General features: G+C 30.6%; 4 protein-coding genes across 7 annotated transcripts; 2 read left to right on the top strand and 2 right to left on the bottom strand.

Moving 5' to 3' along the window:
- The first annotated feature begins 8,039 nt into the window (after nt 1–8,039).
- Nucleotides 8,040–9,114, top strand: LOC124820274 (FCS-Like Zinc finger 3-like). The gene is made up of 2 exons (XM_047291938.2): nt 8,040–8,282; nt 8,630–9,114. The coding sequence occupies exons 1-2, from the start codon at nt 8,107–8,109 to the stop codon at nt 8,802–8,804; spliced, it is 351 nt and encodes a 116-aa protein (XP_047147894.1). The 5' UTR covers nt 8,040–8,106; the 3' UTR covers nt 8,805–9,114.
- A 10,244-nt stretch (nt 9,115–19,358) lies between these two features.
- LOC124820273 (putative serine/threonine-protein kinase PBL19) lies at nt 19,359–24,425 on the bottom strand. Of its 4 annotated transcripts, none has more exons than XM_088094650.1 (6): nt 24,150–24,424; nt 23,756–23,915; nt 22,725–23,125; nt 21,453–21,713; nt 20,724–20,846; nt 19,359–20,051 (listed from the first exon to the last, which is right to left on the bottom strand). In XM_088094650.1, the coding sequence occupies exons 3-6, from the start codon at nt 23,073–23,075 to the stop codon at nt 19,506–19,508; spliced, it is 1,281 nt and encodes a 426-aa protein (XP_087950776.1). In that variant the 5' UTR covers nt 23,076–23,125; nt 23,756–23,915; nt 24,150–24,424; the 3' UTR covers nt 19,359–19,505. The 4 variants fall into 4 exon arrangements, with proteins under 4 accessions (XP_087950776.1, XP_047147893.2, XP_087950777.1 ...); XM_047291937.2 differs by having other exon boundaries at nt 23,756–23,855; XM_088094651.1 differs by having other exon boundaries at nt 23,756–23,855; nt 24,188–24,424.
- Nucleotides 24,426–33,554: 9,129 nt separating this feature from the next.
- On the top strand, nt 33,555–46,778 carry LOC148195586 (uncharacterized). The gene is made up of 9 exons (XM_088095252.1): nt 33,555–33,660; nt 33,732–33,916; nt 34,188–34,279; nt 44,677–45,084; nt 45,157–45,283; nt 45,362–45,640; nt 45,732–45,836; nt 45,916–46,338; nt 46,746–46,778. The coding sequence occupies exons 1-9, from the start codon at nt 33,555–33,557 to the stop codon at nt 46,776–46,778; spliced, it is 1,758 nt and encodes a 585-aa protein (XP_087951378.1).
- A 14,865-nt stretch (nt 46,779–61,643) lies between these two features.
- On the bottom strand, nt 61,644–63,385 carry LOC124834675 (transcription factor bHLH18-like). The gene is made up of 3 exons (XM_047309427.2): nt 62,902–63,385; nt 62,121–62,447; nt 61,644–61,847 (listed from the first exon to the last, which is right to left on the bottom strand). Exons 1-3 carry the CDS (start codon nt 63,277–63,279, stop codon nt 61,767–61,769), a joined length of 786 nt encoding a protein of 261 aa, XP_047165383.2. The 5' UTR covers nt 63,280–63,385; the 3' UTR covers nt 61,644–61,766.
- Between the last annotated feature and the right edge of the window lie 8,704 nt (nt 63,386–72,089).

Raw genomic sequence — 72,089 nt, 5'->3', positions numbered from 1 at the left:
AATAGGAAAACCTCACATAAATAGGAACAACTAAGGCTCTGTTTTTTTTGAGTGTTTTGAGTGGATTTGAGGGAGTGAATTTGAGAGGATTTGAAGATAAATTTTTTTGTCGTTTATTTGAGTAAATTTGAAAATAAACAAGAATCAATTTGGAAATAAATTTTTTAATTTGTCACGTCAATACAATTTTATACTAATTTTCACAAATTTTATTTTCAAATTCACTCTCATTTACCTTCAAATTCACTCAAATAAATAACAAAAAAATTTATTTTTAAATCGACTAAAAAAAACATTACCTAAAAGTTTAAACTTTATATTTTTGTAATCTCAAATATATTATAATTTTTAAACCCGGGCATTTGTCCGGATATAAATACTAGTATTTATACATTTAAGAGTGAATAATTTATTTATTTATTTAAAAAGATTGAGGGCAATTTGCAATGATTCTGTTGTGTAGGTTGGGATGTGAAGAAAGCCCGCACGTGCAAGGGGCAGGAGGGTAGTGGCTGACCGTGATGTACGGGCAGCTGTTGTGGGTCCGGAAGACAAGGACAGGTGAATAGAAGCGCCAGCAAGACATGAGTCAGGTGGGCCCCACTTCGATGGTCCTTGTCTCCTTCTCTTTCTCTGTGGGTCCCTTGCCCCGTCAGCTCCATGTTTGCTTTTCTCAACCTTTTTCTTCTTCTTCTCACTATCTTCATTCTTTTTTTCTCTTATTTCTCAATACTATTGTCATACTTAATCTAAATTATTGGGAAAGAAACACAACATTTCTCATATCTTCTTTTCAATCAATAGAGTTTTTATTATTTGGAAAATTAATAATTGCCTCTTGTAAGATTCATTTCATCATATTTTATAAGATTTTAATTTACTTTTTTTTAGATTTTATTTGAGCATATTCATAGTAAATATAAAAAATCATTAAGATAACGACAAATTCAAACAATATTCATAATAATATATTTCATTTTTTTTTACATCTTTTCACTAAAATATTCGTCCTTATAAGTTCATTTTAGTTTTTTTATTTGAATTTTATGATTTTTCTAGATAGTGATTTTTTTATATTTTAATTTATTTTTATTGTGGTGCATGATTTTTTTTAAAATTTACTCTGATGCTCATACTCTGAATAATATATTATTTAATTATTAATAAACATATTCATATTTTTAAAATAAAAATGTGTTTTTTATTTTATTTTTCTTGATGTTATTTAAGATTGAAAAACATATATTTGATGCTATCTAAATATATTTTAATCTCACAATACTTAACTTTTAGTTATACTCTATGTATGATCTCTAATTAAAGAATTTTTTAACATAAAAATGAATGGTCATAATGAAAATGTTCTTAACATTATAAATGATACTTTTTAAAGAATGATTTATTTTATTAGGGTATCAATACTCTCAGCAATAAATAATTACCTAAATGTGTGTCCCACCAATTTAATGTTTGAAAGCTTCAAACCCTAGAAAACCATGCAATTTATATGGTAAAGCAAAAATGTTGTATTATTTGAATAGATAACGATATTTTGATGATATTTTTTTATAATATTTTAATATTATTTATATGTTAATATTTAATTTTAAATTAATAAATAATACGTAAATGAGATTAAAATATTGTAAAAAAATATTTTCAAAAATTATTCCATTTGAATCGAAAATGAAGTGTTTTTATTCATGGAAAAATAATTTATTTATTTGGTGGAAAATTATGAAATCCCACTATGAAATTTCAGTCTTACACTATTTTATGATTATTCTAGAAATGTGGGAAGTGACGTGCTGTGTAAAGAAAGAGGCATAAGTGGTAGATGGGGCCATGCACAGCATAGATATCATGAGTTTGTTTGATTTTGATGCGATGGGAGTCACACAATTACCTTTATGCCCTTTCTCTTACATGATTTTCTCAACTTTTTCAAAAGCAAAAATGTGTCTTTTGCCATTATCAAATCAAATTCCATGCACATTTTCAAAAGCTCTCAACCTTTTTTATTATTATTATTATTATTATTATTATTATTGCTTTCTTTTTCCAATTCAATGCTCACGTTCCAAAGGAATCTCAAACTCCAACAATAACAAAATTATTTAATTTATTAGTTTTAAGTATTTGATAAAATTAGTTGATATCGTTTTTTAAATGTAAAGAAATTTTTAGTTAAAAATGATTATTATATAATAATAATTATGATGTATTTATTCTTTTATTCTTTTTGTTTAAATTATTGTTATCTTAAACTTTGGATTAATTATATTTTTCATTTTCAAACTAATAAAAAGATTATATTTTATTTTTAAAACAAAATTAAGAAAAAAAGTATTTAATTTATGTATTGTATCAAATTATGTAAAGTAATAACTAACATGTGTTTTTCATCTGAAAAAATTCAGTAAAAAAAGACTGCAATATAATTTTCAAATTTATTTGGAGAACGTTTTAGTTACTTTCATAAATTATGAGAATAAGTATTTTATAATAAGTTTAGAAACGAAACAATTTTTTATAAAATAGTTTGGAGATAAAAAAAATATACTTAACTCTTAATTTTTTTATAATTTTTAATATAATTTTCATATAATTAACATCATATAGTTATTTTTATTTATAATATTAAACAATTTTATCTAAACCATATAAACCAATTAAAAGTTATGAGTTAACAAAAAATACAATAATTAATATTTATAATTGAAAACTCAAAATGGTAATAATTGAAAAAGAAATTAAAAAATATTAAAATATAAGGGCTAATGATAAAATAAAAGAATCATAAGTTATAAACTAAGTGAAATCATGTATACCTAGGTTAAAGTTTGTCAAACAAATTACTATAGTAAACATTTTTATATTAGGGCAAAAGACATTTAAATAGTTGTTTAAGGTTTTTTATAATCCTTTATCAAAGGCATGTGTAATAACATAAAGAACAAAGACCTAAATCTTAGGAAGCAAAAGAAAGATTCTCATTTTGTAGGGTTTGATTAGGGTATGACAGAAAATCTTGCAATTTCATCATATTTAAATTACTTCACATTTCATATTTTCCAAGTGCCACGTTCTGTTCATCCCAGAAAGTACACTTTAACTTTATTTATAAATAAAAATAACGATAATTTAAATAATAACATTTTTTTTACAATATTTTAATCTTATTTATATATTATGTGATTGATCCAAAATTACAGACATTAATAATAATTATAAATATAATAAACCAATTACAAAATAACATATAAATAATAATAAAATGTTATAAAAAAATATTATAAAAATATCATTATTCTGTTATCCTATAAATAAATTCAGAAAACAAAAACGAATGCAACAGTGAAAGGATTCTCTTGTCCTAAGAACAGTCCAAGTGAAGAGAACCTTGTGGAGACATCATGCTTTATTTATTTATTTATTTATTTGTTTATTTATTTATTTAGTCTTTTTGCCATTAGTTCATGCCAGACCAGACCAAATAAAAGTTGTCTGTCTTTATTCAAAGAAATTTTATGTCAATTTAATTACAATAAATAATATTACGTACATAAAATTGATAGAATAAATAGTTCAACTTAGATCTGCTATAGTAAGATATAATTTTCTGGATATTGAACCTAATATCAAAGTAAAATTTTAAATTTTATTTTTTATATAATATTTTTGCTTTAAAACTGTATATGTAATTTCTTTCATTAGATATTTGTTATATTTATTCTATTTATTTAAAATTAAAGTAAAGTTTAAAAAAAAACAATTAGCCTTTAATCTTACTCAAATAATTGATATAAAAAATAGTAATAATGAAATATAAGTTGAATCTATATAAAAAGATTGAGAAATATTTCTATCTAAAACGCTTAACTTTTTAATCTTTAATATATTGTGAAACTTAAAATTATATTTCAATTTTTTATCTTAAATTAATTTTTAGTTCAATAAACTAATATATTAAACAGTTAAACATAAAATATTAAAATATTAATTAAATTGAATTTAAGAAACATGATGAGACACATTGAAATAGAGAGTTAAAAGGTAGCCCAACCCATTTTGGAGTGTAGTACAAATACTCATCAGAGGAAGGACCAAATATTAAAAAGGTTATTTAAAGTGGAAAAGGTCTCTTTGGGAAAAGGCGTGTTTGTGGTATAACTTCTCACAAAGTTTCAAGTTTAAACTTCATCACGAATTAAGTTATTATTACGATGGTTAATAATTCAGTCAAAATTAAAATTCCCATGCATTTAAAAAGGAGAAAAATAAATAATATAAATGAGAAAAATAATAATTAAAATTTTGAGATGAAAATGATATAATATTTTTTTTACATATTTTTTCATAATTTATTATTGTCAAACTCTTTTAATTCTTTTCTCCAGAAAAATTCAACAATTGTGTTGTGATTGTTTTGTTGTGATAACTAGCTCGAATAACTATAAAAATGGCATTGTTATTTCTCGCGTATTATTGAAATATTAATCTATAATTTCTTGGATTTTTCCTCTAAAAAAATATAAAATAAGTTAAAAATTGAATATATTATATTAAGTAAATATGAATATTATACAAAAGAAATATAAAATTTATTGTTTTAAAATTTTAAACTAAAGATAATATTTTAGTCTTCTTTTTATAAGTTTTTTCAAAGTTTATCACTGTTGCATCTTTATAATATTTTTCTTCGAAAAACTAATAATAATATTAAATTTACTGATTCGAGTTGGTGTAACATTCATTTTTAGTAGTATAAAGCTACTAAAATAAAATATTACATTGATGATAACTTACCAATAATTACAAACTTCCATTGAAGGAGAGCTTATACTTTGAAGAATAAAACTCTATTTATAATTGCAGCTATCCTCTCAATCTCATGTTAAAAAGACTGAAAAGACATCTCCCGAAGCTCACACATCATTAAGATGATCATTGCAAAAGAGAAAACATACACAAAGACAAACAACATAAAAGCAAGGGTAAGCTAGTATATAAATAAAGTCTCAGATAATAATTTAGTTTAACAATTAATAACATTCAAGAACAAACAATTCATACAACCACAAGACCACTATATTCACTTATCCGGATATAATGCTGATATAGACTACTACAGGCATGCACCCATGATAGTATTTATACTCTGCAGAGTTATAAACAAGGGTAACTCGACATACTCACCATGAGGTTAATCTTCTACTCCTAAAACCTAGAGGGCTTGGGTGAAGACCTCCTGTCATTCTCTCCGCCACCCCATCCAACTCTACATAAGTTAAATGGTTGGTAGAATATCAGGATACCTGAGTACCACAGTCTCTCTATCAAGCATTCTCTTACAACTTGTTAGAATATAAAATCTCTCCTTGAGATTCTTCACATAACACACTTTTTCTCATTTTCATTACACACCACTTTCATTCTCATATAAATCCTATATTTATATATACATTGCATACAACACAAGAATCCATTTGAAACCATATACATATAACTTTTCACTTTTACAATAGTTCACACAACACTTTGATATCTTCGTCATACATTTCATCCAAGCATAAGAAACCATGCAACATTTATGAAAGAAAGGAAAATAACCTAGACCAGTACCCCGAGAATACCCAAAACATAAAAAAAAGTAACCCTACTGACTACCGCTCAGCGCCACAAACTTGCGCTCAACGCCAGCGAGACAGAGAGCTGGCGCCCAGGCTGATGCTCAGCGTCCTGTTACCCGAGAGCTGACGCCTAGGCTGGCACTCAGCACCATGACAAATCCAATCCCTCTTTTTATTTGACCTTGGACGCTTCTCCCCCAACTTCTACTACTCCCTAAGACCCTATAAATGCTAAGAAACTTCAGAAAACACACCTCTAGCTCAAATTGACCATTCCAAACCAAAACAACTTCTCTAAGCTACCCAAACTTATTTCCAATTCTTCTAACAACCATTTCATTTCAAAAACTGCATAACCATGTTTTGATTGACTTAATAATGGACTCTAGATTCACCAATTCCACCCAAAATCACTCCCTTAGAAATTCACTACCTAAAACCCCTCTTTTTGACCAAAAACCAAGCAAAAACAACCTCACAACTCTCTACTGCATAATAAACCAGATTTTTCTGGTTTGACAACTCTCACAAGTTCTAATATACCTATTAGCACCCTCCAACACCTCAAATTGCTCACCTCTTTGATGTTACAAAATCTCACCATGCAAAACCTCAATTTTAACCAAAAACACTTAAGAACTCATCCTAAAGGCACTACTAATCATTATACACTATACTTTTCTCATTTGACAGCTTAAGCAAGTCCTAAATAGTCTCCTAATACAACTAGTTAAGACAGTCCCCACTGCTAAACATAGTCCCCACTGCTTACCTCAAATTTTCACTAGTTAAAACCTTCTTTTTACACTAAATATACCTCCAACTTCAACATTGATTCCCTACTTATTTCATACCAGATTTTCTTTAATCTAACACTTCTAATAAGTCCAAAATGATCTCATAACCAAGATTAACCAAGAATGACTAGAAGAATCATGATTACACATGCAACAGTACTAGGTTATTCTAAAACAAATTTGGGAACGGAAGAAGAAAAATGAGTCGAAACTTACCTGCTCTATTCTTGAAATTGATCGGCTACAAAATTAAAGACCTTGACGCCGTGAACGTAAAGACACCTCCGGTTCGTCAAACAGATGACTTAGGAGCAAGAATACTTAGAGAGAAAGTAGAGAACTCTAGAAAAGTGATTTCTAGAGAGATATGTTTTAAAATAATGAAACTTGTTTATAACAATTCCTTTTATATTAAAACCTTTTAATATTAACATAATGGAGTCTCATTATTTTTAACTCCTTACCACTTCTAAAATACCATTTTCTAGGTGTTCACAATGACCATTGATTCATAAGAGTATTATATGAATTAAGTTAAAAATAATATTTAATTTGTTATATACATTTATATATAACTTATTAATGTCAAGTTTTCTATGATTATTCAAAGCAAAAATTTTAAAATAAAAATTTATCTTAAAAAGAGAGGCAGGTTCTAATTAGACAATTGTTTGGTTGGTCAACAATTAAAAATGATAAATACTATAATTTGTTTCGATATTATTCTCTCGAATAATTCAAAACAAGAATTTTGTAATAGAAAAATTTATCTAAGAAACAACTGTATTTTTTGTTTTTCTAATTAGTCTATTATTTGGTTCACAACGAAAGAAGAAACAACAAACACTATAATTTATTTAATTAGTTAATCTTATTGAACATTTATGTTTATATAAACAAAAAAAACTCAACATTTTAATTATATACTTAAGAAATAAAATTATTCTGGTGCACTTGGATTGTCCCCACCAATCAACTTCTCTGTTAACACATCACATGATTCATTTTATTATATTCATTCATCAAAATTAATCACTTCTACAATTCATGATTATTTTTATGTCATTATTCGTGTTTATCATTTAAAAATTTCTATAATATTTATAATTATTTTGCTCTTTAAAATAGATAAATAGTCCATAAAATCTTAAAATAACAATATATTTTATAAAGGTAAAAATGTTAAATCTTAATTAACAACTATATGTGTGTAAATGAATTAGATTATTTTTTATGTGAAATCCAAATAAAAGCTATTTAGTTTTTTAACTCTTATGAAGGAAAGTTATACCTTTTATGATAAAACATGTGTATAAGTAGGTAGTAATATGTTTAAAGAAATATTTTTTTTATAAAAGAAATAACATTTAAAAGAAAACAGTATTAATGTAGCAGTTGACTAATTTTTCAAGTTTAGCAACTTGAAAATATTCGAAGAAGGTAGAAACATTTGTGTTATAAGAAAAATAGAAAATAGGGTTAAAAAAAAATAACATAGTATTAATATAATATTAAAGGCTCATGATTGGTGGAGAGTAGGAGCATAGTTTGCAATGTGCACTACCTTATATAATCCAATTCAAGTGAACCTCCCATTATATAATAGCCATTTTTCTTTGGTTCCATTCCTGCATTTTCTAGCTTCTTCTTCTCTTCTCTCTCAGAGTTTTTCATCTATGGCTACTTTTCCTTCTCCTCCTTCACCTTCTTCTTCTTCCTCGATTCCTTCTCCAAGATCTAGCATGTTTTACTATGCTAGAAGTGAAAACCACTATGAGGAACCTCACTTCCTTCAAGCTTGTTTTCTTTGCAGAAAACCACTAGGCCAAAACCGTGACATCTTCATGTACAGGTTAGGTCAATTCAGATCACTCAATCCACCTCTTTCATCTGTTTCACCCTACCCCAGATGCTGATTCTTCTTCATTCCTTCAACTTTCAATGAAAAAATTTCATCTTTACTCTGAATTTCCATGTGGGATGCTGTGTTCTAGACCTTTGTTCTCAGATCTAGAATAAAGTACCTGCAAGATTTCTCTGGCTGGACTAATCGAGACTTGTTGATTTCTTTTCAGCTGATTTAATTCAATCAGTAAGTCCAAAGATTTACTTTTTATTGTTGTTTTGTGTTAGATTGATTGAAATTTTGTGATTTGTTGAGATTTGTGATGAGGGTTTTTGTAACTGTTGTTTATGCAGAGGGAACACACCATTTTGCAGCAAAGAGTGCAGGCAGGAGCAAATAGAGATTGATGACGCAAAGGAGAAAAGTTGGAAGCTTTCTTCCAAAAGGGGTGTGAGACAATCAGAGAACAGTCAAAATAATTCCACAACAAATAAGGCTGTGAGAACAGGCACAGTGGCAGTGGCATAATCAAGGAACAATCCATGACATGATGATGATGATGATCATGATTGTGATTGATGAAGATGAGTGGGGAAAAGGGTCTAATTTTTTTTGAAGTGAAAAAGATGGAATGGAGAATTCCAAAGGAAGATGATGAAGTGCAACCAATAATCCATGAAGATTCTGATGAAACCGGGATGAATCTTCTCTGTCTTTGTAAAGAAAAAAGTTGGGTTTTTTTTTTTTTTTCATTTGGGAGAAAAGAAATACCCAAACAAGAATTTTTGGCTACTTTTGTTTCTTTTTGGTAATATTTGATTTGACCCTTTTATTTTTACTCTTTTTCTCTCGTGTTCTATAAGAAAAAGAAAAAACATCATGGATGAATTGATGAGATGGTGTTTCGCTTTCCCAAAATTTGAGAAAATGAAGAAAAAGCGTAGAAGATTCTTCATCCAAGATCTAGATCAGTGAACCTTGTTACATTCTTCCAAGAGCTTGTGTTCATGGCAAATTTTATTTTCCTTGGTTACTAAAAAATTATTTTCATATAAATCCAAATCTCAATCAAACCAATTTTTTTTTCTTCGATCTAGACAACCAACGATTATTTGTCCATATGGAAAGAGTTTGGATCCTTAAAATAGGCAACCTTTTGATTATATGTAGGAACTTTTGCAAATGAAAAAAAATGTTAAATATGAAAATGTTAAATATGAAGTTAATTAGTCAAATTTGGCATCTTTTTATTTCACTATAATGTTTTAGCAACCAAAGCTATATAATATGAATTCTCAACCGGAAAATTCTTTCATATAATATGAATGTTTCTTTTTTGGAAGTTAAATTTGATTTAATTTGACTTTATAAGTTTGGGTTCACAAACATTTTGATTGAAACTAGTACAAAATAACGAAGGAAGAGTCGAAACAAGGTTACAATTTTAATAAACCTAAAATTTTAAAGCTTCATACAAGAGCTTCAGGTGAATATCACTTAATATAAATTATTTTGGTAAGGGATTCTCATTAATGGAATATAATTATATATATATTGTTTTCTCAAAAAGATCACTTATATATGACTTCATTTTCACTAATGCAACTTTTCATGGAATAGTGGATGTTAATTTTTCAATGTCCAAGCTGACACCACCTTAGGGGTAGTGGTGTTTGTCAAGAATTGCATATCTTGTATACCACTTGTTTTTGGTGCTTTTATCAATTAGGAAGGAATCCTAACAAAACTCAAGGCACCTAGTTCATTTTATTTTACTTGCTCTAGATATTGCGACTTTCTCATTTTGAACAATGTTAATAATTGAAGACTAGATATCATTGTCATATTGAATATACTATCACAAAACAATTCTTTTTATTTATTTTATATCAGAATCGTTCAACGGAAATGCAGGTAACATAAATTTATATCTAATCAAATATCTTATATGTCCTAAATATAATAAGATTCGTTGTAAAATTTAGGTTAAATCATTTTATTTTTCTTTATTTTAGTTTTAGGAAAATCTTAAATCGATTTTTGTATTTCTATTTGTTTTAATTTAGTTTTTAATTTAAGAAAATTGATGTAATTAAGTGTTTGTCGTTAAATTGTCTTAAACGACTTTAAGTAAACAATGACTAAGCTTGTTGATACGGAGTTTTAAAAATTACGTGATTTGATAAAGAAGTATGTGATGTGGAATTTTGTTTTTATAAAATAGAAAAGTTTGAATATTTGATAAAATATATTTTGTGATCCAATTCAAATTATGGATTTATTCACCAAATTTAAGGATTGAAAAAGCAATCAACGAAATTAGGATTCAACACAATCAAACAAGTATTTTGTCAATTCAGATATCTTTTAGATGAATTGATCAATTTGATGAAACGAAAGTTTTGAGAGTTAGAGACCATACTAAACCCGAAGAGTTTCATTTGTATCCCAGATATTCTCAGTTTATGAAGATATCTAGCTTGTGAAACTATCTAACATGAACACGCTTTCGATCAGTCCCATAGTAGAGAGAAGAGGTCCTTACAAAATAAGGAAGCGAAACTTTTCCCACAACAACAATAATAAGTGTTGATTGTTGCTTTGCCTTAAAATAAGCAAGGGAAAAATGCTAAAATGGTTCACAAGGGAGAGATTGGACATGGGAAGCACCTAAATTTCTTTGTGGGTCAGAAAAATAGCTATTTAGTATAGTGTTTGGTGGTAAATTACATTTGTGACTTACTAAAGACAAGGTGAAGACAATTCCTTTATCAATGAAGAAGTAAATTGAAGAGTCTACAACATCTATTGAACTGCATTTCAAAATCAAATGCCAAGTATCCATTATAGATGTACACATCATCATCTTCAAAAGTTGTTTGACCCAATTTAACGACAAGGGCTTGATTGCATCAAAATTTTCAAATTAAACACCAAATTAAGACAGATAAAAATGCGGCGGAGACCATTTGAGATTTCCTTACAAAAATGGGGATGAATGAAATGATTTAACCTTAAATTTAATTAATTTTTGTCTAAATGAAAACTTAAAATACAAAAATAACCAATATTAATTTATATACAATGAATTGTAGTGTTATGAGAACCATAAATAATCTCAAGAATAGTAAAAGAACCAAAATACAACAAACTTTTAAGATACTATAAACACACTAGTGTAGGGAAGGGATATGACAATAATTGTTTTCAACAATGGGTATCGGTTCTATAATCGAAACATATTAAGACGAGGTAAAAAAGGGAGAATTTTTGTAAAATATACTTTTCTTCAAAAAGCTTGGAGACAATAAATAATTTTTGTATTGAATCTCAAACGGGAAACTAAGGCTAACTCAATACAACAATATTTTTAAGCATATAATTAATCACATATCCAACACACAAAAAATAAACAACATACTATAAAATTATAGGCTCATTTTGGAAATAATAATAAGAACCTGAGAGCGTGAAAGGAGAGCAACAATGGAAAAGGATGCAACAGTACCCGCATTTTGGAGAGCTACAAAATCCCCCACAGTGGTCCATACATGGAAACAAATATTAACAACATATTAACATGAGGAACGAACGCAAACACAAAAAAAAATGATGAGAATCACACTCACCATGGTGATAGAGACAATGAATGACGCAAACAAGGAATGAACGAGTGAAAATGTAGCGATGCAAAGACAACATGGAACAAAAGGTGTGGCGACAAAGGAGCAGTGACGATGACGATCATGTTCAAAGACGAAGGGAGTCAACGCACAATGATGGTGGTATTGGTTCGCAAAGGAAGGAAGAAAAAATTGTAGAAGTAGTAACTTCTGTTTCTTTCACAAATTTAACCCTAGGAAACATATGGCCATGGTTATTCGAATAACCAAAGCAATATCAACTTTATAACATCGATTATTCGTAAAATCGAAGCCTAAGAGTTGGTAATAAAATAAAAAAATTATAAATTTTAATGGCAATTTAAAAAATTTAACTATTCTTTTGGCCTCATTTGTTCATGAACCAAAGCAGTAAGCATATATGACATTAATTTTAAAAACAAAATGAAGCCATATGTCTTGTTCAGAAAAAAAAATGACAATTTTGAAATTTTAATCAACCTTTTGGCCTTGGTTTTTCAGAAAACCGAAGCATAAGATGCATATGGCATTGATTATTACAACTAACCAATGTCATATGTCCTACCAAACAAAAAAAAAAAGAGTTCTATCCTACCTTGACTGAGTTGTAACCAACCTTGTTGAGTTGTATCCAATCTTGGCTAAGTTATATCTGACCTTGGAAATTTTGAAATTTTAATGAACATATGACTTCGATTATCTAAAACCTAAGGACATAAGTCCTCTTCTGAAAAAATAAATAAAAAAATAGTGAGATTTTTGAAAAATTTTAAAAATTTTGACGCACTTTTCAACATCAGTTCTCTATTAATCAATGCCAAAATGGTTATATGGCTTCGGCTCTTTTTCAACTGAGGTTATATGTCATGTTCAAATAAATAAATAAAAAGCACATTTTTTGAAAAGTTTTGTAAATTTTGGCGCACTTTTTGGCCTTGGTCCTCTATTAACCGATGCCAAAGGGGTATATAACTTCGATTCTTTAGCAACCAAGGCTTATAAGTTCGTGAAATTTTAAAAAGAGTCACAACATCTTTATAAGTTTCAATTTCTACAAAATCGAAACATATCACCCCCAATTAGAAGGTTAATACTAGTGTAACAAAGAGATACGACGTCAGTTGTTCGAAAATTGGCAATTGTTTGAGAATCGGGACACATTAAGACAAGGTAAAAAGAAGGTGGGGGGTTGGTCTCGGTTATGAAGCAAAGCAAAAAGGTCAAGATTTTTGCTTCGGTTAAGAATAATCGAAGCACTAAACCGAAAATAAAAATTAAAAAAAAGTATAGGTTTTTGGCAGCGGTTCTACAATCGATGCCATAAATCCCATTTGAATTGAGATAATTATTTAATTTAAGGATCTTTGGCCTCAGTTGTACAACAATCGAGGCCATAGACCATTTTCTGCCTTGGTTTTTGCTATAATCGTTGTCTAAAGTTGACATTATTTTTTTAAATATCATTCTTGTTTTTATAACTTCCTACATCAACGAAATAGACCTGAATATCAAAATCAGTATCCACAACACAGAAACAAACTAGAATATATATTTCAAACAAAAACAAAATTATAACCCAAAATTAATGTAATGTACAAATTATGATATCCTAACGTATAAATTATTATATCCTAACAATTACATACTATTGTACATTTCTATTACATATTTTGTGCATGTTTTTTGTATGTAATGAATGAAGTTGTCGTGAATTAGAAAAGGAGTCCTGAATTTCTGCACAAAACACAATTATTTCAATTAGTGTATATGATTTCAAAACAATGGAGAAAAAAATTTGATTCAATGCAAATATTACTGCTTTCCAAGCAGTTGTAATATAAGCATAAATAATGGTTGTCATCTAATGCATTAGAAAGTAATTGCACTCATATGAGTCAGTTTGTCTATTACACTACAATAAATCATCATAATTATAAATAATTAAGGAACATCGCTGAAATAAATCAATTATAAGAAAGTATGGACTAAAATACAAAACATTGAGGGCCAATCATCCAATATTTTTAGCCTTAGCAGTTGTTTTCCTAACAACATCATATATGCTGCAATTGAACTATGAAAAAAAAGAATGTTTTAGTATACACTTATATCACAAAGAAAGTTCATAACATTGAGGTTCTTACTAAGCTATTACTTGTTTAAGATGTTTGGGGAATACTTGTGCAATGAGCAAAACCACACAACAATATTGTTCGGTAGGAAAACCACAAGTAGTTGCCAATGATGTCTCAATTGATAATGATTTAATTGTTATACTTTAAAATCATAGATGAAACTTACAAATTAACAAACTATACTTACTGAACAATATAAGGGACAAAATATATATCCTTCATGTGAAAAGAAGTTGGTGGCATATGAATTTTAAAACATGTATATTAAAATTTATATGCACCATAATAAACTGTGAAAAAATGATTAATCTTCTTAAATTGTCCAACCAGATAATTCAAGATTCAATACTTATAAATTATTAGTACCGTCTCTTCTTATATTCATTTTTTAAAAAAAAATGCATTTCTTCAAAAACCTTGGAGACAGTAAATAATTTTTGTATTGAATCTTAAATGGGAAACTAAGACTAACTCAATACAACAATATATTTAAGCATACAATTAATCACATATCCAACATACAAAAAATAAATATATTACAAAATTATAGGCTCATATTAAAAACTAAATTTTAAAGATAATATTAGGAATCTGGGAGTATGAAAGGCGAACAACAATGGAGAAGAATGCAACTACTCCTGTTTTGGAAAGGTACAAAATTCCACCAAAAAAATACAGTACTTGGACACAATACAAACCACATATTAGTTTCAGAAACAAAAGCAAACATAAAAAACAAAGAAAATCGCTCTCGTCACAACAAAGAAGATCAACGACGAAAGCAAAGAACGAACGGAGAGGTGGGGCAACGACGACAATGACTAATTAAAGGTACGACGACGTTGGAGTAGTGACAATGGTTGATGGTGTTCACATTTAGAGATGAAGGGAGACCACATAATGTAGCGACGTTGGTTCGCATAGGTGAAAGGAAGAAAAATAACTATAGAAGTGGATCCTTTGTGACATTTTGCAAAATTTTAACTCGAGAAGACATATTGCTTCAGTTATTTTGATAATTGAAGCAATAACACCTATATGGCATTGATTATTAGTAAAGCCAATACCTAAAGCCTGTAAATAAACTAAAAAATTAAATTTTTTATTAGCAATTTTGAAATTCGAATCAAACTTTTGACCTCAGTTTTGTGTAAAATTGAAACATAAATACTCTATGACATGAGATTTGCAAACAATCATGTAATATTTTAAAACTCTGAATTTTAAAAAAATTTATGACAACGGTTCTATAAATAACCAAAATTATAGATCTTATTTAGACATGTAATAATTAAAAATTATCAGTTTTGGAAGATCTTATGAAAGTAGTTCTGAGTTCAAAGAATAATTTAAATTGTCAGCTTTTTAAATTATTTTAAAGATTTGACACTCTTGTAAACTTCAGTTATTTTTTAACCGAAACCAAAAGTATATATAACTTTAATTCTTAGGTAAATTCAAGTCTATATATTCCCGAAATTTACAAAATTATTCGTTTTAAGATGTTAGAAAAGTAATTCTGTAATAGTGAAAATTGTACTAATGACAAAACAGTAAACAAATAATAAATTAGAAATACAAAATCAATTATTATTGAAATTTCCAAAAATAATCATACCCTAGTTAGATGTAAACGTGGATTTTACGTCAGAAGAATCTAAAAAATATTTATTATTTATAAATATGTCATTGGATTTTTTTAATTTATTTTTTAATCCGATATAAATTATATGACATGGACTACTAATATTTCAATCTATATATTTTATTGAGACGTATGCAATAGTCTATTTGAAAAATACCTCAAATAAACTTTAATCCTAGAACATTCTTCATTTAGCTAAAAATTTTCATGACAATTTTTGCTGCTATGTCTTCTCGAAAGTAGTTTTTTTTTTTTCTTCAGTCTTATCTTTTCCCATCATCAACATCATCCATATGTAATATATACATAATTCTTTTAGAAAAATAAATCACTAATTAAGAAAATGGGTTAAATATGTTTTTAGTCCCTAAATTATTGGCCGTTTCTGGTTTTCGTCCCTCTTTCAAAGTAAGGTACAATTTGGTCCTTATTCTTTTCGAAACGTTTGTTTTAGTCCTCAAAAACTAAACACGGTTTAAAAATTTGGTCCTCATTTAGCAACAAATGAAGACTAAAACCAAAGTTTCGAGGACTAAAACGAACGTTTCGAAAAGAATGAGGACCAAATTGTACCTTACTTTGAAAGAGGGACGAAAACCAGAAATGACCAATAGTTTAGGGACTAAAAACATATTTAACCCTAAGAAAATTAATAAAATCTTTCTACCATTATATATGATATGAAATTAAAATTTGTTGTAACCTATCACAAGTTTTAATAAACAAATGAACATGATTTGCCATCAAGAGTAGGACATGACAATTGAAGCTGAGGATGCAGCCAACTAGCTAAGCAAACAAGTCAATGATTCTAACTAAACTCACAAGATGGAGGAAGAAGAACGCAGTTGAAAAAGTGATGGTGTTCCATATTTTTTTTTTAATTTCTTTTTAGAATAGTTGACCCAAATTTAATGCATGGAAATTTAGCAGAAGGGAACAAAAGGAAAATGTGACAGGTAATTTAGTTTTATAATTTTTATTAATTATTGTTGTCAATTATTAATTGAAGTTGATGAATCTGCTTACCTAATTAATATCACAGTCAATTAGGTCTAACGTGTAGGCTTTTATATAATAATAATAATAATAACAGTGACATAATAAGTCAGTCACAGAAACGTACCAAACATTAAATTCATTTTAACTTCTCATCTGTTCATATGATAGAGACAAGGCCAAAGTTTTCAATTTTATACAAAAATGAATAATCTTTTTTAGGAAGATGTTGTCAATTTGTCAAGATAATGACCCTTGATCAATGAAAATACATCATGATTTCGAAGTTTGATTATGTGTTCGATCAATTAAATTGTAATTATTCTATTGATTTAGTTCTTAATTTGGAATGTAATCAAAGTATAAAAATTTGGATAGCTGAATGATTCTAATAATGTTGATAGATTAGAATTTGGGTTTTTTCAAGTTTTTTTTTTATTTATGAATAAAAAAGTGATTTTTTATTACTATCAACAAAATTTTATATGCTTCGTGGTAGTGTGATGATGAGCTACATTCAAAGATAGTTATTCAATCATGAATTGAATTAATATGTATACAAAATACTAATTTGTGATATTTATTTCAAAAATAATATTTACAGCTTTTTTTTTTAGTTATTCACATGATAAAAGAAGTTGATATTAGTAGAATATAAAATGTAAAGGAAAACTTAAAATTTTGATTCTTGGGTTTGTCGAACTACATGAAAGCATACGCGTCTATATGATATGTTTGATTTAGAAAAATAAAATGAATAAGTAATGCAAGAAATTGTTAGAGTTAATAATGTGTTTGGATGAAAAATTTTAAAGAATAATTTATTTGTACTGAGAATTTAAAATACCTTACCAAAACAATATCTTAATTAAATTTTATAGGTTCATAATTAAGTATAGAAAGTTGTGTTTTAAAATTGATAGTATTTAAAATGATGCGATTTCTTTATTTTAATATTAAAAATCTAAAGTATAAATAAAATTTTATAAATGAATTTCATTATTTTAAAATATATTTTAATTTTAGAAATTTTACTTTAGAATTATCTCTTTTAATTCGTTCATTTTTGTAATATTGAAAACCTTGTCATTTTTTGATGGTAAGTTCATCATAATCAAACAAACAATTTCTTCAATAAGATAAGTTAGATTTTTATCCTTTTTTTGGTTTATTGACCCCTTTTTAGCTCACATGTAGAGTTTGTATTCTTCATGCTAGTCTTTGTTGATCAGTTATTTTAATTATATGTTATGATTATATTTTCGTTGTTTATAGGAAACTTTGAGCTACTATACATTAAAGAGTGTTTTAGAGATTTTTTAATTGTTGATCCCTGGTAAAAGAAGTTAGTTGTTTTAATGTGTAAAAGTTAGATATGTTAATTGAAAATGATATTTGTTAAATCTAATTGATTTGTATTTGAAATTGAATTGAATGATTTGATAATTAAATTAAGTTTTTTTAAGGTAGCTCGTATGTATGAAAAAAATGCACAAACTAAAAAAAGTAATATAAATCAACTCACATTTTTGTAAAAATTAATTGATTAAAGTAGAAAATCTTGGCTTCAAAGATCACTTATATGATTTTTAATCTTTATACAGATGAAAAGGGAATCAAAATTCTTAGCAAAAGGATACATAGCTCTAAAAATAAAAATCTGAAAAGATGGTATAGATTTAGATAATAAAAATTATTTATATAAGTCCTATTTATACTTTAAACTTTTGAACATTATAAATAATCAAGGTCCATTATTTAAAACACACTTACACTATTTTCTAAAGTGTTACTCTTAAATTATAATTAACTTTTGTTACTTTAAAAAGGTATATAAATTATAACATGTCATTATAAGATTCGATATATAATCTTATTGATTTGGAAGTCTAAAATTTCTTCCAATCACATAAATCTTAAATTATAATTAATTTTTGTTACTTTATAGTGAGGTATATAAATTATAATTAACATGTCATTATGATATATAATCTTACTGATTCGGAAGTCTAAAATTTCTTCTCATGCATTATACTTCACTATATCATTTGTAACTTGTAATTACGAAAAAGTTAATAAAAGATTTCCAATTTAGTCTTTCATCCTAGTTTTATTTGAACTTTAAATTCTTTTCTTCCTTCTAATTTCAATATTTTGTATTATAATGATATATCATTTTCCTTTACTTTTTATATTTCTTGTGTAAGATTCCTAACTCTTTTTACTATAACAGGACAAGTCTTTTCTCATACCTTTTGTTACAATATCATCAAACCTAAAAGTTTAGCAACATCCTAAGAATTCTCAACTGAATTTTAAATCTTTGTTCACTTAAATAAATTTGGAAGAGAATGATTGAATGAATTTGAGAGTATTTGAAGATAAATTTTTTGTTGTTTATTTGAGTGGATTTTGGAGGTGAGGGTGAATTTGAAAATAAATTTTTTTAATCTGTCACATCAATCAAATTTTATACTAATTCTTACAGACTTTACTTTCAAATCCACTCTCAGTTACCTTTAAAGTTCACTCAAACAAACAACAAAAAATTTACCTTCAAATTCTCTCAAATTTATTCAATCACTCTCCCTCAAATTCATTCAAGTGAACAGGGGGTTAGGGGCTAAGTTCTAATCTCAAACCCTAAGCCATTTTAATATGCAACATAAATAATCACATGCTTCACTTTGAGAAAAAGGGTTGATAACATATCACATAAAGATTGGCTTGGGAGCATTAAACACATAAAATGAGCCTTGTTCTCACCTACACTTAAGGCAAAATAAAATGTTTTCTAGAGATGAAACTATGAGGACACATTGGCTCTCTGAAGGATCATAAATCTTTTTCTGCCAGCACTCTCCACACTTTCACCAAGTTTTGCAAGATGTTCCATCCTCTTTTTCCACAACTCTGAAGACCTTAATTGATTTCCCTTCACTTCAGCCTCAGCTTGACCATTTTCTGATACCTCAACACTTCTGTCATCTGCCTCATCAGTGTCTTCCATTATCTGCTGCAGTCTCTCCACCACCTGACTCATCGTTGGCCGATCTTTCGCGCTCTTACGCAGGCAATGATCGGCGAGTTTTGCCAGTTTTCTTGCTCCATTCTTGGAATACTCTCCTTGAAGTCGCTGATCCATTATTGTGTCAAACTTCTTGCTGTCAGGAGGGTATTGCTTCACCCACTCCAGCAGTTTCTTCTCTGATTTAGGCCTGTTTCTTTCCATTGAACGCCTGCCAGTAAGCATTTCATATAAAACCACTCCAAAACTCCACACATCACTCTTGGCTGTGAGATGACCTGTCTCAATGTAATCTGGAGCAGCATAACCATACGTCCCCATCACCTGACATGAAAAAATGTTTGCATAGCCTCATTATAATCATACATAACTTTGACATTGATTATATAAAGAAGATAATGGTTTTTGTTGGATTTGTTTCCATACTGGAATAGATTGAGGAGATTGACCAAATCTGAACTATGGGTTGTCCATGCAATTATCTCAACACACTCACTAACCCTAACTACAGATGGGTCTTTACCACAATTGGACATACTTATCTCGACTTAGACTGAACACCAAGACAAACCATCATTTCTGAAATCACTGTTGAAGGTTTAATGTTTAATGTTTGTAGGCCTTGTTTTTCTTATATAATACTCAACTTTTTCATTTCTATTCAAGACTTTTAACTCATACTTGAATTCTTAACATGACTAACATTGATAAAGGAAGAATGAGAGAAAAGTCACTGAAGTAGTTTAGACATGCAAAGATGGCCATTGGCAGCATCAGTTAGAAAGGTCACAAGAAAAAATTGAGAGGCATCTCGGGGTGAATAATCAAGTTCAATGAAGTCATGCAATCCATGTAGCTGATTTCATGAGGTAGGACAAGACTTTTGTTGTTAAATATTTGGTAAGTCACGTTTACGAATAGTACAATTAAGTTCAGAATCTATGCAGAAAAATGCATGCAATGTGATAACTCTGCTGAATATAGCATGGCACTTACAGCTGTTGAAACATGAGTATCACCAGCTACTGGCCCTTCCCTGGCAAGTCCAAAATCAGAAAGCTTTGGCTTAAAATCTCCATCCAGTAATATATTTGAAGATTTAAAATCTCGATATATCACCTAAAGAATTTGCATACAAATTGTTAAAAGCAGAGGAAGAAAAATTCAGGAGATATAAATTCAAATTAAAAGCTATATCAAACAGAGAAAAGCAATTCAATGATAGGAAAAATGGTAATTAATAATGTGAAATCCAAGATTATGGTATTACTCCACTGAGTTGCCACTGTTAATTTGTGGTATAAAGTTATGTATTACATATTTTACTATAGCTATACTGATATAATCATGTGGACAAATTATGCAATAGCTGCTGATCCCTTTCCTAAAAGGGTAGTTCCAATTAATATGGATAGTTTACATACACTTCAAGAAAAGGACCAAATCATAAGAGCGATTAAATATGTAAGAAGTGGGACAGACAATTTTTTTTAATTTATAGGGAATAGTAGAGATTGAGTTCAAAAGAGTATGCTAAAGATGTCACTTCCTCAAAAGAATTTTTCTACAAAATCATCAAATTTTATTTGTTTCTTTTTATGTTTATCTTATTCCTCTCATTAAGGAGCAACTCCCTTAAAAGCTTAAGCTGTGCAATGAATGATCATATATATATCTCTAAGGGAGAGCAGGAATAATGTATAAACATATTTCTTAAACTCTAACCTGAATTTCTAATTCTTCATGAAGATAAGTTAACCCTTGAGCTGCTCCAAGTGCTATTTCAAGTCTAGTTTTCCAAGGAAGAGGATCAAAAGCTTTATTGAAAAGATGAAACTCTAAGCTTTTGTTCGGCATGTATTCATACACGAGTAGTCTCTGGATGCCTCGTTCGTCGTCCAAAGCACAGTATCCAATAAGCTTGACAAGATTTGGGTGTTCCACAACACCAAGAAACTGAACTTCAGTCAACCATTGCTTATGGCCCTACATGAAAGAAGGAAAAATAGTCAAAAGGGATATCCTCGTATCACCATATCCAATTATTCAATTACTAACAAATTTCAGCATGCATAAATGACAAATTTTTAGAACATAATTGATATTTCAGGACCTTAGCAAGAAAGAAATCTTGTCTATTATATATAATTAGCACGTCAGAGTAAAAGATCCATCAAAATAATTCCTCTGTACTTTAAAGTAAGGATGATATAGGGTTTTTTGATTAAGAAGTATCATAAATAATTTATACCATAGAAGCAGAAATCCATTTATGGAGTTACATTACAGTACAATGTCTCTATATGTAAATTATACCTTAACATACTGAACATTAAGTTCAATTCCAATAAATTTGAGTAAAAAAATATGGCTTCAAATATATCAGGAAAAGCATCTTATTAATTTTTTGTAAGAAATCCCATTAATTAGCAGTAAATATACAACTCATAAGTGAGAGATCTTTGCCACTAAAAAGAAGATTATTTCCAACACGCACTATCTCATCTTGAACTAAGGTCCAAGGTTGAAAGAAGCAACTATAAATGCATAGACATCTATTGATGTCTTTTTGAACTTAACTCATTTATAAGTACATTAACATAGACTAATGTAATGAGGTACTACCAGTTAGTTTTCAGATAACTTAACAGAGGAAATTAGTATCTTCCCACCAGCCAATCTCCCTACTTTTATAAATGTTAAAATAGTAGATAGACAGTGTAGCGGATGATATAACTTAATCTATTGGGTGAGACAAAAATTCTGATCCATTGAGGCTGAGGATTATAAATGATATGAAGCTCGGACACGCATATGTCCAACACATATCAGACATAGACACATGTATGAGACAACATGGGACATTGACACTAACACAGACACAAACATTGGAAATGGTGACAATTGGACTCTAAATGCTTTGAACCATAAACATAAGAGTTTGTATGCAGAAGTCTCTGATCAATTACATCCCAAGGAAATTGTTGAGTCTCATACCTGTAATGCATCCTTGTTAAGCCTTTTGATAGCAACTACAACAGAATTCCCATTCCCATCAGCAGGCTGGATTGAACCTTTAAACACACTTCCAAATCCACCTTCTCCTATCTTAAAAAGCCTGTTGAAATCACTTGTTGCACGCTTGAGCTCTGAGAGGGAGAAGACCCTCAAATTCTGACCCTTTTCCTCATACAGTTCTGGTATACCGCGGGGTGAAGCAGATGAGCTTGAAGACTTGGTGACCCTCTCAGCTCCTGAAAAGTCCATTTTCTCTTTCTCCTTCAGTTCAGGTGCTGACCTTTGCCTACTGTTTCTAGATTTATCTCTGAAATAGTGAAAGCACTTCATTGCATAATCAATCAGCTATGCTTATTTATCATGCACAATCTCTGTTCAACCTGTTATCAATTCAACAGTTCACAAAATTTTTGTCAGGAATAAACCCCCTTGATACCATTACCATCTACAAAGTAGAAAAACACAACAACAAAGTAGTGAATATCAAAAGCACTTCACAGCATAAACAATTATCTATGCTTCTTTTGCCAGTCTCTGATTAACGTGATATCAAAATTCAACAATTCACAACAAAATTATTGTCAAGAATCAACCTCCTTGACACCATTACCATCTACAAAGAAGAAAAACACAAGAAAGTAGTGAATAGAAAAAGCAATTCACAGCATCAACAATTAGCTAGGATTGTTATTCACAGTCTCTGATTAATCTGCTATCAATTCAACAAATCACAAAATTTATTGTCTGGGATAAATCCCCTTCACACCATTACCATCTAGAAAGAAGAAAAACACAACAAAGTAGTGAAATAGAAAAAGCACTTCTTAGCATAAACAATGAGCTATGATTCTCATGAACAGTCTCTGCTTAACCTGTTATCAATGCAACAAACCACAAAAAAAAAAATTGATTTTAAAGATTAAGTCCCCATGATACCATTACCACCTAGAAAGAAGGAAAACACAACTATGTAGTCAAAAGTAAAAGCAGTTAATAGCATAAACACTTACCTATGATTCTTAAGCACGGTCTCTGATCAACTTGCTATCATTCAACAAATCACCAAAATCAATGACTGTCAAGAACAAATCCCCATGATACCATTACAACCTATAAAGCAGCAAAGCACAACTATGCAGTGAATAAGGATACCCCAGATGCATCTGCATACTAGAATTGCAAAAATTTTCAAACTTTAAGCAACCCGAGAGAGAAAAAACATTAACCAACAGAGAAGAAAAAAAAAACATTGACACAAAAAGACAACTTGTCAGGTACACAGCACATGCAAAATGAACCAGAATCGGCTAAGACAAACAAACAGGATTCAGAAGGAAAAACCAAGTGAAGAAAGAGCAAAATGGTTGCAATTGAAGTTGAGTAATTAAATTTTGGAATCCTCACAGGGAAAGAACACAGAAGGGTATGGCTTGGTTCCGTACACGTTCGAGAAGGTTGAAGTTTTCACGAAAAAACAGAAGAAAAGGTTGACATCCACATGAGTTAGGAGTTTTCTTTGGCTTCTCTCACACGGATATCAATGAAGAAGAAAGAAGTAATAAAGAAAGTTTGCTGAAAGGTGTCGTTTTTCTTTCATTGGTTGACCAAAGGTTAGCCAGCTTGCTCAAGTTTCTGTTTTGAAGTTTGAAGACAGAAACATGAACACATTGACCAACCTATCTTTATTTTCTCTTTCTTTTTCAAAAGGATAATATCTCACATACACCGACTTATATAGCTTTAAATTATTATTTTTTTCAAATGTCATATTTAAGAAAATTATTTGTATGTAATTTATACTTTTTAAATTTAAGAAACTTTCCATAGATGTAAGAAAAGAGGTTAACGGGTTTCTTTTGAAAAATCGAGTTTAATATATATGTGTAACAGTTTCAGTGTAAATAACACATTCTTAAATCTTTTCATATATGTTAAAAATATAGCAAAATTTCAATTAAAAGAGAAACATAAAAGAAGGGAAAGGATTAAAATTTCAGAAAGTATTACTTACTATTTTACTTATTTATATCTTATCATCTCTTAATTTTTAATTAGTTTATGTACATATTTTTATTATGTTGGAAAAATACAAAAAAAATCTTGTGAGAATTTTATTAAAGTTTATTTCATTTCCTAACATTTTAAAGAATATTCAGTTCCAATATTAAATATTGATTTTATTTTTTATTCAATTTAGTTTTAATATATTTTATTTAATTTGATTTTAATTTTTATAAATTTAGTCATTTTTTTACTAACGTTATTTAATAAATAACAGACAGTATTTATTATGTATTAATTGTTTTTTTATATGTTTTAACATTTTAATTTCTTAACTTAGATAATATTAATAAATCAAATCAGTATCATATGACTGCCATATGGATCAGTTATATATATCATGTTTTATATTTAATTCATTTTTTATATTTATTATTGTTGCTGAATTTAATTTTTTTATTCATGAACATTTCTAAATTAAAAGAAAAAATTAAAAATCACTTACATATAACAAACATTATTCACTGTTTGCTAACTATTTAAAAATTTAAATTAAACATGATAAAAATTAAAATAAATATTAAAACTAAATTAAATGAACTCAAAAAATAAAAATCAAATTAATGTTTAAATCTATATAATAATAACAATGTTAATATTTTCTCGTGGTTATCTAGAAACTATAAATGCTTATGCCAACTTTATTAATTACTGTATTTAATAGAGATACTGCACTAATTGAAATATTTAATTGTTAATAAAACTTTTTTCTCTCTCATCTTTAACTATTTCTCCCTTTTTTTTTCTCTGTTTCATCATTAACTTTCTTACTAACACACCTCTTAATTATCTTTCAATAACTTTATTACCAACTCTTTAATTCATTTTCTTTATTCTGCATCCCTTCTTCAAGGCCTAGTTCTTTTTTCTTGCACGTCCCTGTCTTTGAAATTATTAGGATTAATATATATAATTAAATATATTTTTATTCAGTAAAAAATAAAATTAATTCTTGGTTAAAATTTTGAATTAATTTAATTTTTTATTTATTATATAAATTTAGTTATTCTAATTAAATTTTGTAAAATTTATTTAACATTTATTTTATACTTAATATTAAAATAAAAATATATCAATTATAAACAATGACAAATATATTTAAAACGTTAAATAATATTAATAAAATTTAATTAAGAAAACTAAATTCAAATATTTTTATAATTAAAAGACTAAATTGAACAAATTTAAAAAAAATTGACAAAAAATTAAAATATGAAAAACATATTTAACTTATTTATATATCTAATTTAAAATAGTTTTTAATTTTTTATTTAAATTTTATTTTATTAAAAAATTATGTATTTTTTATTAAATTGTTGATAATATCATTTAAATAATGATAATATAATGATAATATTGTAAATATTTTAAAGTGATTGTTACATGTAATTTATATTGTAATGTCACGTATTATTATTATATTGCCAGTCAATATTTAAACTGTATTAATATTAATTAAACAAAATATACGAGCTTGATATTTTTTCTAACAAAAATGAATAAAAAAATATTAAAAAGGATGACGTTAAACAGTATATATTAATGGCTAAGTTTGAAAATATGTATAGTGAAAAAAGAACTAAACAGTGAGATGCTGAAACTTAGGTAAATGTGAGTGGGATATTTGATGGGATAGATTGCGATCATTATGTTTTGTGCACCAATTCAATAGGTGGTTGGTCTGTTCGGGTATTTTTTTTAAAAATTAAAATATAAAAAAATTAAATTATACTATATTATTTAAATAATATAAATATTTAGAATAATATTATAGTTTAAACTATCATTAAATATAACTAATTATTAATTATAACGAAATAATTATATATATATATATATATATATATATATATATATATTTGATTTATCCAATTAAAATATTAATTAATTAAAACAGTAATTTTTTTAGCTTGTATAACCTTCTATTTTAAGATTGGACTAGACTGATAATTTGGATAAGTGGATTGGTAAAATAATTACAAAAACCATAAAATTAGTAAAGAAAAGGGAAAAATTAATTTAATTTATAATATTTAAAAGTAAATATTAGTATAAAAATTATTGATGTATTTTAGCTTTTAATATACAAATATTACGCTCTTAGTATAATAACTTTTTGTTTGAATTTTAAAAGTGAGTAATTGAATTGAACCTAGTTGTTATCTTTTAGTAATATTCACGTATGTATTAAATATAAAATTAATGTTAATATACAACTAATTTTGAAGAAAACATTAAAAATATTCAAATTTAGAAGAAGAAAAAGTGGTAAAAGATATTTTCTAAAAGTAAATTGCATTTAATAAACACATATAATAATTATTAATTAAATCCATATTCACTTATCTTAGTCATCAATGGAGTTGAAATAAATTAAAATTTTAATTATTAGATGTTTTTAGTATAACTGATTTTATAAAATAGTATAAACATAAACTATATGGGGTAGAAGTAAAATTAAACACATTTGAAGAATCCTTCTTCTTATATTTAGGAATGGTTGATGTAGTTTTCTCTTTTCTAGATTTCTCCTTATACCTCATGAGGTGGATGATTTCTTGTAGGAGTTTCTTCTCTTAGTTGTTGTTTTATTTTGGTGATTTGGTGAATAAAATCCTCCAAAGACTCGTAATGGTGTATTTACACCACATCTCGAGTCTCCTTATTTAATTCATTCAAGAATCTAGCTATCGTAGCCATAAGTATTTCTTCTATATCACTTTCATCAAGGTGACCACCATCTCTTAGACATACTCTTCAACATTCTTATTTTCTTGTGTAAGTCTTTGTAATTTGTTGAAGATCTCCTCCTTTTTATAATACGGAGACACAAATCTTTTCTTTTGAGGCTACCTTTAATTGTTCTCATGTAGACATTGACAATTTTCTCCTTCTATCTATGTCTACTGTAATTTGGTTAAGCTTAATTTCCCATGTCAGGTAGGCTTCTGAGTCATTAGCTTTTTTAAATTTAAGGATAACAATCTTCTTTCTCATCTTATCTCTTATAGGCGTGTGGTTCCCAAGCTCTTCTCGTCTTTGGCCTTACCTTGTTCTAAAACCATGCTCTTCTTCATCATTATCCTCTCAAGCGTGTGGTTCTCAAACTCCTTTCGTCTTTGACCCCTCCTTGGTCTAAAACGATTTGAATCATTATGTCTGCTTCTCTTTCTCTCCCTTCCCTTCAATGTCACACTTACATCTTCATTACACTATTGGATTCTTTCAATCTGCGGTTGAGTGTGTTGTTGCATTTGAATCATTTGTATGTTCAGTTTCTCAAGTGCAACCATAATTGTCGCAATCTTAGTGATGAAGGATCACTATTTAGGGAAGAAGTCATGTCCTGTAAGAAAATGTTAGTAATAATAATAATATATTTAGACTTTACAACTTCTCTAAGTGTTTTACTAAATTTTCACTTGTATATCACACTTATAGATTTTTTTTTAAAGTACTCGTTTTTCTTTTTCCACCCAAATTTTTTAGTGCTTGATAGAGAACTCTAATAGCTTAAGAAAAGAGTGAACAAATAATGTGAAAAACATTACAAGATTTAAATCTTGATTGAAGAGATCAAAGAAAATACAAACACTAGTGCAAAAACACTGTATAACGTCACGCGTTGAACGTCGAACCACTCAACAGCCAACGTTAAAAATGACTGGTGGCATTTTTGTAAATAAATGAAATTATTAAACGTCATTTAGAATTGTAATTCGACGTAAAAGGATATAAATTTGAGCGGGAGATTGAAAATTCATTTACTTTATCTTAGCGCGCGAGACCCTCTTCTCTGCTCAAACTTTTCTCGAACAAAGTTTGACGACCATCACATGTAATATTTCTTTTATTTGATACAAATGCGTGTTAATTTACTACTTTAGGTATGATTTTCGTTTGTTTTGACCGATTATTTTCGTGTTCTTGTCTTTCATAGGCGCATTATGCTTTCTCTCTCACTTGTGGCAACACTTTATTCCGATGAACCAAGGTTAGTTTTCGTTTTCGTTTTCGTTTTGAAGAACTTATTTGTTGAACTTGTTTGTTGTTGTTTGGTTGAACTTTTTTGTTGTTGTTGTTTGATTGAACTTGTTTGTTGTTTGTCATTTTTGTTTGTTGTTGATACTATATTACACGTTCATAGTTCATGCTTTACAAAATACCAAAAATCGAAATTTGTTGTTTTTTTACTTTTCAGGTCTCGTAGAGTTGTAAAAAGAATCACAATTAATTAAAAATAAATAAAAGAATTGATTAACGTCGTTTATTGATAAAATTTGACGTTACGTCGAATTTTTTAAATTTGAAGCCAATTTAACGTCTCCCGATATGACGCCGTTCTCGAATTCGACGTGAAAGGCCCAAAATATTTGACGTTGTATGCTATTTTCGTAGAGACTCTAAAAAAAGAGTCAATAATGCCACATAATAATTTGTGTTGAACTCTACAATTTTTTTATACTATTGGATTCTTAATTTTTTTTCAATATATATTTGTTTCTTTTTTACTCGGATCTACTATTATTGTTATTTTTTAATTTGACAATTCAACACACAAACAAAGAAAACTAAACAAATTGATCTTCAAACATTAAAACTCATGCAAGATCAATTTAAACATTTGATTGGGACTATAATTAATAGAAAAACACAAAAAAAATAATAGATAATTTTCACAAATCAAATATAGAAATACACAATTTAAACGAAGAATACTGAAAACACTAAAAATTAAAAACTCATTGAAATTAGATAAAATATTGGGTTTTTTAATATGACAGAAAATAAGATAAAATATGATATTCAAACTAGAACCTTACTCTAGATACTAGATGATATGACTTTATCCAAGAAAGAGTACGATTTTTTTTCTGGATTTGAATCCTGAGGAGGCACAATAAAATTAAATCAGAGAAAAATGAGATATAAGATAGAGATAAGGACACTACAATCTAGCAGATTGATAAGTCAAGTGAATATTCGCCACAAAGTTGTTAATCTTAATATGAATCAGAGTTCTAATCCAAGAACCAAGAGAATCCTCTATAAGAATGCAAATGCATATAATATGACTCAAAAGTTTCTACATATGTATTTGGTATGTTCTATATATAACCTAAATGTTTAAGGCACTTAAGAAACCCTAAAAGAAAGTCCAAAGGCATTAAGCTAAAAAATAACTTGAAATTTAAAAAATACATAAACAAATTGTTTACAATTAAAAGAAAATTACAAATATTTTTAATTGCCTAAACTATTGTATAATTATTCTCCAAGCCATAAACTTCATGTCCCTTGAATTTCAATCTTCATGGAGCATAATGAGCCTCGAGGAGATTTGTTCTTCCAATTGTTTGTTCCTTGACCTTGTCATAGGTCCTTTGAACTGCAATAGTTCTTCCTTAAGTTCTTCCTCTATACATAGGATCAAGGGGTAGTTCTCTATCGCAATGTCACTAGTGTAGAAATAACATTTAACGTCACGCGTTTAACGTCTAACGAAAGGAAATCCAACGTTAAAAAATGACCGATGGCAGTTTTGTAAATAAAACGACATTATAGAAGTCGGTTAAATGGGCCCCTGACGTCGAATAAGGTATAGACGTCGGCTCCCCCATGGTTAGACGTCAAATGGTCTGCATACAGGATTGAAAAGTTACTATTTTATTGCCTTTAGACATCAGATTAGATGTCGGCTTCCCCCTCCACAGACGTAAAAAATGTTCGAAAATATCTCATTTGGGTGCTAACATTAATTTTTTTGTCACTTAGACGTTGGCCTCCTCCCCACAGATGTAAAAAAGGTTTGAAATTACCTCATTCTGGGCATCAATATTAATTTTATTTACCACTTAAACATCGGCTGGGAAGGAGGTGCGACGTTGGAGCACTTAGACATCGGCTAGGAAGGGGGGCCGACGTCCAATACTTTGCATTTTTACCCATTCCAAAACGCGAGCACTAGTTACGTGTTTTCTCTCTCGCTGCGTTCAACTTCTTCCTCTGCTTTCTTTCGTTCGCCATAACGTTCAGGTAAGTTTTCTTCCATTTTTCACCATTTAAAATCATTTTACACCGATTATATTACGTTTGGAACCATTATATTTCATTTGCATCGATTAAAATTCGTTTTCATTAGGTTTTTGTGCAGTTCTTGGGCGCGTTCTAGGACAACTGTGGCGGCGATTTTTGGACCGTTATTGTGTGCGTTTTTCTCCTCACCCTCACAACCGCACCTGTTTTCTCCCTCATCTTCACGACTTGTTACTCGTTCTAAAATTCTGAAAATTTTTGTGGTGTATTATTGTGTTCGATATTGATATTTCATGGTTTTAGTGAAAGAAAATATTGGCGAAATGTTTTTAAGAAAACAACCCATAAATTGACGTCTGTTGTCAATTAACGTCTGTCAGAAGTGCAACAGACGTTAATTGACGTATGTTCAAAGACAACAGACGTCAATTTAACGTCTCCCACTATGATGTCGGACATTTAACAAACGTCAAAAGCCTAAAATAACAAACATTAAAAGCTATTTTTGTGTTAGTGTGTCTAAGTGGTGCCCAACACTACTAGTGGCACCCGATAGTATATCAATACACGGAACACCCTCTTTGAGCTTTGATTGAGTAATTTGACATCTTATGAGTTAATCTCCACTTGGTAAACATCCTAATACTTTAAAATTTTCAGATTCTTAACTCAAGTCGGACTAGATTACTCAATTAAATGATCTCACAGATACATTCCAACAACCATAGATTCAAGTTTTCATATATAATTCCAACAACCACATATTCAAGTTTTTCATACATTCACATAACTTCAATATAATCATTTCTCAACTTAACATTTAATTACTTTAACATACCATTCATCAATACAAATCAAGTTACAATATTGCTCAAGATTACATCATAGTCAAATTATAATTCACAATTATATTGAAACTTAACATCTAAAATTATAAGAAATCAATTCCTCTGTGAGACAATTCTAATAACTTTAAAACATCAAAACTCCTTTAACTCCACAAGATGATCTATTTATAAATAAAAACATTACAAGAACGATCCGGTCATATCGTTATGATCACTTATAAAGCAGATATTCATATCGATGATTTTAAGAATACATGCAAACAAAAATGAAGAAAAACACATTTGACCAATAAAAAGAAGAAGAAAATCAACTTATTTAAACAAAAAATTGATCGATTATCCATGTAAAACACAACGCTATAAACATAACAACAGTTTCTAATTGTCAAACGAATGAAAAAATCTAGAAAAGTGATGGTGATTTCATATAAAATAAATTATTGTTAATTCAAACTTTTTATTAATAAAATAATTTAGTATACTCTTTTTGCAAAAATAATCACTGATTTTAATTTATTTTTTAGGTTCTTACATCCAATGCACATGAAGAACCCACTAACCTCTCACTGATGTAAATTATTAACGTAAAATAAAATGAAAGGTTAAAATTGAAAATCATTCATTTCAATTCATTTCAATTACTACGCACACACTTATATTTTACTATTTTTATCATGCAAAGGTTAAAATAAGTTAAAAACATATATTCTTTTAAAGATAGATATATAAACATATGTTGTTTAGGTATGTCACGTCCCATTTATTACTGTGCTGAGTCACCACTGTGGTTCCATAAATGCACCTCGCCACACGTGCACCTCCACTGACACGCCATCACATCCACTCTGCATGCGACTGCCAAGTGTCGTGTGGGAACATTCTAAAACCTTAATGGAATCCAAGTGGCAGCCAGCGAGTGGACGTTCGTCCTAAGTGGGGAGAGAAATTAATTTTCAGAAAAACTCTTCCCCACTCTTCTGCACACTTCGTCTTCTTCCCCAAACTCTGGATTTTTCAAATTCTCTGCCTTCTCTCTAGAACCTCCATCTTCTCTCTACCGTAACTCACCATTCTCTTCTCCGTTCACGTTTCAGCACCGTGAGGACGTTCCCTGCACCGAGAGCTACATATTGAACCGAACGACTCCCAATTCTGGTAAGTTTCACTTGGGCGATCGTCTCTGGTGTCCCTGTAAACTGTTTCAGTTGCATGCAGCGGTGTATGCTAAGCCCTTTATTTGTCTTTTGATTAGTTTAGTGGGAAAGCTTAAGAGAACGTTGAGAGAGCTCATTTTATACGAGTCAAGATCCATCCTTTAGGAAGTTCACTACTGAATCCGGGTAAGGGAAGCTTATTGTGATTTAATTTATACTGTGTGTTGTATGCATGTCGGTATGGATTGTATGCATGAATTGTATGCTGATGTATTAGTTATGAACGATCGCTGTTACACTGAATGAATGTGGTATGCCTTGTTTGATTCTATGCTGATGGTTGCTTGGTATGAATGATTAATGAGAATCTTATAAAATATGTAATTTGATATTTTGATACGATGTATAAAGTATGAACTGAAATATGATAATATGAATTCTGTAATGTATGAGATTTATGGTGGAGAGAAATTTTAAGTTATGAATCGTATGAAAACTGTAAAGTTATTGAAAAATGAAAAATCTGAAAAATATCATATTCTCTGCTTGATAATGTACGCTCGTCATCGAACGGTCTTATACCGTTCGGTTTCCCTTGAAAAGGACTTAGAATAGAAATTCTTTCATTTGGAAAGGATTCGACTTACACTACTAGAAAATCGTTGAATACCGAAGGATAATTACCGAAGGCCAGCTGCCCCTCGGTAAAAATGGTAATACCGAAGGATTTTTCGACGGTCAAAAAAGTTGGTCATTACCGAAGGTTTTTGGCCCTCGGTATTACACAGAGGATATACCGAAGGCTTTTGGCCGTCGGTATATGCATTCACTTAATGAAATCTGAATTTGGGATTTCCCTCTTCCATTTTCCCAAATACTTTCCGAAGAGCTTGTCCCAATCTTTCACTCCCGTCCCCGCTTTCCACTCTACCGTGCCCTAATCTCTACCTCCCTCTTACATTCACCTTCCGAAACCATCATTGCCATTGATTGTGAAGTTGTGGAGCTGCTATTTCTTTACGACGGTGGTTTGGCGGCGTCAGGAGGTGTTGTCGCGGGGTGGGCAGAGCTTGTAATTGCCAAGGGAGGCTAATCCAGGGGTTGTGTGACAAAGTGCCTTTCGGTGCGTGAGAAGGGTTGCACGACAGAGGGTATTCGAGGGTTGTGGCTACCGTAGAGGTGAGTAATTGGTTCCTATTATTGCTTTAAATTAAGTAGCTTTTGGTGGCTGCCCTGTTTGTGATGCATGTGTGAGTTAACCTGAATATATGTGTATTGGTTTTGGTTGTCATTGGAGATTTTGTTTAACACTAAATATGATTGGAAAATTATTGGAATTGTAGTGGTGCGTTGAAGGTGGAGTGAAGCGTAGTGTAGGGAAAAAGTGTGGTGTTAGGAGGCTGTCTTCGTCCAGGGAGCTGGTTGTAGCGTGGAGGTAAGCTCTTTGTCTCTGAATGAAGCTAGCATTGGTGTAGAATTATGGTTAAATGTTGAACAAATGTCGTTGCATTACTTAAAGAATGAGATTGTATTATTAGAGTGTTTTGAGTTCATCTTAGGAATTACATTGCTTGTATTACTGTTATGCATGTTTGGTAAGGATTGAAACCACAGCTATGGTCATATTAGGTTCAATGCTATTTTTTCTTATATTCCAAGCTATGTTGCATGTGTCAAATGTAGTGTTATGGCCATATTGGTAAAGGGTATGAAGGTTTTAAATGTATTAAAGTCCTGGACATTTGATTCAGTTTTGTTTAAGTATATTAGAATAAATGCTGTTATGAAACTGGTGATGATATCATGGTATGTGTGCATGTGATATAGGTACTTAGTTAGTTGATACCTTTGATTTAGGTACTTAGTTAGTTGTTACCTGTGTTGTTGATTCATTTTCCAGTTTTAGGTGTTTGCTTTAGCCTATATAAAGGGTTTGACTGGTCTTTTACAAACCAAAACACACAAACACAGTAGTTGAACGTGAATGCAAAGAATTAAAGGATTGAAGACCTTCCCTTTTTGGTTTAAAGGAGAAGTTATCATGCAAAGACTTTAACATAATTGAAGAAGAATTAAAGGATTGGAAACCTTCCCTTATTGGTTCCCTTTGAATTGTAGGAGTAGAATTTGCTATCAGTAGCAAATGCTCCTTTTCTCTCTTTTCTTTTTCTCTTCTCTCATCTTGTGCTATCTTGTCTTCTTGTGTCTTTCTCATTTATTCTTCTATCTTTTCTCTCAATTCCTCTTCTCTCCTTCTAGTCTCGCTATTTGTATTGTTATCCAAGAGTTTCTCAAGTTTTTCTTTAAATTCAATTTCCCTTGTAGAGAAACCATGTACACCTATCATAAATGTTTTTCCCTCAAAAATGAGGTATCCCATTAATTCTAGGTCTCTCTTGGTTGAAGGAGAAACAAAGTTTGTTCTCATGCAAGCTCTTAGCTCATACCAATCATGAATGAAGGATTTTCTACCTTTCTTGACACTATATTACCTATGACTCCACCACTCACTTGCATGTTCTTGTAATGTAGAAAGATATATGTTAAGAGCAAAGGATTTAGTATCTCTATGAAGAGAAGGATGTATTATATCAAATTTTCTTAATGACCTTTTTCAAGAAAACAAAAGAAAACAGATTACAAGTTCAAAACTCAAATAGGATCAAGATAAACTACTGTACTGCTCCATATATTCACTGATTTTGAATTTCTTTCTGTATCTGTCTTGGTGCTTTAGCCCTTCAATCCTTGTTGAAAGAGGATTCAATCTTCTGGAACAATATTGGGTACTACAGAGTATTGATTATGCTGTTTAATTAGCTCCTCATGCAACCGTGAAACTTCAAGTAGAGCACATTCATCTCATTCTTAATGGTCTTCAGAAAGCTGTCCAAAACAATTATGCATAGGTTGAATTTAAATCACGAGCAATTGCACTATGCTGCAAGGTTTTCCTCTATGAATTTAGCTTATTCAAACTCCAAAATCACGTGGAAATTTGGTACTTAAGCTGTGATTGAATTAAATTCTTTGCTTTGAAAATCTTCTGCACAAGCTGTAAGACACCCTTCAAGTGAAAACCTGGACTGTTATATCAAACCACCAAGAATATCTAATGCTCCAAACTGAACAAATTAATGAACTAGCAAAACTGATTTTGAATTAATGGAGAATTTGGAGAGAAAACTAGCTAAAACAGATATAGCACCAGAAAAGTAGAAAGTGAACTGATATAAAGAAGATTTGAAGAAATGTGTTTTGAACAACTTTGAGAAGTTGAAATCTGGAACTTCAACTATAGAAACCAGTTCAATTAACAAGTTTTCGAAATCCTTTTGATCATGTAAAATTTTTATCAATTTAGAAACTGTAGAAACCACCTTGATAGCACAATTTAATTTGAGAAAATGGATTTTTGAGTGCCAAAATTTTCCTCTCGGCCAGGGCTATTTAGCTTTGGGTGCAACCTCACAACTCTATTTCTGCACTGTTTTAGGGTACTCTAGGAAGTTTCTTTGAGGTTCAATACACTCAATCTGTCATTCACTTTGATATTCAAGTGGCCTCTCAAAATTTGGCTATAGGATTTGCCAATTTTTCACTATTTTTGTCACTGCATAATTGTGTTTCTAGAAGCTATTTTCCCTTACTGTAAAGGCAGTTAGATGAAGAGTTATACAAGTTTCCACCCCTCAACATGCTACTAGTAGCATGAGCAATTACTGTAGCACAAAATCTGCACCAATAACCATGTAAACAGCACCAGAAATGAGAAAGTAAGGCTGAAACAGAACTGACTTACTATGGACAAAACCAGATTTTTAATTTAAAGACAAACAACCAATTAAGGCTATTAATAAAGGAGACACTCAAAATAGATCCTAACACAGGTGTAGAGTATATTAATAAAGCAAGAAATGTCAAAATGGAGGTTGAAATCAAGGTGAAACCAAACTGTTTGACCTTGTGCTTTGGCTACTTGTATATTTGGGTACAGTTTATGGTTCAATCAAATTTTGGTTTACCTAAAACCAGGAACATTATTATACTATAACGAGTGAATCACCAAATCACTAAGGTAAGGGACAACAAAATACTGGAACTTGAAGCAGCTTGGAAGAAAGCCAATTAAATATATACAACTAAATTATGGTCTAAAATGGATGTACAAGTAAAGTGAACAAACTGTAAAGAATATAACTATAAAGAATATATTATGTAATGTTCTCAGAATCCAAGATATTTACCAATCTCTGTTTTGTTGATGTCCCTCACTTACTCTGAATATTTTTTTGGTGGTGTGATTGTTTATTTTACTGCATAATTGGCAACAGTAAGGCTTGGTTTTCGGTTTATGGTTTTTGTGTGCTATTGGAAAGCTTGAACAAGTTTAATTTGGTGTAAGAAAGTTGAAATTACTGTTCATTTGGTAATACTTTGGTTTATATGAAGATTTTGGTTTTAAAGCATGACTTTTTGAGTTCAAATGGAAGTGGAGTAGTGATATTGAGTTGCAGGCTGTTTATAACTCATTTTAGAGTTTAAACACAATTAAAATCATCAAACAAAGTTGCTTGAACATTCATTTGTGTGTTTAAATCTGTTCCATACTAGTTTTAGTATGAAATAACACAACAAGGGACTTTGTCTAGTGGAGAATTTTTTGTCATGCTACTTTTTGATTATTTTCTTTGGCCACAAGTTGTCAAAATTTAAAGAAATTGGTTTGTTCAATTCTGGTGCAGTATGATAAATTTGTTTGGTGATGTTTGGTGATGTTTTAGTACGAGAAATGATATGAGTGAGATGTCCAAAACCAAATGCAGCTGCCTTATCTCCTGTGTTAATTTGCATCCTTTGTTTTTTCATGGTTGAGAGAGTTCTTTAGTGGTTGATCAAAGTAAATGTGAAATGATTAAAAAGGTTCCAGAAAAGTTGAAAAAAATAAAAGGATGGATGGGTGTTAAGCTTTGTCATTATACTAAAGCAGGGTTGTTTAACTGGCACAAGCTCTGTTTTAGAATGATTTGTTACGTAATTAGTGGCACAGCTCCATCTTTCTTTGATTAGTCTTTGATCCTTAACACACTTTTCTTCTTTCTTTGTTTAAATCACTTTCATTTTCTTTTTATAGTTGTTAGGAAGTTCATTACTAAAATATTATTTATGTTCAAGATGGCCTGATCAAACAAGTCTACAGGACTTTGTTTTCTTATTTTTAATTGTTCACACTTTAGAAAAGTTTTAAAAAGGAAGAAAGAATTTAAAGTAAAGTCTTATGCACCTCATTGGGTCATAGTTAGGTTTATATGAAAATTTTCTTTCTAAACCATAACTTTTGGAATTAAAATGGAAGTGGAGTATTGATTTTCAACTGCAAGCTGTTTATAACTCATTTTAGAGTTTAAACACTAATAAAATCAGCAAACAAAGTTGGTTGAACATTGAGCTGTGTGTTTAAATACCTTTTTGGATACTATTAGGTAATGCTTAAACTGTTGCTGTGGTTATTAAATTAATGGAACAATATCTAATGAATAACCTTAAATACACTTGTATTTGATGTCTTAGGTGAGTTTTTAAAGCAATTGTGGCCATAAGGGGAGGAAGAGAGTCTACAAAGAAGACTTGAGCAGGAAAGGATAACAAAGGCGAAGGTATGGTCACCTAAACTAAAATTGCATGATTATATGTGATATATGTTATTTTCATTCTTGTTTCATGAATTTGATGTTGTTATAAAATGTTGTGAATGTCCACTTTGAATGTTAAGTTATGTTGAATCGAGTTTATGATACTGTATACATTGAGTTTTGTCAAACTTTGTTTTGAATTGTTTGAATTTGATTGTCAAATATGTAAGAGTTTTTAGACTTAGAACCTAGAAAAAAGTGTTGGAAATCCTGGACTGAACCCATTAAATCCCTGCACTGCCACTGACCTGGAATCTCAAGTAGATTTCACCACTTGGAGGGTTGGTATAGTCAAACACTGAGCTGGAATCTCAAGTAGATTTCATCAGTTTCCTTGTTTAAATTTTCTAAACCAAGTTGCCCTATTAGCAGTAGGTTATAGTTGTTCAACACCATAGAAACACTTCATCCTCTTGTCTTCCACAGTACCCAACAACAATCTATTTATAAGTCAAACTAATTCAACTTTCTAAGTACATGGATGTCTATTAAAATAATAATGGTGTTGACGATATGGAAGCAAACTTTGAAATGTCTGAACTTTTGAAATAAAAGTATAAAATAGAGTACAGTGACTGCAGATGCAGAATTTTAAAATTAAAATTCCACAGGATTAGTCTAGATTATAACATTCAGTTTAAACGTTTATTTAAGATATTAAGATAAAATTATAATGGTAAGAATTACATGTAAGACTCCTTCAAAACAAACAAACCCAGTGGAGGAATTGAATAATCACTAAGACTAAACACTCTACCAACCACTTGTTGTCTTCTTTGTAATCATCATCTTTTCCCATCAACACCTCTTGTAATCTGACGCAATTTAAACATTTTTCCATTCTCAAATTTAAACAACGTGTTGCCAATTTTGCAGTGCTGGTCCATCAATGTTTTGTCATATTTACGTTAAATATTATACTACTTTAATCCCTCAAACATTAAAATATAGATTGAACTTATGTATTATTGTTTATCTCACATATTATATACATTATTTTCCAGTGCTGGTCCATCCAAAGTGTTACTAAAAAACACCTTGGCAGTTCCCAATTTTGACTGAATTTTGATGGTTTAGTATACTATTATGCACTTAGACCATTATATCAGGAATTGAACTATGGTACTAACTTTTATAGATCACTTTAGATATGCTCAAAGTGTGACACAACATAGAAATGGTAGATTTCGAAATCTTACTTTGTTATGGCCAAAAGTGCAGAATAATCACTCCCTCACACCACCAAAAGTGAGTTTATAACATTCAATTAACTAGGCAATGTTAAAAGTCACTGTAGAATGTATAAGTGCATAAGACCAACCCGAAAAACAGCAACAAGGTGGAGTTAAACAGAAATTAGATGAAACACCTAAAAATCACTACTCATAACTGAAAAATATTGTACTAATTTTGCAAACTGCACTAAACTAGGAAAATATACACCAAATAAAGTATCCTAACAAGTTAAGAATGGTAGAACGTTGCTATTTAAGCAGTGCCAGTACATAAAACACCTAAAACTCAAAATTTGTCAACTTAGAAACCTAAAAGTAGTACCTAAATTACACTACAAGTCCAAAGACCGAAAAGTATTTTAAAGTAGTCACAAAAACAGTAAACTAACTATCTACACCACTTTTAAAAGATAAAAGAAAGATAAAATTGAATTGTCAATTGAGAAATAAAAAGAAAAACAGAATTTGACTATTGAACACCTATAAATAGACTAAAGTAGGTGAGAATTTTATTTCCTTGGACAAATTTGTTATCAAACCTGCATTTAGACCACCAGTGAATGTTCATATATATGTTGTGTGTTGATGTATATATTGTATGCTCCTGTATATTGTATGTTGATTTATTTGGCTACTCCTTCATTCAATTAAGTAGTCATTTAAAGTCGTATGTTACTAAAAGCATTCTCAATAGAATGAGAAGGGTAATAATACCTTAAACACTTACAATTTACAAAATATGTGAAAGTACTCTATAAAAGAGAACTTTAGTAATGTTAGATGATTATTGACTCCCCAAAGTTGTATACACAACCACTTAGGATGTCAAAGGCATTTCAATACTGAGGACCTCTCTTTGGATGCCCTTATTGAATGCCGTAGACAATAGTGTTCAAATTGCCTTCCATGTCTGACTTGAGTAGTAATAGGTCTATTACTTATGTCACATGGAGTGTTGCTGTTTTGGCTAAGTTTTTTTTTTGTTTGGCTTGTCACAGAACATGGCCCATTTTTCCAACCATCGTGGATGGATGTACGACCGTTGTTATAGTGGAAGGAGAGGTTTGAAGGAATCTTTTGTCATCGGAGTTGAAGAGTTCGTGGAGACAGCCCGACGATATCAATATTATGCCCTTGATGGAGGGATTCGATGTCCATGCATCAAGTGCGAATGTACAAGCATTCTGAAAGATGAAGTCGTCAAACTTCACCTTTACCAAAAAGGGTTCATGCCTAATTACACGGTCTGGACATTTCATGGTGAAGAAATTCCTTCGACCTCCACTGCAGCTGAAAGACGGCTTGCATCAGGTTCGAATACTGTTGTACATACATGTGAGATAGATCAATTTGCCTACATGCAAGAGATGGTCGACCATGCTCTTCGTCACCATGCTGCAGAAGCAGACGATAGTCATGATGAAGAGCCTCCAAATGAAACGACGCAGAGGTTTTACAATTTACTGACAGAGGCAAATCTACCTGTATTTGAAGGTTCATCTGAGTCAAAATTGTCAGTGTGCATTAGACTCATGGCTGGCAAATCTAATTGGAACGTTCCCATTCAAGCAGTGGACTTCTATACAAAACTGATGTTAGATTTGACACCACCAAACAATTTGATGCCGAAGAATTATTACCAAGCCAAAAAATGTGTTTCAAAGTTGGGATTGGATGTGAAGAAGATTGATTGTTGTGTTAATGGATGTATGTTATTCTATGACAATGACAGTGGCAAAAATGATGCAATGTTGGTGGAATGCAAGTTCTGTGGCTCACCTCGATATCAGACAATGCATGCTGGACGGAGGCAAAAAAAACCAATTCCATTAAAGTCCATGTTCTACTTACCTATAATTCCAAGATTACAAAGATTGTTTACTTCAATGCAAACAGCAGAACACATGACATGGCATGATGGTAACAAAACTCCGGGACTTTTGCGTCATCCTTCTGATGGTGAAGCTTGGAAGCACTTCAATCGTAAACATCCATCCTTTGGTAGTGAACCGCGTAACGTCAGACTTGGTTTATGCTCTGATGGGTTTACCCCGTACATTCAGGCGTCTGCATCACCGTATTCATGTTGGCCCGTGATAGTTACCCCATACAATCTACCACCTGAGATGTGCATGACAAAGCCTTACATGTTTTTATCGTGTATAATACCAGGTCCATCTAATCCCAAATCATTGATTGATGTTTACTTGGAGCCTTTGATTGATGATTTGAAGAAGTTATGGAATGGTGTTTGGACGTATGACGTTTCAAGGAGGCAAAATTTCCTTATGAGGGCAGCCTTGATGTGGACTATTAATGACTTCCCAGCGTACGGCATGTTATCTGGTTGGAGCACACATGGTCGATTAGCTTGTCCACATTGCATGGAACATACAAAGTCATTCCAATTGAGTCATGGCCGGAAAAGTAGTTGGTTTGACTGCCATCGACGGTTCTTGCCCATTGATCACCCCTTTAGAAGAAACAAAAAGGCATTTCGAAAAGGACAACTTGAAACGGATATGCCCCCGCCAAAGTTGACTGGATCACACGTGTGGAGAAGAGTGAAAGACTATCCAAAAGTGACTGAATCTGGTCAGAATAGGCTAGAAGGGTTTGGGGAATGGCATAATTGGACTAAAAGAAGCATATTCTGGGAACTTCCCTATTGGAAGGACAACTTGCTAAGACACAACATCGATGTCATGCACACAGAAAAAAATTTCTTTGACAATGTCTTCAACACAGTCATGGATGTTAAAGGTAAGACAAAAGATAATGAGAAAGCAAGAAAAGATTTACCTTTGTATTGTGGACGAAAAGACTTAGAGTTGAAGGCACAAGGTAACGGCCGATTATTTAAACCAAAAGCAAATTACACCATGTCAAAAGACGAGACAAGAATAGTGTGTGCATGGATAAAGGAGCTTAGAATGCCAGATGGATATGCTTCTAACTTGTCCAGATGTGCCAATGTTCAGAACGGTACTATTCAAGGGTTGAAGAGTCATGATTGTCATGTATTCATGGAGACTTTCATCCCTCTTGCGTTCAGTTGTTTGCCAACACACGTGTTACATCCACTGATAGAAATCAGTAACTTCTTTAAAGATTTGTGTTGCACGACACTAAAGGAAGATTCCCTTAAGAAGATGGATGAAAATATCCCGATTATTCTCTGCAAATTGGAAAGAATATTCCCTCCTGCATTCTTTGATTCAATGGAGCACATTGCAATACATCTTGCATATGAAGCTTGGCTTGGGGGACCCGTGCAGTACAGGTGGATGTATCCCTTTGAAAGGTTTATGGGAGAATCCAAACGCTCAGTTAAAAATAAAGCTAGAGTGGAAGGCTCAATTTGTGCAGCTTACTTGCACAGAGAGACAACTTATTTTTGTTCACATTATTTCAAGAACTTCATGTTGTCCCCCACTCATGTCAGAAATGAAATGCAATGGCAAGTTGAACGACGTGAAGGTGCATTATCAGTTTTTCGACAAACAGGCCGTCACGCAGGGAAAGAATTCACTCACTGGTTAACTGATGCTGAATTCAACTCTGCTCATGTCCATGTCTTGATCAATTGCAGTGAAGTAAAGCCGTACCTTGAGTATGTCATCATCCATCTCTAATCTATCAAGCGGTTTAATTGTTATACACTAATTAATTTCATTTGTACCAGCTCATTTGTTGTGGCTGAGCAAGTCGCAGAAGGAAACACTTCTGCTAGAATACACTCAGAGTTTCCGCATTGGTTTAGAAATCAGGTCCGTAGTTTTTCCTCCGTTTAGAGCAAGGTAAATTTTACCATTGCTTTTATAATTTTGTTACTACCTTTGTAGGTTTTTAATCAGGCATTAACTCCCACGGTTCAAGAGTTAAGACATCTCTCCAATTGGCCAATGAGATGTGTCAAAGAATGGCACACTTACTTCATCAATGGTTACAAATTCCATACACATGAATGGTCTAAAGGAAAGAAAACATCAAATTGTGGCGTGTATGTCAAGGGCCTAACAGAGGGGTCTTATGATGATTTCTACGGCATCATTCATAAAATATATGAGTTAGAGTACAACAGCACTACTTCTCCAAACAGAGTGGTACTCTTCTATTGTGAATGGTTTGATCCTTCTAGAGCTGGTACTAGAGTCGATCCACGCTTTAATATTGTCGAACTGAACCAGAGATTAAGATATGGGCCTTTTGATCCTTTCATTCTACCATCTAATGTGAGACAGGTTTATTATGTGTCATATCCACCATTTCGCAATATTGACAAGCGTGGTTGGGCCGTAGCAATACAAACGAAGCCTAGAGGTCGCATAGACTCAAATGAAGTTGAGGAAGATGTAGCCTACCAACTTGACCAAATGTCACAACCACAAGAAATTATCGAAGTTGAACGTATAACCGCATTGGTCGACCCTGATGGTGATGGAGATGAATTAGAAGCAACAGTACAAGGTGATGAAGAACAAGAGGAAGAAGAAGAAGAAGAAGAAGAAGAACAAGAAGAAGCAAATGAAGAAGAAGAAGAAGAAGATGATGATGATGATGATGACGATGAAGAAGAAGAACAAGAAGAAGAAGACGATGATGAAGATGAAGATGAAGATGATGATCATGATGACGATGATTGAATGTTGAACATCTATTGTAGCAAATTGGACTATCATTCCATTACCATTATCTAAAATACCATCTTTAAGTTGTATGCAATTACTTGTACATTGACTTTGAAAACAATTCATCCTTCTTTATTTATTTATATTTATTCGCTTTGTTTGTAACCATTTCAATGCAGTAATGACAGGACAAGGTTCAGAGCGTCCTGATAAAGGAAAAGGGGTAGCAAGGCCTACAAAGAGGCAACGGCAGACACCAAAGTATGTACTTAGGGTGCCTGCTAGACTACCTACCCCTGCTCCCGGTAGTTCATCATCTGTGGGGCCTCCTCCTACCCCTATTATACAGACTCCTACACCAGCAGTAGACCCCACTCCTCCTCCTCCTGCAGTACACCCTTCTACTACCACTGCAGTAGACCCTTCTCCTCCTCCTGCAGCACACCCTTCTACAACCCCTGCCACAGACCCTCTTCCTCCTCCTATTATTGCCACCCCCACTCCTCCCCCTATTGTTATTACACCCACTCCTCTCTCTGACCCTACTTCTATACCTTCCTCATCTTCTGTACCTCCTTCTGAGACCGTCACACCACTTGGTGATCCAGATTCAAGTGGTGATGGTGAAGATCTTGACCCTCCCCTCCATGATCGACCATGGATTGAGCCCTATGGTAAAGGGTAAGTTTATAATCTGTTGATATCATTTGATGTTTAAACCATATTGTAATTGAAATGAGTTTTGTTATGCAGGTTTATTCCATCTAGGGTTGCTTCCCAGGCCATCACACGTTCAATAAAGCAACAGTTTTTAACTCCATGGCCTACTTGGGGAGCAATACCTAAGGACGACAGGAAGCCATTCTGGCAGCGCTTTCAGGTGAGCAATCTATTACACTAATGTTGGGAATATTTTAGTATGTTCTGTAATCAATGTTTGTTCTCTTTAATGTTACAGATGAAGGTGCAGTGGAAACCTGAACATGAAACTCAGATACACAGAAATTTCCACATGAAAGCATCTCATCGGCTGTCAGAGATGTTTAGGGATGCCCGGAATGCAGCACAGCGCCCTAACTGGCTGGGTGAGCACATTTGGAACTCTTTACTGGCCCATTGGAATACAGTAGAGTTCCGCAATAAGTGTGCCAAAGCCCAGCGGAACAGAGCGTCTGAAAGGGGTGGCACCCTGCATACTGGTGGGTCGATCACCATTCATGAGCATGCCATTCGTATGGTATAATCTCATTACATAACATTTTCTTTCATACACAAGTTATGTATATTGTATTTCATATGTACGCTTGTAATTCTTAATTATGTTACAGGCACAGGCTCTAGGACGGGCGGTCCATGTTGATGAGGTCTTTGCACAGACTCATGTTCGGAAGGGAACTAATGAATTTGTTGATGAAAGATCTCGGAAGACTCATGTAAGCAAATAACACTATTACTAATTTTTTATTTCTGTTATACTGTCGTTCTCTGACATTGCTTTTAATGTTTCAACAGGAAGACTTTTCTACGAGACTTTCACAGGTTAGATCTGAACATGAGTCAGCTCCTACACCGGATGATGCCAGTAATGCAGATGATGACATCCGTAGGACGCAGTGCTGGATCGACACCGTTGGTGGGAAGAAAAAGGGACGAGTGTATGGTGCGGGACAGCTTGCTGCAAACTATACAGCATCCAGAGGAGGTACTCTGAAGCACCAGCCTTCTTCTTCCACCAGTACTCCTGACGAGGTTCTTCAACTCAGGCAGGAACTCCATCAACGTGACCAGGAGCTCACTGATCTCAGAGCAGAGTTTTCAAATTTTAAGGCCCTGGTCATGACTGTCTTGCCTCAAACCTCACAGGACGTACAAAATATCCGTCCCACCCAATCACGACCGTCCTCATCACCTGCTGCCACTCAGCAGCCCACTTCAGTCCAACCCTCATCAGTCCAACCCTCATCAGTCCAACCCACACCAGTCCAGCCATCAATAGAGGAGCAGGATGATGAAAATCATTCTGATGATAGTTATGTACATTATTAGGTTTCATTTTCTCATTACTTGTTAGACAAACTTTTGGATATTAGAACATTTTGAGTTGATATCATTTCAATGTTAGATGTACTTACACACTTTGGATGTTACAACATCCTTGTGTTACATTGTTTTATGTTTGAACTATAAATACATTATTTTTACATTAATGGATGTCCTGTGGATTATTTGATGTGCCTTGGATATTGATCATTGATTGGATCTTTGAGATGCACATTATGCATGTTTGTATGTGTTTGAAAATTGTTATGCAGGTCTGTTTGTAAATTAAATTTGTTATACAGGTCTGGGTTGCAGAGGGAAAACCATTTCTCTAAAACCTGCTCTGCATTTTACCGAAGGCTTTTGCCCTTCGGTAAATGCCCTCGTCTGGCCATTACCGAAGGCTTCCGCCCTTCGGTAAATACCCTCGAATGCTCATTACCGAGGGCTTCTGCCCTTCGGAAATTACCGAAGGCTTTCGCCCTTCGGTAATTACCGAAGGCTTTCGCCCTTCGGTAATTACCGAGGGCTTTCGCCCTTCGGTAATTACCGAAGGCTTCTGACCCTCGGTAATTACCGAAGGTCAGAAGCCCTCGGTAATGGTTAGCGACAAGGGATTTACCGAAGGATTTTTGGCCGTCGATGGGCCTTCGGTAAACGTCCATTATCGACGGCTTTTGGCATTTTCCGAGGGTTTCTGGCCTTCGGTAATGCCCTACTTTTTTGTAGTGTTAAGAACGAGCGTCCCCTTTTGAAATGCTATTTGAGCGTTCGTCCTAATAGCGCTCGGTTTATACCAAGCGTTCGTCTTAAGTAGCGCTCGGTCTTACACTGAGCGTTCGTCCTAAATTGTGCTCGGTCATCTATTTGAGCGTTCGTCCTAAGTGGCGCTATGTCTCAGACCGAACGCTAGTCCATTTCCGTGAATTGCAACGAGCAAGAATAGCGCTTGTCCTGAATTCCCATAAGCGTTCGTCCTAAATTTTAAATAGCGTTCGTCCAATATAATTATTGACGTTCGTCCAAAAATTTATTAAACGCCTACTTTCGCGCTCGGTCATTGACTGGCGGTTTGTCCCCTGAATTAAATTGTGTTTGGTTTATTTTACTCAACCAAGTTGTGAGGTATCTATCCATTGGATTCTTTCCAGAGTCATTGAACTTAAATTATTCTAAGTACTTTCCGATCGTAATAGGGTTAGTTCATTTAACTAATTCAAAGAAGTCTTTCTCGGTATTGCCCTCGACGTTCGTCCTCGTTATGAAGAGGAGGGAACGTTCGTTTTTTTAAGAGAGTGGAACATAGAATGAAAATATATTTAAGAGGATGAATTAAGATGTGCGAACACCATGAGAACTGAAATTGTGATTGTGGATTTTGAACGAGCGTTCCAGGGTGGAACGACTCTTGATTGGATATTGAGATTGGTAAGTATGAACGTGGTAAGCTTAGATGGTGATCCATCCTGATATTCCATGAGTGCTCGTTCTCAAGTAGAGAGGAGTAGGTCATGTGTGGGAATGGCAGGAGGTCTAGTCCATAACTGTAACTTGGACAGAACAGACTAACCTTAGGTGGCTACTGATGAGCATTCCAGTTACCCCACCTGAGTGCACGGACGCCTTAGCTACACAGGATTCATACAGTCCGGACGGTCAGTCTAGTATCACGAGTTTGGATGAAATTTACGTATGAATTGAATGTATATGTTGTGAACTTACTGGCTGGAATTAAGATGTATGAACTGTATGTTGTGGTTTGAATTAAATTCAATAAGCTTACCCTGTGTCTTTTCCTTGTGTTGTCGTTCGTCCTTGAACCTTCGTCTTGTCTATGCGATGATCATCCGTGTGGATGTGAGCAGATGGAGAGGCGTTACTGGAAGAAACACTGGAAGAAGAAAATTTGGAGGACACCAACTTCGTAGAAGTGGAAGTGAAGGCCGAACAGTAGAGGCGTTCGGTTTTTAGTTAGATTAGCGAGTGGCTGTGAGCGAGCGCACTTTTATGGTTTGTTTATAGTTGGACGTTCGGTCATTGTTTTGTAAATCGTTCGTCCTTATCTTTTGTGAAAGCTCTTAAATTATGTACATGAAAGGCCGTTCGGCCATTTATTTAAATATGTTTCCTTCACTTTTAAAACTGTTTTGAATTATTAATATATGTGATTATTCTAAGTATATAGTTGATGACTGTATATATTTTGGGATGTTACAAGGTATATATAACTTCATTATATATAAGTATACGATGCTCTCTTTTTTTTTTAATAAGTGTGTACAGGTGTAAATTTAAAACATATTGCTATATACATATTTACATCATCAATTATGTATGTAATTGATTAACTTTATTATTTTTACTTTTATCTCCACAAAAAAACTAGTTCGCAAACACATTTATTTAAATACATGCAACAATGAGATAAAAATAATTGATGTTAACTTTGCAGTTTTATACTTCTAATTCTTTATAACACAGATAATTAAAATATACAACATTTCTAAAATATAAAACTGTGTACATAATAACTATAATTTGAAGAAAAAACATAAATAGTTACATTTTACACTATAAGCCTTTTTAAAAAAATATATATAGTTTTTTAAAATATATCATAACTTATTTTTTTGTCAACTTACATGTCTCACTTTGTTAAGAAAAATCTAACATGCATGAAAACAACAATTCATCAATCTCAAATTATTATGATTTTTTCTTTGTCTATTTTTGCTTTTTGTCCAACAATTTATGTAACTTATTGTCGAAGAAGTGGCTAAGCTTCCAGAGTGTCAAGAAATTTAAGGGCAAGTTTGGTGAGTGAATTATTTAAGTTGATGGAAAATCATTGACAACATTAAATTCTAATGTTTGGTATAATCGTTTTAAGAACTTCCATATGAGTGTAGCATTCTCAAGAACCATTTCTTAATTAAATGTCTATTTTAAAACTCAAACTTTTTATAGTTATATTTTTTTTTTGCAAAAATATATTTGTTCTTAACAAAAACGAACTATGGAGCATAAAAGTTGACTGCCAAACAATTAATAAAAATAAAGAGAAAACTGAGTCACAGACGATTCTCCCATGTTCAAATAAGTAGGAATATAAAATTATAAATATAAGAAAACTTACTAATAAAAAATTCTCCTTTAAGTAAGTAAAATTCAAAACTATTGATATAAGAATTTGATATCAACGTCAATTGTAATAAGAATATTCTTTTAATATATATATTTTTGCTGCTTTGGGACGATGATGATTCTTGCTCAACATTCCTGTTTTCAGATCGATTTGAGGATAAATGACCTGCAAAAGACACTCCGACACTCAAGATAGAATTTTTGTATGGAGATCTAAAGTAATTCAATTACGAAAAAGTGTCTGTTACATCGAAATTAAACCTCTACTTATAAAGTTTAAAAGAATCAGACTTTTAATTTACCTTTTAATGGTCATTAATGCTAACATTAATCACTCATCAATAACAGTTATCGTATTGATTATGCTTTAATTCTGCTCAACTCGTGTCCGATCAGCTGTGTAGTTCTCTTTCGTACTCCGACTGGACTGATCGGTTCATGTGACTTAAGTCGTAGTAATACCCGATCGGTAAGTTCTCATCCTGTAGTAACAATTATAATTATTCTATTTTTAAGAAATATGATGCATAATTTCAAGCCAAAATTATTTGAAAATCAGGAAAGATTCCGTTTACCTTCAAAGAAATGTAATTTGGGTTAGTCACGGACATTTGTTTGATTAGCTGATATTAGAAAGTTTTAAGCAGATGAAGACATGACTTACATAATCTTAATAATAACTATTATAATAATAATGCAACTTACTATAAAAAATTTAAAATAGTGGTCTCAATTATATGAATTAACTATTTGTTTGAATTACAATTATTTATATTTTTGTCATAGGTTATATCACATCTTATACGTTTTTGAATGGTCAGAGTCTTGCATATATTATAATCAAATAATTTGATTTGGACAAAAGAAGGGTAATATAAAAAAAATAATTCTAAGGAGTAGACATCGTATTGACTTTTGAGTAGAAAGATTTTGTTTTTTGTTTTGTTTCATAAACATGGTACTGACACTTAGATTAATTTAAATAGAGGTAAATGAAATTAATGGTGACAGTTTTTTCTACACTTATACTTTTAGAGATTCCACCTTTAGATTTTTTAATAAGGTTGAAATAGTTTCTTGTTAAGTTATTATCTCTTGTTAGAGTTTATAGGAATTGAATACTATAGTTAAATCAATTAATGGAAGTACCTAAATTTAATTACTTTTTAACAAATTTTCTTTTTAAGCTTTTAAATATAGTTGTTTTTAAATATTAGATTCTACGTGAAGCAAATAGAAAATCTACCTGCATAAAAAAATTTAATGTTCAAGTTAAAAGCATAAAATAATTATGAATATATAAAAGTGAATATGCGAAGTCAGTTAATACTTCATATAGATTTATACTGTATTTATAGATTTTTTATACTTGGCTAAAATATGTAAAAGATATCAACAATAAATAAAAAACTATGATTTTTCACATAATATTTATCATTTAATATGTTACTTCAAATACGTACGAGTGATTGTTAAAATCATGATATTTTTGCAGGTTTTATTAATATTATATTAATTGTTTAGATATTATATTCTATGATTAAATATCTATTATATGTTATTATATACATTTGGAATACGAAGAAGGAGAGGTACAATAGTGTTTTTAATTCCTATTTGTTGTCTTAATTATAAATACTTGTTTTAAATTGGATTATTCATCGTGACAACATTTCAAGATTATTTTTTACTAGTATATATATATATATATATATATATATATATATATATATATATATATGCGTATAAATTTTAAAAAAAATATTATAAACACTAGATAGCTAATGATAACTATTTTAACTTATTTTATTTCTGAAAAAAAAAATCTTTACTTATGTTGAAATCAGGATAATTGAAGAATAAAGTAGGTTTTGATGAATTAATTGATTTTAAAAGAATTTTTAAAGAAAGAATTCCTCTTCTGTTTTTAATATTGTTTAAGTTTGAAAAAGATTAATCTATCTATAATACAATTGAAACCATTATAAAAATTATTTTTTTTAAATCTAAAAATAAATCAATGTAATAAAAATAACTAAAAGAAGAAATTTTAACATTCTTAAAATATTACAATTGGTTACATTTTTTGTTGACATTTGACGAAGTCTGAAACTGATACGGTAGCACAATAAAAAAAGGAAACCTAATAAAAGTATCAATCTATCTCTACTTATAATTTTGACACTATTAATCTTTTTGATTTTTTTTTATCCTTTCATATCCTAAAACCTATGTCATTTACCAAAATACCTCTATCACTTTTCTTGATATGTGAAAATGTCACTCTTAAATATTCTCACTATCTTTTTTAATTTACAAAAATTAATACTATTATTACTATTACTATTATTATTGTTATTTTATTATCATATTATTATTATATATTACTAGTATTAAATAATACTATTAATATTATTATTATTTGTAAGACCCATGAAAAAAATATTTACAATTTTATTAGTAAAAATAGTTTTTTTGAATGGAAAATATAATAAGTTTATAATATAAAATGTGGAAGTTAAATAAGAAATTTTGTTAGCTTAATTGGTAGAAAATTTTGGTGATGGGTTCAAACTCTTTTATACCTTTTGGGTAAATAAAAAAAAAATTTTAAAAAAATAAATAAAATAAAATTTAAAATATTGATAATGGAGAAAGCATTCAGATTTGAAGTCAATATTGGGGAATCCATTATGAATCCATTATGTAAGTGGTGAATCCATTATGTAAGTGGTAAATCCATTATGTAAGTGGTGAGATTAAAATAATAAATAATATTAAAAAGAATGATGAATAGTAAAATTTTTGGACTATAAATAGCAAGCATGGGGAAGGCTGAAAATTTGCACCAAAAATTTAGAAAAATTTTGAAAGAAGAGAGTTGGAGGAAATTCTAGTTGCAAAGGGGAAATTCTGGAAGTTTTCGGGGAACAATTTCTAAAGCACGAGATTAAGTCTGGAATAGGGAAGCTAATCCTTTTTATATATGATTTTTATGCATGTTATGATCATGAATATGAGTTATGAATATGTTAAAATGTTGGTAATGGTTATCTATTCATTTGTATAAATTTAGTTTTCATGATTATAATTTTCTTATTTTTGCATTACTGTGGTAAAATCTTCCTTTTAATTATTTTTACCATTGGATTTAGCTAAAAGTTTAATGTATGAATCCTAAGACCTATTTATTCACTTTGACCGTTAGGATCATTAATTAGAAGTCTATACATGGAGAAATAAATTTTGCATGTTTGAGTAAATTATACCCCTATAATTTGGTTACTGGGTCCTCTCGGTAAAATATAGATTGCGACCTATTTGACCGTTTGATCAACCTGAAAATTTGATATATGATTCCTAAGATATATTAATACACTTTGACCGTTCGGATTTGTAATTAAATATCTGTACTTGGAGAAATAAATCCTGCATTTTTGAGTAAATTAATTACCCCTATAGTTCTGTTACTGAATTCGCTCGGAAAAATATAGATTCTGACTTATTCGACCGTTAGATCAACCTGAAAGTTTTATATATGATTCTTAGGACATATTACTACAATTTGACCGATCGGATTTGTAATTGGAAGTCTATGTTTTGAGAAATTAATTTTGAAAGTTTGAAAAATCTGATGAATACAATATTTCTGTTCTTAAGTTATGATGGTAAAAACTTCATATATATTTCATTTACTGTTAGATTGAGCCCAAACTTTAGTATGTAGTTCATAAGACATAGTAAGTCATCTTGACCGTTCAGATTTGTAATAAAATGTCTGTGCCTAGAGGAATTTGTTCCGCAATTTGAGTTTAACCGAAAACCACATAAAATTCTGTCCCTGAGTTACCTCAGTAAAACCTCCATATCTATCTAGTTAACCGTTGGATCAACCCGAAATTTTAATATGTAGTTTCTAACACATAGTGAATTACTTTGACCGTTCAGATTTGAAGTCGGAGTTACAGATTTAGAGATATTAATTTCGTATCTTCTTAAGGATCTCAATATTGCTTAATTTCTATTTTTGATATCTATATTGAAATTCGGTGTTAATTTTATATGCTGTTGTTTTGAATCTGTAAATAAGAAATTTGTTAAAAACTAGTTGAGGAACACTTTGGCTAAGGAAAGACTTGGTACTTAAGTTGTCCATTGTGATGCACCTCTCTTTCCTGGAAGTCTACTCGACAAGTTTTTAACTTAAATCCTATTGAACAGATTTTGTACTGTTAAATTATTGTGCAATATATCTTGTTGGAATGGAAATGTCTGATGAATTCATGTTATTGTGGTAGATATGAAATTATGAATTATATTGTATTTTATTATATTGCAATTGAATTTATGCGTCTGAACATGATATGAGTATTATGGGGAGATTTTGTAAGGGTATAATGTGAGTTGAGGAATATGAGTATGGTATTAGTCTCGTGGAGAGATTCAGTAATGTTATGGTATTTGTGTATATGTTGATGTTGAGGGTCCCGTAGTTGGAGGTTATCCTGATTTTCTAATAATCATCCAGTTTCAAGTAGAGAAGGATGAATTATGTGGTGAGAGGAGCAGGAGGTCCTGGTCTATGTGCCGATTTTGGACATAGTGAGGGGACTAACCTTGTGAATGGTATGAAGTATTTTGGAAGTGTATTTGTAAGAAGAAGTAGAAGTCATTACAAGTGCATAACCTCTCGTGACCGCTCATCAACGTATCATCCGGATGAGTGTCTTTTGGGTATTGTGGTGTTTATAGGGTATTGTGGGACGAGTGTCCAATAGGAATTGTGGTACGATGGTATGAGGGTGTCTGACATAATTATTATATGATGTTTGTATCGAAGTAATTATGCATGTTTTATAAATAATTTGTTGCATGTTAGCTCACCCTACTTGTTTGTGTTTGTGTATGTGCGATGATCGTATAATTCGTTATACGGGAGCAGATGAAGGAATGTCGTTTGATCCAGTGCCGTTGAAGAAAGAAATAGAAGAATAAATTAGAAGAATTTGAGAGTACACAATAGATAGGATTAAGGAGTACAGTTATCCAAGTCTGGCTGGGAAGTTTTAAAACTTAAGTACAAGTTCATAATTCTCTAAAATACATGATTGAATAAAGATTCAATGGGACCTAAAGAGTGTTTCCAAAATACAGATCATGATAAAATGAAGGCTAGAAGTCTTTCAAAATAAAGAGCTATTTAAAATAAGAGCTAGTATAAATCCTAAGCACTAGGGGCTGGGTCTTCCTCAACTTCCAAAGCTTGCTCCAAAGGTACATCATCACCTATTGCTCACATCCAAAGGATTGGATGATCATCGCAAGGGGGAAAGCAAACACATGCAACACATACAAATGCAAGGGTGAGCTAGGTCTCAAACAATCATACAATTCATTTTCAATCAATCTAGCATTTTCCATAATATCCATACACACATAAACACCTTAGTCATCATAAACATAAGCATTTATTTCATAAAACTCATCAAAACAAGCATCCTATCATGTTAAGACTCTAGACACGTCCGGACTTGGAATGAATGTAGAGTTGGGGCGGGTTGTGAACTTGTGATGGCCCCTACTGCTTTGCAAAGCCATTGCTGAGGGGTTCCACCCGACCATACACAAGGCTAGTCCGTTACCATGGAATAGACCTTCAGTTATAGCGCCTACCCTAGGACCTCCCACTACTCCCACCACACGCGTCAATCATCTCTAAGTGAGAATGAAAGACCGTTGGAGTGTTAGGGATAACCCCCCATATGGAAGCCTCTCACATTCATTCAATACACTAACTGATCCCACCGAGAGATCTTAATTTCATATTCAATCCGACCACTTTAAATCACATGATATTCCTCTTGGATCAATAATGGACCTCATAAACCACTTTGATTCACCAAACATAAACTTTCATAGTCATTCAAGTGCATTCTTACTATATTGTCTCATACCAAACCCATACACCATCATACAACATCAACCATGTCATAAAAACCACTCATACATTACATACTTTCACAAAACCATCACTTATTAACACAAATTTCTTTAGGACTTTTAATTTTCAATACTTAAGTAATTCAAACAGCTTGGAAACCCTCACCAGTGGCTCCGGAAGGGTCAAAAACCCCAAAAACGACCTAAAGAATGTCCAAAACGGACATCCAGAACCCCACAAACTATCAAAAACTATCCTGGATGATTTTCCGACGACAATAATTGATTATCATATGTGATAATCGATTATTTGCGAAAGCTTTGAAGAGGATACAACTCTCTGACTAAAATAATCGATTATCAAGTGAGATAATCGATTATTCTTATCAGTTTTTGATAGCAACGTGATTTTTCTGGTTTTGGTGCATCTTAGACATATCCAAATGAACAAATTAAAATTTGTAACACTAATATTGATATGAAACATGTTTATAGATGAAAGTAAAGTATTACATTGGTCATTTGGATGGGAATTAGATGTACTAAACCAACTCAATTTCTACTTCAAAACATCTAACTCAATAATTAGAAGACCCCAAACCCAATTCTAACAATTTGTACCTATTCTGACCAATTTGGTGACTCAAACAAGTCACAATCCACTTGCTAAGACTGCCCCCAATAGCCCAATTATACCCAGAACTCCTAACTCTCAAATTCACTACCTCACTTCCTCCAAAATGGCCTAAAATTGACCTTAAAGACACTTGATTTCCTTTCTAACAGCACTATCACAAAATTTTCATGCCAAAACAGTTTCAACATACACAATTCCATCATTCTAAGTCATTCCAAACAGTTGATAGCCCTTAATCACCAAATTCACATAACACACACTTCCATACATGCATTTCAAGTTTAACTAGAACTAAGTTCATGCTTCCACAACATACCACTACAAATTTTATCATGCATTCACTCCAACAGTAAAATCAAGAGTAGAACTAGCTCCCCTTACCTTGGTGGTTATAAGCACAACACTTTAGAAGAAGCCCCAAAATAGTAACCCTCGCACAGAAACAAGTTCAACAGGACCTACAAACCACCAAATTGGGTAGAGTACAACTCTTAGAGCTAGAATGAACAAGGAACTAAAGGAAAAAGTTACCAACTGCATGCAACCAGTAAAGTGGCATGCCCTAGATTCAAAGACAATGGAGGAGAAGGGGAAAAACGACTTACCAGTAGGAATGAAGAAAACGTTCGGTTCAAAACGGAGCTCCCGACTCTGGGAACGCGGGGACGACACCTAAATGACAATGCAATGGCTGGTGCAATGTGGAGATTAGAGAGAAGGTAAAGGAAGAAGAAGAAGCTTTCTAGAGAGAGGAACACTTTTAAGAAAATGAGTTCAGCTTCTTTTTCTAAAAGTTTAGCAGAAACTATAAAACTGTTTTCTTTTTAATAAAAAGCCCCTCCCCTTTTTCTTAATAATGTTTTCACCCCATCCTCTTTTAATATATACATATATATTTTTAGGTTCTTACAAATATAATTATTACTAATATTATTACTTTTATAACTATTTTGATTAAATATTATTATGATTATGATATAATATTACTATTATTATTATTACTAGTATTTCAAATATTATTATATATTATTATTATTATATAATATAAAAACCTGAAAAATGACATTCAAAAGTGATTATATAATATAAAAATCTTACTAACATATATTCATATTCATCAAAAGTACCAAATCAATTCAATTTCAATACAATAAAAACACAAAAAAAAAATTCTTAGTTTACTACTACTTTATAAACAATCAATTAACCTTTCTTACCTGTTCAAACAATTCTATAAGATCAAAACCTTCTCCGTCAACTCATATAACTCTAGTAGCACCTACAGACCACATAATTATGACCAAGGTAGGTCCTCGACAAGAAACTACAAAAAGAGGTTTGATGACACATGCATCAAACCTACATGCATGTGGCTTTTAAACATAAATTAAAAAAAGGAGTATAAATTAACTTACTTTATAGGAAAAACTGATTGGGTGATGTTGTAGGCCTCACTATTGTGATCGTTTTGAGCGCCTCATGATCTTCAAAAAGATAACTTATACGCTTACAATCTTAGACAAAAGGAAGAAGAAGCCTAGAGAAAAGGTTTTAGAGAGATGATAAGTGTTTTAGATAATAAAACACATTTATAAAATTTTATTTATATTATTGAATTTTTAACATTAAAATAGTCGGTCTCATTATTTTAAAATACCTATCAACTCTAATGTTCTATTTTATAAGTTGTTATAATTACTTTTCGAAAAAGACTCAAATATTGATAAAAGAATGTTAGATTTTAGGGTTACATATGTTTTCAGTCTCAAGTATTATGTTATTTTGGGTTTCGTCCCTCTTTCAAAGGTTTGTTGATTTTCATCATCTTCCTTAGGAAACTCGCATTTTTCGTCCTCAAAAAGCAACGACGTTAAATTTTCTTTGAGATGACTAACAGTGTGCCACATATGATGCTAGCTTCCATGTTAAGTGTGTGCCACGTTGCTAACTTTCATGTTAAGTGTGTGCCATGACGTCATTTTAGAGTTAGCCTCTGGTGCACTGGATTTGAGACAACAAGATTTGCGTTTGTCGTTGCAGTTCTTTCAGGACCCTATCATGCTTCAACACCAGCCTAAAAGCCACAACGAGGCAGATGCTATTCGTCGGAACGACGCTCGGCTTCAACGGTTGCAGTGGTGGCATCAAGTGGTGTTGTTCTCTTAGCATCAAGTGGCATAGGGGGTGTAGGTTTCATGGTTGTTCGATCTTCTTCAACATCCCAAACACAAGCTTTTGGCATGAGAGAAACTGTTTCTGCAGCTGCTTCACAGGTTTCAAGTTAATTGTTTATGCTAAACCATTAAAGTTGTTGAACCTCATGCTTGACATATCAAAGGACAAAATTAACATTTTGCTTTTAGTATGTTCAACCTATTTAGATAAACTTCTTCAAAATATTTCTAAAGAAAAAAAATTCTACACATTAGTTTGTTAATAAGTTTTGTTTATTTATACATATTAATTTTAACTAGTCAAAGCTACTGGTATGCTTATTTATTTGGATCAACAAAACAATACTGGATTTTACTGCTTGTAAGTGTTGAATGATAACAGTTCATTTTCATCCATGGAAATCCACAATAGTAGAATCACAGGTATTGGAACGGACTTGCTCCTCCTCCTCCTCCATCTTCCTCAATCTCACCAACCCTTTTCCTTTCCCTCCGACCTTAGCATCCTCAATTTCTTCCCCAAATCCTCCACGTTGTAAGTCTTCAAGAACCCAGCTGAAAACATCATCATCAACTTTGTACCCTCTTTCCTCATCTTTTTCCCGAAAATGCCCTGCAACAAGGTGTTCGTGCCGCCGATAATCCTAGGACGACCCTGCGACAACGAGGTTTAGGCACCAGACAAGTTCTGCAGGCTCTCACCGAGGGAGGATGATTCTCTCGATCTGGGGGGATTCCCCTACACGTTATGGCGCTGATAGATTTGCTAGAACACGAATTGTTGTTGCTGGAACGAGAATTGTCGTTGCTCTCGCCATGGATTTCAAAAATACATAAAAGATCCCAACTTTGTTTTATTGAAGATAAGGAAAGAACCCTAATTTTTCAAGAAACACCTATTCTAATTTAAAAAAAATAAAATTTAACGTTGTGGCAAACACTTAACATGGAAGTTAGCATCAAACGTGGCACACCGTTAGCCACCTTAGAAAAAATTTAACGTCGTTACTTTTTGAACAATAAAAATTCGAGTTTCCTAAGGAAGAAGATAAAAATGAACAAACCTTTGAAAGAGGAACAAAACCCAAAATAGCATGATACTTAAGAGATTAAAAACATATTTAACCCTAGATTTTAAAACTCAAAAATTCAACGTGAGCATCTTCAAACATCATCAAACACATTTGGTCTTCATTTGTGTTTTTAAAACTCTTCTTAAGAATCAACCTAATACTCAACAACCAAAGGGGTGCAGTAGGAGTAATGAGGTGTACTACAGTGGAGATTTACAGTGCGAAAGAATTAATGTTGAGGATTAAGTTGTAAAACAAGGGTATTTTAATCTTTTTGCTATTCATATGACGTGCATATAGTAATTCTGAGAGTGTAGGAAGTACAAGTCTAAATTCGCTGACCCCGTGGTATCTTAACCCAAAAGAATTGCCCAAATATATTTAACACCCCAAACTTGATCAGTAACTCAGCTACCAATGACTCAATTAAATACCTGCAAAATTATTTTAATTTATAATTGATAATGGCAATTGAGCACGTATAATAATATTACTAGAAAAGTTATTTTATTTTATAATTGTTCCAATTTTAATCATGATCCAATTCAATATAAAAAATTTATCAATTCGTATTATTAATTAATTTTAATAAAAAATACAGCTATTTATTGAAACTATTTCTGTGATTAATTCTTTTACCATTAAATCATAGAATAAAATAATTGTTTATTAACATGCATTTTATACATTTAAATCCATTTCAATATTTAAGTAAATTTGTGTAATAATAACTAACGTATTTATAATAACTAACGTATTTAAGATGAATAAAATTATTCCAGGAAAAGTTATGACTCAATTGAGTCAAAATTTTGAATTTGGAAAAATCGAATTAAATATACAAAATATTGTCATGTAACATTATCACTAATATATGAAATATTAACATCGTGATATTGTCATATAGTATTGACATTAATACGTAATATTGACATTAACATGATATGTCACGTAACATGTGACATTGATATTATCACGTGACACAACGAGATTTCAACACGTGAAAAAATAAAAAAATAAACAAAAAAATTAAAAATATTACAAACTAATACGTGATAAATAAAAAAATAATATGAATATGAATTATTTTAACAAATATTTAACTAAATTAGAAAATAAAAAAACTAAATTGAGTAAATTATAATAAAAACGAAAATAAGATTTTAGGCTAATTTTAAATGTAGGATTGTCTTATAGTTTAATGCCCTTAAATATATTTTTAATATATAAACAAAATGTTTGTTAATTTTTTTATGATATCACAATATTTTATATATTTTAAATTGTCATTATTAAAAATAAATTATATTGAAGTATAAAATTATATATATAAATGGATAATAATAAAAAAGAAAATATAAGTGAAATGATGATGTATTTATTTAAAAATTAATTATAATAATGATAATTGTAAATTTCATAATATAAGGTAAATAATGTTGTTTTTATGTGTTACAACTTTCATTAGATTTGTTTTCCATTAAAAGAATTAGGTTAGTTTTAATTGATGAAAACTTATCTCTTTGAAACGTCACATTATCCTGTGTATATAATGATGATATTGATGTTATCCGTATATACTATATAAACGTCACTTTATATACGGTGCACACGTTACTATCATTAAAACTCAATTATCAAATAATGTCAGTAATGAATTTTATCGATAAAAATCAAAATCCAAAAGAAAATGGCGAGAGATTTTAATTTACTATTAAAATTTAATTATTAACGAATTTTATTGACAAATCCATTATAAATGAATTTACCTAAATAAAGTTATATATATATATATATATATATATATATATATATATATATATATGATTTGTTAAATTATGTAGTCTATCAAATTTTAGTTCACAAAAATATTTTTATATATTGTAAATTTTAAGTTTTGAAGTTAAAAATATTTGAATCATTTTTATTTTATTTTAAATTAAAAATGAAAATTATTTAAATATATATATGTTTAAAGTATATTTTTTTATGAATAGAGTTTTTTGTTAACTAAAATTTAATAGAGAGGTTATCTAAGTCAGTAAATCCTATATATTAAAACTGTAAATTATTAACCTCACATTTAAAATTAAGATTATTGATAAAAAATGTCAATTAACTATAAAAAATTCTAAAATTGATTATTATTTTCAGTCAATAAATCTATTTTATTAATGAATTGTTATTATTAACTAAAATTTCATCAATAAATACATAATTCCCCAGGGAGAATAAAACACACTAATTAAATCATGAATGAGTAAATAATACAAAGAAGTTTTATGGTGAGGCAAGGTTTTGCCTACCTAATACACATCAATATAAATGAACACAAAATTCTTCACTAACATAATGTTATTGCAAGTTATATAATTTCAATAAATCCTCATTTAAAATATTCACTAACTCATGTATTGCCATGCTGACATGTTCCACCTGCACAACAATATATTGCAAAACTTGATTACATAATGACACGAGTATGTTAGAAAGAAAATCTTTATAATTATTTCTAGAAAAAAATAAGAAAAAATGACATCAATTTTTTCATAAATTAATTGATGTAAGAGCTAATTTATAAATGTTATTTGCAGGAAAAAAAAATTCTATTATTAACTTTAATTTAAGACATATTTATGGAGAAGTTTCCTCTAAAGAAACCCTAGTTAATAATATTTTTCCTTTTGCATGGATGATATTAGATTGTACCTGGCAAATGATAGAAATGTTTAGAGCAGAACTTCCCAATGGCAGAACACTGCTACAAACTATGGAGAGATGGTGAGATTCAAGCTTCGAAAATAGCTTTGTTACAATGTGTTCTCGTCTGTCACAAATAACTCTGATTCTTACATCTTTACCTGAAACACTTGCATCGACTTTCGGAAATTTTTCTGAAATATTAACATTGGATCCCTTGTTTTTGCAGCACTTTACAGATTCTGTCTTACGTTTCTGTTCTTGCAAATCATTTACACGATTCTGTAAATGTTTCACATAATCGATCGTTTTTCCAACGATAGATATCTTGTCCAACTGCACATACATACAACTATTTTACTTTTAACCACACACAAAATGTTTCAGATACTTTCAATATGGACAATGATACTTTCACAACATTTTTTCGACAACATTTTAACATAATCAATATGTTATTTTGTGATTGATACATGTTAATATTTATGATTATTATTAATAATTTTGGACCAATCACAGAATGACACATAAATGATGTTAAAATGTTATAAAAAAATATTGTCAAAATATTATTATTCGTATTAGAAAATGTTTTTTTAAACAACTATTCTTTTACAATAGCTTATGTGATATTTCATGATTCATCCATTACAAATATACATACTAATAAAAATAAGTGACACATAATTTATTATGAAAATATTGTTAAAAGAACTGTTAATATATCATAATCAATATATATTATCAAAATGTTATAAAAAAAATTATTAAAAAACTATTTTCCTTTTACCTTTTTCAAACCAGGAAGCATGGTTGAAAGTTCTATCATCATAGTGCTGATTTTCTCTCTCCTCTTCCTCTCGGCCATGATGTGCTGTTCCGTCTGAAAAGTGCTTTTTTTCTTTTCAGGCTTTGCATGGAATGCTGCATCAGCAACATTTGAAACCACAGTGGAGTCTTCAAAAGCGAGAGTGCAGGATGAAAATACCTGTTTCTCCGAACCAGAATTCGCACGTTGTGTGCTCTTTTTCAAACACGAACCATCGCCCATGTTGTTGTTGTTTTTGTTGATACCAAAACCTGAACCACTCTCTTCCTTCATCAATTCTTCCTCGAGAGAGTTCATCTCGTGTTCAACGAACAAATGAAACTCATCATCATCACCCATTTCCTGCAAAAATGAAAATCATTTTCAGAAGAACCAAATGATTTATCGTACGATGTTTGGTTGCATGATTCTGATGCAGTGGATCTTGTTTACCAAATCGGAAACCAGTTTTCCCATGATTCATCCATTGTTTATGCCAATAATATGTTGATTTTGTTTGATATATATTCTGAAAAAGAAGAGAAAAGCAGCAACCCAGTTGTACAATGACGTATACTACACATCTTTATCGTACCAAGTCTTTAGAAGGGATCTTGATTATATATATATATCAATAAAATATTATTTTTTAAGTAATTAAAAGTTAAAATATGAAAAAAATAATTAATATGTGATAAAATATTATTTTTATGTAAAAAATGTTAAAATATAAATAAAAAATAATTAAAATGTAACTTTATAAAAATCTTGTATTAAAATAATTTTTTAAAAAAAATTAAAAATTATTTACTACGAGGGACTAGGCAAGTAAAAGTAAGATGAATTATATATTGGAATAATCTTGGAAAAGGCAAATTTTTCAGTTTATTTGATTTTGGAAAATTGTAAAGAGTAGTAGGTAGGTAAGAGAATGATATGAATTTTAAGTAATAAATTTATAACCTATTTTATAAAGATAACTTTAAAATATGTTGTCGTAACATATTATTGTAAAATAAAATGAATTACGTAATCTTTGATTCTGAGATTACTATTTATTTTTAGGATGTTTTTGGTGAAAAAAGTATAGTATTCAAAACTTAGTTTTTAGCTCTTTAATTCATATTATATTTGAATTAAAGTGTTTTTTTGCTTAATATTTTTATTCTTAAAACCTAGTTAATAAGTGTGAAATATTTGCTACTATATTTAAAATTTTAATTAAGCATTAGATTTTTAACTGATTTTTTTTAAATAATGAATATTTAAAGATATAAAAAGCAATATCAGTTAAGCTTTTTATTGAAATTTCAATATTTGAAGATATTTTGGCTTGTTTATTATAAGAAGATAAGTCTTCGCTTTAACCAACAGAAAAGAAATTCGGGCAGACGCTAAAGACATCCAAAAGGTAAAAATACGTCATTTTCTTATCTCTGAATTCGCGTGCTGTATAACAAGTGTTACTAAAAATGATTAAAATACTTTACATAAAAAACAAATTAAAAAATTACAATCATTAATGTTACTTATAAAGAATAAAAATGATATATGTTGTTTTTTTTTTCTGAAATTCAGTTTATCTGAAAAAGAATTTTTTATTGTTATTGTGTTATCTGATTATTTTTCTGAGAAAGCAGCAATATAAGGATAGTCGAGTCCAATTTTGGGTAAATGAATATTTTTTAATGATCTTTTCTATGCTTTAGATTTTCATAATCTAATTACTTTATAATTTGAAAATTTGAATGAGGTTATCATTTAGAGTCTTTCCAAATTAGTTTAAAATCACTATATAACATACAAATATTTTAGCTATTTAATATTATTAAATTTTAAATTAGTCTAGTTAATAACAGAAATTAATAATAATAATTAACTAAAATCTTGGTAATTAATTGAATTTAAACTCTAATTTATAAATTAATTACAAAATTTTATTATCAATAAAAAATATTTTAAACATCAATAATTTTTAATTTATAAAATAGTGTATTTCTTAATCAATACAATGATTACTTACTTCTTTTAATTTTACATTAATTGTTATTTAACGAGTGTTTTGTAAATATACATACACACGTACATAGATATATAATTTATTATTTTTTTCATGAAAAAGTATCTGATTTACTTAATTGTGAATGAAAAAAGTATTTTGATTATTGTTTTATAGCAAATTAACTTTATTTCTTCTTTATTTTTTTCCTTTTCCAGTAAAAGTGCTCTCTTTTGTTAATAAAACCTAATATGACATTTATAATATATTAGTCAAGTGTTTTTTTTTTCCGAAATTCACAGTTAATAGAATTTTCAGATAACCAAATAAATTAATAAAAGTGACTCAATAGTTTACAAAATAACTCTTTTTTTTAAGAAAATTCACAAAAAATATTCACATAAAAAAATTATCTTATTAAAAATTTCACATCGATTAAAGATAAAACTAATTTATAATATATAAGTAAGTGTAATTTATCTCATAAACCGATTTTATAGAATTAGACTTAAAATTCATTTTTTTAACATGATATCAGAATTAATATTTATTGTTTATTGAATATGTTATTATATCCGTTATCAAAATATTGTTTTATGAAATTAAATTAAGCTTAAATATCTTTCAAATCAATGATAAGAATAATAATAAAATAAACGAAAGCCATAAGTTGAAGAAAAGAGAAGTGTAGGAATTGAAGTTTTTCAAACCAGGAAGCATGATTGAAAGTTCTACCCTCATAGTGCTGATTTTCTCTCTCCTCTTCCTCTTCCGCTCAGACATTATATGCAGCTGCGTCTGAAAAGTGCTTCTTTTCTTTTGCTTCGCATGGAATGCTTCATCAGCATCATTTGACACAACAGTGGAGTTCTCGAAAGAGAGAGTGCAGGATGAAAATTCATGGTTCTTCTCCGAACCAGAATTCGTGTTCGTTTCCAAACATGAAAGATTTTCCATGTTGTTGTTGTTGTTGTTGATAGCAAAATCTGAATCATAAGGCACTGAACTCTCTCCCTTCATCAATTCTTCCTCAAGAGAGTTCACGTCGTGTTCGTTGAACAAACGCATCTCATCATCATCCATTTCCTGCAAAAAGGAGAATCATTTTCATAAGAACCAAATGATATAAAATATTAACATACAACTTTTTTCTTGCGTGATTCTCATGCATTCTATGTTGTATTACTTACTAAATCAGAAAACCATTTTTCCCATGATTCATCCATTGTTTTTGCCAAGTATAGTTTCATTTTCTTGGACTATCTATATATTGTGGAAAGGAACCCTTCAAACCTTCTACCAACCACGTGGCTAATATAGATAATGGTTGTACAATGATAATTAAAAATTAGATACCAATAGTACTACATATAGACTTGTCAGTCCGGTCCACAGGATTCGGTTCTGTTTTGTTTTATATGGTCTTTGGGTAAAAAATCGTACAGGATAAAAAAAAACTTGGACAAATTGTTATTTTTAGGTCAAAAAACTTAGACAAATCGTACAGGATTCGGTTCTGTTTTGTTTTATATGGTCTTTAGGTGAGAAAGTTCACAGAATCCTTATAAACGAGGGTGAATTCATGGCTTTCTTTTTAAACATGAATATATATTATTTTTTAAATATATTATCAAACGTTTTGTTTAGGAAAGTTTATCTCAATCTGAATTGTTTAAGAATGACCTTAAACTTAGACAAATTCATCTTGATTTTTTGGCTTAAGTTCGGATTAATTATATCGATTTTCGATATTTGATTTTTGTCTTTTCTTTCAATCTTAGATAACATATCTCATTTTTTGAACTAGACTAATATGTTTTGATCTTTCGTCCAACTGGCTTGTCTCGACTTAAGGTCTATGCTAACCTTGTTTTTTAAACGAGGGTTAATTTATGGAATTTCTTTTTAAAAATGAAAAGTATGTATTATATTTTTAAATATGTTATTAATATTTTTGTTTAGGAAAGTATATCTTAACCTTTAGTTTAGGTTCGGTTTAATCTATATCAATCTTCGACCTTTGTCTCGTCCTTCAACCTAGGATGACCTGTCTCATCCTCTAACTTGGATCGACTCGTCTCGTTCTTTCGCCCAACTAACTTGTCTTGACCTTCGAACTATGCTAACCTGCGTCGACCTTAATCCCGAGTCAACCCGTTTTGACCTTTGGTCCATGTTAACTCATATCAGCCTTTAGTCTGGACTGACTTGTCTTAACCCTTGCCCAGTCCATCTTGACCTTTGACTTGGGCGGATCGATCTCAATCTTCAGCCTGGACAACCTTCTCTCGACCTTCGGTATAGGCCAACCTGTCTCGGCCTTAGGTCTATGTCGGCCCATCTTGACTTTCACTTTGAGTTGGCTTGTCTCGACCTTCGATCAGGACAGGTCCGTCTCGCCCATCGACGTAGGCCTACCCATCTCGACCTTTAGTCCAGACCTGTATATCACGACCTTCAGCCTGGATTGGTCCATGTCAAACTTTGGCATGTGCTATCTTGTCTCATCTTTTGACTCGAGCCAAACAGTCTCGATCTTCGACTCAAACTTTCTAGACCTTCGGTCCAATCAGTCTCAATTGACCTTCGTTCTTGCCCGTCTAGCTTGGATTTTGGTTTTGGTTGGCCATCGTACAAAGTCTTAAAAAGATTTGGATTATATGTATTGTAAAATATTATTTTTTAGGTAATAAAAAGTTAAAACATGAATAAAAATAAATAAAATATGATTTTAGAAAAGTCTTGTATTAAAATAAAAATTATAAAAGAAATTATAAATTTGGTATGATGGACCAGACAAAGTAAAAGCATGTAAACTTTGGATTGATTGCATACTATATTTTCATGTTTTTTTTATTAGATGAGTTTATAATATATAAATGAATGCAAATTTTATTTTACAAACTGATTTTGTAAAGTTAGGTTAAATTTAAAGTCTACTTAATCTATTTTAGCAAGATTTGTTATTCATTTAATTTATTGTGTTACTTTTCATCCAGTAACTTATTGTTTGTTAGATGTATTGTTTAATCCACTATTAGACCACCTGTACCTATTAATATTTATGTTTAAAATGTATATAATTTGAAATGAGAAGCAATATTTTATATTGTAATTATTTTATGATTCCATACAAATGTCTTTTGATGGTGTATTTTAGCATGTCTAGATGCATGGAAACAAGTTGTGGGTGGAATGAGGACCATATCTGAGACATGAAAAGTTGGCAATCATATGATGGGTGTAGGTCATAGAAATGACTTTTATGGTTGTCTCCTTTTTCTTTCTATAATTATTCTTCAATCAAAACGCGTGATAACTTTATTTATCAAACACCTGCAAAACTTTTAAAAAATAATAATATTACTATTTTTTTATTATAATTGAAAATATACTTCCATCCACGAGTTTAGCACGGCATCCCATTTCTCGTACAAATTCACTTTCATATATTTGTGGAATTCGTTCATCCAACGGACTTAGTCACTCGCCTTTCTATCTCTAGTACAACAGTGAAATCAAACACATTTACCATGTGAAAAAGTGATTGATCATGAAAAAAATGATTAATTAATCTCCTTTTTGAATAAATAAATGTATCGTTTTTAAAAAATTTAATATATTAAATTTATTTTATTTTATAATTTAATTTCTAAATATTTTATTTGAATACAGTAAATTTATATTTATTAAATTTGATCTTGTTTTTTTTTCAATTAACATCAAATGCAAAAATTTACTCCTTCAGCTTTATAAACACTATTAAAAGATATTCACATCAAATTTAAATATATATATATATATATATATATATATATATATATATATATATTCAAATAACATTAAGGATTGATTATGTTTTTAGTTCTATATTTGCATGTAAAATTAAATTATTTTCATGTTTGAAATTTTGATATATTTTTGATCCCTAATTTTAAAAATAATTAATATAATTCTCTTATGTATGAGCTAGCAAATTGTGTCTTAAATATGATAGCATATTTTAAATAATGAGACTAACTTTTTAATATTGAAAGTTTAAAATATAGATAGAATTTATATAAATGATTTCATTATCTAACTTGATATACCAAATATTCTATAAGTATATGGTATCAAGGAATATCATCACGTAATCAAACTACTAAGATTTGGTCACATACACTAGTACAAAAGACAATATTTGTAGCGATTTTTTATACCGATTATAATCTACGCGGTATAAAAATTGACGTTGTGGCATAATTGTAAATATTGTTTAACTTTCTATACTGTTTGGAGCTAGAATCAGTATAGAAAGTGGTACGGTGACAAAACTGTAATAAATTAGAAAGTTTTCCTATACCAGTTGGTCCAAAATCGATATAGAAAGTGGTGCAAAGGAAAAAAATGTAACAAATTATAAAGTTTTTCTATATCAGTTGAACCTAGAACCGATATAGAAAGTGTGCAATAGCAAAATTGTAACAAATTACAAAACTTTTTTATATTGATTAGACCTAAAATTGATATAGAAAGTGACTTTTTATATCGGTTAGTCACAATAACTGGTATGAAGTGTTTAACTTTTTTCTTTCCAACTTTCGTGCTTCACCTTATTCACCTCTACACATAGTGACCGGATCTATCCTTCTCCCTTCTCATGAGTAGTCTTCGTCTTCGTCTTAGTCTTTCCTTCCATTCTATTCACTTTCCTCCTTCTATTTCATCTAGTTCTCAATTGCGAGCAATCCTTCTTCCATCTTGTTCGTCGCGCTGCTGTCTCAACAACATTAAGAATGTTTCATCGTCATTGCCATTCCATTCTCTCTTTTCCTTCCATTCCAATTGTTATCCTGGCATTCATCTACTTGTCCTCGCATTCATGTCTCCTCCAACATCAAGAACTTATGCACTTACAGGTTGTCTTAGGCATTCTTCTCAACGACATTCACGAGGATTGTTGGGCTTTGTGTGGTGTTGCCTTCGCTGCCACCTCCTTTGCATTTTTTGCATTAGAAAAGGTTAGCATATGAACCTTATATCTACATTGTTTTGGCGTTGATGCCTTTATTTTATTATTTTGAATTTAAAAATGAATGAATGTTGTATGTTGGTTTGGTGTATATTAAATGTTATAAAAGGAGGCAATTATAAGTAGCATTAAGAAGAGAGAATCAGTGTGGTGAGAAGCTCAAACAATGCATGAATTGGCCAACCTGAATGGTAATGGGGTGATGGGTTCTGGTTTTTGGTGCAGTGATGCAAAATAAGGATGGAATTTAGCATAGTGAAATCAGGTTTGATAGTGAGAGAACATTGGGGAAAACTGTAGGTGAGAAAATGAAGGTGATGATGAAGTTGATTTTGTGGGACAAAGCTCAACAATGGACAAAGTTGATTCATGTTTTTTTTATGAAAGCAACACCTTTGGTTGCTTAAAGTTCCTTTGAAAATATTATCACTTTCATGATGGTCACTTCTTAATAGGCTCAAGACTAGCACAACTTGTTATTGAAAATATCATTACTAATTTGTAGAATGACCATTGATGAGTGCATATCTATAAACAATATTTCGTTAAGTATTGTTTGATAAATTCAAAACATTGATTGCTAGACAGTTTAGCTTTTCTTAGACGATTTTGTCTCAACAATATTTCCCTTTTTTATGTTTATCAAATACACATGCTAAACGAAATATGTTTGAAAATGTTTGGATATTGTTAAGCAGAGAATGAAAAAGGTTTTCCTATCTGATTAAATGATATGAATTTTAGGTGTACTTGCCTTTACTCCTAACTCCTCTTAATGGTTTGACCTGATGAAAAAAAGTTTATCATACTACCTTAGTGTATTCTCCCTTTAACTAGTTTCCCTCTTCTTAATATTTCTTTCATATACTTTCTTATAGCTTATGGTTTCTGTCAAAGCTCAACAAATTAATTTCCTCCTCCTTATTTGATAAAGATTAAAAATGATTCAGAACATGTGATAATTATAATTATTAGAGCATATTAACATTGCACGTTATAGTAGTAGTAACACTAAATAGAGTGTAAGTGATATGTAATTGCCATAAATCATAATCATTCTAATATATGCAATGCACCAATGTAACAGAGTAGTAATTAAGATAGGAATAATTCAAGACATTAGAGTATGTGAGTAAGGTCAATGGATATAAAATAAATATATCAAACCAAACAAGAATGTATAAGAGCAAATAACAAAAACATCATAAACAATTAATTATGTCATTCATTCTCCTTTAAGATGATAGTAGTTCCTAAATATCATAATTCAATGTTGAGAGGAAGGTTGAGGTGACTTTGGTCGTGTAATTGGGTCAAGCTATTAGAAGGTGGGTTTTAAACCTAACTCAATCCCACAAAACTGGTTTGAAAGATGAGGTTTGCACTTCACTTATATATTATAATTTGGTCTTATTTTCAGTCGATGTGGGACTTTCAACCTATGCAGTTGGTTAAAGTAATTGTTTAGGGTGTACATTAATTTTTTATGTCTTTCTATATTTTGAATGCATGGTCTAGTTTGCCATGTTTAAAATGATGCAAAGTGTAAATGCGTAGAAACAATTGCTGGAATGAGGACCATATACTGTGTTCACACGTGTGAAGTTTGCAATTATATGATGGGTCTAAGTCGTATAAAATATGACAGCCTTTTAGTTGTCTCCTTTTCTTTTATATAATTATTGTACAAGTAAAGCACGTGATGAATGTATTGATCCAACATCTGCAAAAGCCTCTAATGACAAGTGTCAGAACTACCAGAAAAGCTTCATTAGCTAGGGACCCTTTTACGTATTAAAAAGTTAATATGTATTATCTTTAACATTTAATAATAAAAGGAGAGTTAAATTTTGACAATGAAATGATTTTTTTTCTAAAAAAACCGAAACAATTATAATTGTTAATAATTTATGAATAATGAACTTGCTGTTGGAAACAGCTGGTGGTGATGTGTAGGGAATGCCATGGCTGCTTAAATGAGAGACAAAAGAACTACATGTTGATGTGAGAGATATTGAGTATATATTTTTCATGTCGATATCATAAATTTAAAAGATTTTATTTAAGATAATTTGTTAATTACTTTTCTGTAATATTATATTTTTAAATGAGATAACTCTTTTAATACTTTTAGTATAAAGTTCAAAATTTATTTAA

Source organism: Vigna umbellata, chromosome 7 (genome assembly GCF_029865625.1).
Source record: "Vigna umbellata cultivar VRB3 chromosome 7, Vumbellata_1.0, whole genome shotgun sequence".
NCBI lineage: Eukaryota > Viridiplantae > Streptophyta > Magnoliopsida > Fabales > Fabaceae > Vigna > Vigna umbellata.
Note: the sequence above shows the minus strand (reverse complement) of the source record. Positions and strands in the feature narration are given on the sequence as shown.

What these genes read in the sequence shown, in the direction of transcription:
- LOC124834675 (XM_047309427.2), bottom strand. Translation starts at nt 63,279, where the DNA reads ATGGGTGATGATGATGAGTTTCATTTGTTCGTTGAACACGAGATGAAC. An exon ending in TGCTTCCTGGTTTGAAAAAG is followed by an intron (nt 62,448 to 62,901) that starts GTAAAAGGAAAA and finishes ATGTATGTGCAG; the next exon opens with TTGGACAAGATATCTATCGT. An exon ending in ACATTTCTATCATTTGCCAG is followed by an intron (nt 61,848 to 62,120) that starts GTACAATCTAAT and finishes ATTGTTGTGCAG; the next exon opens with GTGGAACATGTCAGCATGGC.
- LOC148195586 (XM_088095252.1), top strand. Translation starts at nt 33,555, where the DNA reads ATGGTAATACCGAAGGATTTTTCGACGGTCAAAAAAGTTGGTCATTAC. An exon ending in GAGCTGGTTGTAGCGTGGAG is followed by an intron (nt 34,280 to 44,676) that starts GTAAGCTCTTTG and finishes GTATGTACTTAG; the next exon opens with GGTGCCTGCTAGACTACCTA. An exon ending in AAAGATCTCGGAAGACTCAT is followed by an intron (nt 45,837 to 45,915) that starts GTAAGCAAATAA and finishes ATGTTTCAACAG; the next exon opens with GAAGACTTTTCTACGAGACT.
- LOC124820273 (XM_088094652.1), bottom strand. Translation starts at nt 23,075, where the DNA reads ATGAAGTGCTTTCACTATTTCAGAGATAAATCTAGAAACAGTAGGCAA. An exon ending in TTAACAAGGATGCATTACAG is followed by an intron (nt 21,714 to 22,724) that starts GTATGAGACTCA and finishes TCTTTCATGTAG; the next exon opens with GGCCATAAGCAATGGTTGAC. An exon ending in ATGAAGAATTAGAAATTCAG is followed by an intron (nt 20,847 to 21,452) that starts GTTAGAGTTTAA and finishes CAAATTCTTTAG; the next exon opens with GTGATATATCGAGATTTTAA.
- LOC124820274 (XM_047291938.2), top strand. Translation starts at nt 8,107, where the DNA reads ATGGCTACTTTTCCTTCTCCTCCTTCACCTTCTTCTTCTTCCTCGATT. An exon ending in CGTGACATCTTCATGTACAG is followed by an intron (nt 8,283 to 8,629) that starts GTTAGGTCAATT and finishes TTGTTTATGCAG; the next exon opens with AGGGAACACACCATTTTGCA.